Consider the following 72,089-nt stretch of genomic DNA (forward strand, 5'->3'; position numbering starts at 1 on the left):
TATGAATCTTATAATCCCACTAACCAGGTAATCAGCACCATGTAAGGAATCACTTAGAGTAAGGAAGGAACCTTTGAGAGAAGCTCACAAACAGCTGAGTGACTTGGGCTCCCTCCATCTGCATTTGTGCTCACAGCTGGATGCAGGCAAAACTGTCTAGTAGGTGAAGCTCATCTTTCATAGTCTCTTACCTCCTCTCTTTCCTTTCCTTGGTATAGTATCCCATCATATTATAACTTGTGCCCTTTTCCCAAAGGACCTTGCTGTTCACTGTTATTTTAAAAAGCAGAGTTGCTAAAATGTCAGCTGATAAAAGCTTAATTTAATTCAACACACATTGATTAAGCACCTACCATGAGCAATGTGCTCCCATGGGCTATTTGATTTTAATAGGGGAGCCTTGAAGACTGAAAAATCTTTTTTAAAAAATTGGTATTGAAATATTTTGCTTTTATTTCATTTTGGGAATACAGTGGTGGCATTGAGATTAGGTTTCCCTATTTTGATCAAGCTAAAAGTGTGATGGCCTCTCTTACTTCATTTTGCATCAGTTCGTATAAGTCTTTCTATGTCTCCTTGTATTCTTCAAATTCATGATTTCATATTGTATATATATATATATGTATATATATATATATATATTCCATTATATTCACATGCCATCATTTGTTTAACATTCCCCATCTATAGGCACGAATCTACTTTGTCTCCAAGTCTTTATTAATGCATAAAGAGTTATTATAAATATTTCAGTGTTTATTAGGCCTCTCTGTCTATCCCTGACATTCTTGGAGCATGAGCCTAGAAGCAGGATCTCCGGGTCTAAGGGTATGAGCATTTTAGTTACTTTTGTAGTGTAAGATTGCTTTCCAGAATGGTTGGGCCAATTCATAGCTCCACCAACAGTATATTAGTGCTCATGTTTTCCCACAATCCCTCCAAGAGTGACTATTCCCATATTGTTTCATCTTTGCCAATTTGCTAGGCATATGATGAAATTACAGATGAACCTATTCAGATTTGCATTTCTCTTATTAGTAGTAATTTGAAACAATCTTTCAAATGGTTGTTAATAGTTTACAATTCTTTTGAGGACTGTTTGTTCATGTTTGACCGCTTATCCATTGGGAAATGGCTTTTGCTATTATATATTAGAGTTAGTTCCTTTTATATCTTTGATAAGGGTCTGATATCCCCTTTTGATGCAAACATTTTCCCCTAATCAGCTGCCTCTCTTCGTATCCTAGTTGTGTTGATTTTATTAGTGCAAAAGCTTTTCAATTCAATGTAATCAAAACTATGTTATCTTCTATGACAGTCTCTATCCCTCGTTGGCTTTAGAACTCTCTCCCTCATCTCATCTGTGACAGGTACTGGATCTGATTTTCTTCTTCTTTGAATACTGAAAAATCTTAACAACTGAAGGATTGAATATCTAATGGTCGAATTTCAATCATAGTAGAGTTACTTTTTTATATGTAGGGGGAACTCTCTGTACTCACTCTCCCACAGCCAAGCTGACTAATACTCTTTTCAGGGCTCTAGTAACCCTAAGAGGTTAGAGTGTTTCTTTTCTAATGCTATCATTTCAGGCCCCCATTCTACTTTGTCCCCCCTCCCTAGCTGTCAAGGACTGATGTCCCAGTTCCATTTACCCAATTAAAATAAGTTAGCTTTTACCAAGGGATATTTACATTTTGAAGAGATGAGAATAGAATAACAAACATTCTCACACACATATATATCCCTGCGAACACTTCCGGCCACTTTCCGCCCTATACCACCTTGGTACCTGGGGAGAGTGGGCTCAGATTTAACATAGTTTATGCTTAGCATTGGTCCCACTAAGTTGCATTACTATATTGTCTCTATGAATGCAAGCCTGAGACTCAATGGTTGCTTCTCACTCTCAAAGCTGGACCACATGGCTTCAATACCGAGCAGAGATTCAACCCTCCAGATGTCTCAAAACTCACAAAGTTTTAATAATCTTCAGTCTCTACCTAAAATGAAAGAATAAAAACTGTGGTAAAGTTAAGATTGGTCTTGGATGAGGAGGGCCACAGCCTATCTGCTTACCCCATCATCTTTCACAGAAATTCTGCCAGGTCAGAAAAAATCAGCAGAACAGAAGGGGACAAGGCTGACTAATGCTTTTTGAATGAGCTCCTATTCCAGCTATGTAGCCCCATTCAAAGAGGCATCTATTCACTGTGTGGTTAACAGATGAAAACCTGCTACAGAATATCTGGAAGCAGGTTCCCCACCCTCTTCCATGAGTGAAATTGAATTAGCCAAGCTTGTTCATCAGGACTGGGCTCAATGGCCAGTCTCCTAAATACGTGCATCTAGAGTATGCTGCAGTAAGGTGGAAATGGTGCTTCAATCGCAGCCATGTGATTAAAACAATATGGATTACACCATAAATTTTTTGTTCTAATCTGAAATTAAGTTATTTTTTAAGGGTGGGGGAGACGGAGGGGCAAACACAAAGAATGTTTTAGAAAGGAAACTGCTTTCCTTCTGTATTAAAACTACATGCTTTAATGTACTGGTCTGTAGTTATATGGGTCTAACATAGGAGGAAGGGACAAAAGAGTCTCCTAGACTTGTGACCCTGTTTGAACTGACTGGTTGGTTAACACTTAGCAGTCCTGTCCCTTGTACTGGTCTATGTGTACTTTTCAGAGAAGATGAAACAAAGATCCAAATTAAAAGGAAGCTTTATTTACTAGAGAACAAAAGTCATTTTAAATATCTGCACGGAATTTTCTTTAAAATTATTTTCTTAGGGTCTGTATTCAACCATAGTTTTGGAGTTGTTTTTTTTTAAGAACATATCTAATGAGAATACAATGGGGTTCAAAAGATATTGTTACTGGGAGGCAGGCAAAGCAAGTATCTAACTATGCTCCATCATAGACAATATGGAAGGTCTTAAACTGGCTTGGATGACTTTCACAAAACATGATAAGGGAAATTCTTATGCTGCCAGACCACTCTACAGTGTCCAAGGGTAGCAAGCCATTGCAGTTCCTTTTCTTCTCTCCAAATGTACAAAAAGTACAAGATCCCTCCCAGACCACCAGGCAAATGACCAGAATTTTAATTGGTCTTAATTACCATATTACTGAGTCAATCCTTTATCAATGCTTTACTATCTTTTACAAGTAAGAAACCAATGACTGAAAGCCCTTCTCTAGCATGTCTTCCAGACTTACCTGCTTCTGCCAAAGGTACCACCATCCTTCCAGGTTAATGCACTCAGCATTAATCTTGACTCCTTTCTCTCCTCCACTCAATATATCCAGTCTGTTACTGCATCCAACTCCTTCTCTGTTCAGGCCTTCATCAACTCTTGCCTTCTTAATATATAATTCTTACTACAATGTTTTATAAGTAGTAGCCTAGGATCTTGTACAAACTGATTGATTCATACAAATCCTTTCCAAAGCTAACTCTCAATTCTGGACTACTGTTCCCTAGATATAACACATAACAGTGTGGCCGTTGGATTTTTAAGTCACTGTGTAAGACAAAAATCAGGGATGTCTCATAAAGTAGAATCTAGGAAATTTCTACTACCAAGTACTCCACAACTAATTCTCTCCTCCATCTCCCATACTTTTTTGTTTGTTTGTTTCTCTCCTATCATTCCCTGCTGCCCTTGGGGATAGAAAATATCAGAGTCTGCCATAAGGAACTCCACCATACTTGGGCAGCTAGCTATTATTACTCTGGATGTTAATTGGTCCCTTCTCTGAATTACTCAAGGAATGGGAGCACTTGGCCTGCAGTGAATCATAGGAAATACGACACAGAAAACCTTCTCCCTGGTGTCACTCAGTGGTTCTGCTCTATAAGGTAACATACACACACACACACACACACACACACACGTACATGTGTTTGTATATGTATGTGCATATATACATATACACTGACACATAGATAATGCATGTGTATATATTGTCATATATGCATATATGCTCTGCCTTAAATTTCATAGAAGTTAAATGTTATTATGATACAACTCCACTGACAGGGCACATTATTAGCATCCTCCCTTCACAAATGTAAGATGGGGAAGGTTTGGCTATACAACCCTTCTTTTGAAAAAGATCTGGAGTTTTTAGTGGCCTACAAGCTCAACATGGGTCAAAAATGTAGTACGGTAATCAAAACAGCAAAGGTAATTTTAGGCTGCCTTATAAGAGGCACAGTGTCCAGTAACAGGGAAATTTTAAATATATACATACACACATATGTATATATATGTGTGTGTGTGTGTATGCATACATACATACATACATATATCTATTTGTGTCTAATGGTAGCCATCTCTAGGGCAGGGGGAAAGAAAAAAAGGGAAAAAAAGAAATTTACAACATAACTTTACTATATATTTAAAGGGAATAGCAAGTTGTACATAATAGAGTTGCAGTTTCATGTGCAATCATCTTTTTTATTATTCCATGTTATAGAAATGGTTGTTTTATTCTATAAATTAAAAATTAAATAAAATAATAGTCCTCCTCTGGAGTCCTGTGTTCAGTTCTTAGGATGACATTCTAGAAGATATGAGGTTGAAAAGCTAGAGCATTCATAGAAACTCAGCCAGAACAGTGAAGGGTTCTAAGATCAAGCCATATCACAGTCACTTAAAGAAAATAGGGAAATATAAGCTGGAGAAAAGAAGAGGGACATGGATCATGACAGCCCTCTTTTAAGTATTCAGAGAACTGTCATGAGAAGGAGGGATTAGATTTGTTCTTCATGGCCCCAGAGAACAGAATAAGGATCAATGGGTAGAAATTATAGGAAGGAAGATTTTGGTTTTATGTAAGGAAACACTTTCTAATGCTTAAGGAGCACTTGGATGGCCCCTGACCGGAGGCCTCCTAAGGTCGGATGATTGATCTCTAGTCAGGTATGTTATTAAGGGAGTCTTACTCAATTCTTGGTTTGGACTAGTTGACATCTGAGGTCCCTCCTCTGATTCTATTATAGTCCAATCTTGAGACTCACTCTGTTTCTTAGCAGTCTTTAATATTACAAATAATAAATAAAATCTCCCCTACCACTACCACCAATACATATTCTACTCTCCATGAACAATGGTCATATTCTGATCACTCTGAATGTTATTCTGAGTTAGTGGGAATTCCATATGTAGGAGAAAGAGAAGCAAGTCATTGGAAAGGGGTAGATAGGGCGGGCAGGTTTTGTGCCCTTTCTAGCTGTCTCTGCTTCTGGAAATAGAGGCAGCCATTTCAACACACCAAGTAATGTGAATTTGAACCCAGACACCCTAGTACCAAAGCCTGGCAGTACCACTGACATTTCTGCTGCTGCTATACTCCAAGTAGAAATCAGGTTTGTGGTCATTTGCTAGTTTCTTTAAGATTGGAAGAGATTCTAGACAAGTGGAAGAAAGCCGAGTTTCAGAAATTTCAGACTGTATCTATTAGAGCTCTGGCACCAAAAAAAGGAGGTGGGGGATAGGGGGGAAAGGTTGGAGTGGATTTGCTTATGAACAGATTTTAAACATTCTGCTTTTTTTTGAAACAGCTTACTTTGTAATCATTGTCTTGGCTTTCCGCCCTCTCTCATTTAACCTCATCTGCCTGACTTTAAATTCATGGAACAGATTTGCACTGCCTTGGAATCCAAGTCATTGGCTGGCAGAGCATTCTTCGATGTTACCAAAAAAAGGCATTTGATACCATTAATCATATTGCCATATGTAATAAATTGGCTGTCTATGGTACATCGCCTAAAACTGTCACATGGTTCCAATCAGAACTCTGCCAACTGAAAGTGGTTATTGGAAACTCTGACTCTCCCTTTCAGGCCTTCTTCTCCTCCCTGCTGCCGGCAAGGCGTTCCACTGGCTCCGTCCTGTTTGTACTGTACATTAATGACCTGCTGGCTCAACGTCTGCACAAAGACCAAGTCTTGCAAGTATGTGCGTATTTGCAAGTGCTGCTATACATAAGCAATAATGTGTTTGCTATCAAAGACACATCATTACAGTTGGGCTTTCACAACCTTGGTAGGGACCTGAAGGCTAATCCTATATATGGCTTAATTTGCAGTTTAAATGTTTGCCAGAGTAGCCTGGCCTCTACCAACATCACCCTTCTCCCTCGCACCCCTTTCCAGACCCCCTAAAAGAAATGTAGATTGAATCTGGTTAAAAAGATTGGAAAGTGACTGGTATAACCGCTGTTGAACTGAGTGACGGACTCTTGTCATGCAGCCACTAGGAAATCTGCAGGCTACTTGAGAACAATAGGATTCTCTGTGGGGCAGGGAAGGTGAGAGAAATCTAGTGCGGTGCCAGCTTCTGGGGTGAAGAGGTTGCTTTTGTGTTGTTGTTATCCTTCAAATAGGCAGACAAATCTAGATGTGTCAATTGTCCACGTAGGACATGGTTTACATTTCTCCAAACACAATCTCTCTCTGTCTCTGTATCTCTTTTTCTCTGTCTCTGTCTATCTCTGACTCTGTCTTTCTCTGTCTCTGCCTTTCTGTTTTTCTGTCTTTCTCTCTGTCTCTATCTCTCTGTCTTTGTCTCTATCTCGCTGTCCTCTGTCTCTGTCTCTCCTCCCTCTCTCTCTCTCTCTCTCTCTCTCTCTCTCTCTCTCTCTCTCTCTCTCTCTCTCTCTCTCTCTCTCTCTCTCCCCCTTACCCCCTTACCTCTCTCTAGTTTTGAGATCTTGAATAAACTTCATTGAATTGTTTCTGGAAGCTGGTTTATATTACAGAAGGGAGGGGAAAATATATACAAATAATAATGGGAAAGCATTTTTGTATATGTGGGTGCTCATGTATATGTACATGGAGGTAAAAAACTATACACTTCTGTAAATGCTCGAGCACATCTGTAGAATGTGTGTTTATGTGAGCACATGGTCCTCCTTTGTGCACATCTGTACCTCCAGATTCCAGCTGGGACCAGGTACTGAAATCCTGAAATACTGTTCTTGTCTCATTTCCAGCCAGCTCTAAAACAGGAAGTGTAGGAAATCTTACCCAAAAAAAGAAAAAAAATTATAATAAAAAAGGTTCTGTTCTCATGAAATTTGCAGCCTGATATTTGCAGACCCAAGAGGTTCAAGCAGCTTGGGTAAGGTTCAGATAAACATCTCTGCCACCATCTGAAACCCATAAATAAAGCCACTGGGGAGGGGAAAAGAAGGACCCTCCTTCTTTCACACCACATCTACATCTTTTATCTCCAGGAAAACATTGTTCGATGGCAGAGGAGACCATTTGGATAGAGTCAGAGCACTACATTAGTAGGTTAAGTCTCAAAAACAAGAACTCTGTTTAAAAAGAGATGGTGGCATGTTTGCACAAACCCAACCAAAGTTCCAGAATTCACTGGGTGGGAAGGAGCAGGGAGAAAGTTCCCAGTTGTAAGCGAATGTCTGGCATCCCCAATGCTTTGGAAAAGTACAGAAAATAACACAAATCTAGGGCCCAGTCACATGTGAGGCTTTCCAATCTGTGGTAGCTTGCAAACATAACAAGGTCTCTCATTGCTCCCCGCAAAACCAGAGGCTCCATGTGAGCTGAGTCCAAAGGGTATCCCTTTGGATGTGTGAAAAATGGATGCTCAGAACAGTAGAATATATACAGTCACAGTTCTTGTGTGGTTTATTTAGCATGATTTTTCTCCCACTGCAAACAGAAGTTGCTTGCATACCTCCTGAGTCAGAGAACAGCCCTGGGGACAATACAGTGAGGTGCTAACACATCCAAAGATGGAAATACCTTTTTTTTTTATTCACTGGCTAGAGTGGGAGGTTCAAATGTAAATATTCATTATGTATCTATTCGGGAGACTTGGTACATAATTCAGCTTCGAGCATGAAAAACTACTGCATTTATTTATTAATTGGTTTGTGTTTTGGATTTATAAATAGGCTCTGATTACAAAAAGCCCAGGGCACACATACGTTGAATTAATAATATTGGAGGGTGTCATGCTTCTGACAAGCTCAAAGCACCTACAAACACCATCTCTTTCATTCATTCAATCGGTATATATGGAGCACGAGAGCACTTGGCACTCATTACACTAGACCCTGAGTTAGAGGGATAGAAAGGCTAATGAGGAAGGGAGAAAGACTCCCTTATGGTTGAGAAGACAACAGAAACACACAACCACTATAGTAAGATAAATACAAAGTCCCATCAACTAGGGAATGGCTGAACAAATTGTGGTATATGATTGTGATGGAATACTATTGTGCTATAAGAAATGACAACCAGGATGCTTTCAGAAAAACCTGGGAGACTTACATGAACTGATGTTGAGTGAAGTGAGCAGAACCAGGAGAACATTGCACACAGTAACAGTAATACTGTATGATGACCAACTGTGAATGACTTAACTATTCTCAGCAATACAAAGGTCCAGACAGTTCCAAAGCACTCAGGATGAAATATGCTATCCACCTCTAGAGAAAGAACTGATAGAGTCTGAATGCAGATTGAAGCTTACAAATTTTAACTTTTTTTTTTTTTGGTCTGTATTTTCTTTCACAATGTGACTAATATAGAAATATGTTTTACATGACTGTACACGTATGATCACTGTCAAATTGCTTGAAGGAAATGCTAAATTTCAGTTGAAAGTTAATGAAAATAAAGATCTATAGGGTTTTTTTTCCCCATCCAAATTCATAGAGCCCCTGCAATCTATCCACGGTCACTGACAGATATAGTCTAGGATAAAAGGTCCAGGTTCTGAGAAGAGTTTCCAAGTATGTGTTGTGCAGAAGTAATTTCTGTCCAATGTAGATGATCTGCAATAGTTACTGTGGGGACCACTGTATATAAATTCAAGTCAAATATCTGTTGGGAGGAAGCAGGTGTGACACCTCCCAAAACAGAAAAAGAAAATACCAAGGTAAAACTGTAAGTGAAGCAAGTAGGTTATAGAAATCTGATTGGGTAAAGATAGTCATAAGAGATTTGACACCCTACATATCTATAGTCTTGTTTTTTATACTTCAGGTACATAAGAAAAAGAATTTAGGACAGTTAGGAGAAATGGTACCCAAATTCTAGCTCTTCCAGAGGCTGAACAGCTGTTTTAACTATAACAGTCTAAACAGGATGAGTGGACCACCTTTTACTATGATGGAGAAGAGCCACTAGCAGCTAACAAAAGCATCCCAGATACTCTTGTACTGCCAAATTCAGTGTAGGTTTTGGAATCATGTGCAAGTCCTGGCTCCAAGATAGAATTTAGGGTGAGTTAGAAAGGAACATTAAAATCAAGATTTGGTTTTTAAAAAAAGATTAGGATTATACTTAACTATGATTAAGGCTAAGGGTTATTAAGAAAGGTAGCAAATTATACCTCATTCTTTTTTCTTTTAAATTTTATATATGAGTATGAACATGTATGAATTCTTTATATATGACTTAAAGTAATACTTTGAGCTATTCTATTTTACTAGTTATATTTTGGTAAAAGCACTCTTTTCTTCCCACCCACTCATTTAAAAATATATCAATTCCACATACACACCCTCACATACATAGGTCTTATGGCATGTTTTACTACTTGAATCATATAGATTAAGAGTAAAACATTATTTCTACCTGGAAGCGGCATATTTAAATGTCAAGAAAAAGAAAAGATTGAAAGGGAAAAATAACTTCTTAGGTTCCAATGACATTGCAAACCTCAAATTATAAAATTATGCAAACCTCTGTGTGTCTCTGTCTCTGTCTCTGTCTTTCTCTCTCTCTCTCTTTGTCTGTCTGCCTCTGTCTCTGTCTCTCTCTGTTTCAGTCTCTCTGTCTCAGTCTCTCTGTCTCTGTCTGTCTCTATCTTTGTGTCTGTGTCTCTTTGTCTCTGTCTCTCTCCTCTGCCTCCTGTTCACACATGGAAAGAATTGCATTCACATAACTGAAATAAGATATGATTCTAACAATCTCCTGCTTAGTCAGTGAAGACTCCCAGCTTCATAATAATTGTGAAGTTTCACAATAAGCTTCACAGTAATTGCTTTATAAATTAGTGAACTCTAAGGCAGATTTTTCTGGATAATTCATTCTCTGAATGTCAGAGGGGCATCTGAGTAACTAAATTTTTTACTTTTAGCTTTCTAGAGGACCAGATAATGCTCCTGTTGTGGTCCAAAATCGGATGAACAAATCACAATCTGGAAATGACTTACTCTTTAGGAGTTGACCCTTAAGTCTCTTTATTCTAAATACTAATGCTCAGAAAGATTAAAACTCACTTGAAGTCACTTAGTTCACAGCTGAAAATAAACTTTCAATCCAATATGCTTTCTACCAATTTTATTAGTTAATTACCAACTGATTAGTTAATCAGTCAATAAATCAATATTTCCTAAGTGACTACTGTGTTTGGAGCAATATAATATGTGCCATAAAGACACAATATACAGTTAGATCCCAACTAGAGCAAATAATGAATCCCATGAAGTGATCACATATATTTGAAACCATATTATTCAAAGTTATAATTATGTAAAGTATGAGAATTTGTTCTACCTCAATGGAAAAAATGTGGCATGAATCCGAATAATGTGATCACTTGATGGGATTCATCATTAGTACTAAGTGGGACTTAGCTGTACACAAATATGGAAATCATAGCCCTTGCCCATGAGTGTATTTATAGACACATATAGACATATGTATGCCTATATATACATATACACATATATAAAGTGTATGTGAGTGTATACACATATGTATTTCTATGTGTGTATATATATGCATTGTGTGTGCATTATGTATACATACTCACATATAAAGATCCTAAAAAGTATACTTAATGAAATTCAGTACAATTTTAAATAGACTGGCTTAGCCACCCTAGTAGAGGTGGAAAAAATAGATTAAAACATGCATATATACATTGCCTAAATTATGGCATGGAACTGGGCTGGCAGCCCTTTGAATTAATCCATTAAATTGTATGTCTTACACAGACACTGCAAATGGACAATGGCTGGTACTAAAATTAAGGGAAAGGAAGAATTCAGGCTGGATTGCATCTGATAAACTATATAGTATTATAATTGATCCTAATCTGACCGTTACTACAAAAGCTCATATCTTTAGCACCACTATTTTCTAATAACAGTATGTGGCTGTAAATCATGAAACATCATGATCTTGGAAGAATTTGTTGTTGTTTTTCAATCATTTCAATCATGTCTGACTCTTTATGACTCTGGGGTTTTCTTGGCCAAGATACTGAATTGGTTTGCCATTTCCTTCTTTACTTTATTTATTTTACTTAATGGATGAGGAAACCTAAGCAAACAGGGTAAAGTGACTAGCCCAGGGTCACATAGCTAGTAAGTGTCTGAGGTTGCATTTGAACTCAGATCTTCCTGACTCTAGGCCCAGCTCTCTAGCCACTGCGCCACCTAGCTGCCCTTGGAAGAATTAATTACAAATAATCCAAAGAACAATGGAAAGATGTATGGTGAAAATAAATAGACCACAGCATATTACCGATAATGCTTTATTCAGAAAACAATTTATATCAATATTAATAATAATAGCTGGCATGTTACCAGTGATGATTTGTTCAGAAAAAATAGTAATTATTAATTCTATTAATTAGTATATTAATTTATATAGTGCTTTTTGTATCTTATCTTATTTGATTATCACAACAATCCTGTTAAGTAAATGCTATTATTATCCCCATTTTTCAGATGAGGAAATTAAAACTGAGAGAGGTTAAGTGATTTTCCTAAGGTCACATAACTACTAAGTGTCTAAGAAAGAATTTTAGCTCAGGTCTTCTTGATGCCAGGTCTAGTACTCTATTCACTGCAACACCTGACTGTCTATAAAAGCAGTAAGATCATTGGGACCAAGTGTTATTTATTAGGACTAGGGATTAAATTTCTCAGAAAATCTTCAAAGTTTCCAGAGGACTCCTCTTAATAGCTTAACTGCTATTAAGGACTGCTTCTGGACATCTGGCATAGCTTCCCTCTATGGCTTACTCACCCAAAGAACTGGGGGGAGGAGGGAGAATTTCCTGTGCAGACTGAAAACTCAGGCCCCTGCTTTGCTCTACACTTAGGTGTCTTAGAGTGAATCATGGGCACACTACATGTTCAGTCATCCGTTCAAAGAGCAAAATCTATTTTCCTGTGGTGCGAGATACTCTGACAGAAGGCCAAATTATATATAGATAAGCAGACTAAGTATATTCAGTCTGTCATAGAGCTGTTCTGTATTACTTAACACACAGCTGGCTTTTTTTCTATTTCCAAATTATTTTATATTATGGTCACCCACTGACCCAATGAAACCAGGTAATTTCTGGCTCAGTTCCAGGTATAATTCCCAGTTTCCAAGTCAAAACTGTCCTCAAATCCTGAGTTAGCTACACATTCCCCTGAATTCCACAAAAAAGAATCCTTTTAGCCAGTTGTTATTCGTAGAGCTTCTACAGTGGCCACTACCAATGGGCTAGAAATTCCTTGTGGACAAGGATTATTTTCATTTTGGCTTCTGTAACCTCAGTGCCTCACACATAGTAGGTGGTTAATAAATGATTGTGGAATTGAATGATATGAATCATAAAATAATACTGAGCAAAGGACTTTTTTTAGCCTAACCCCTTCTCAAAACAAAAATCCAGTCCACAAAATCGCCAACAAGTAGCTACACGGCTTAAGAACCCTGTGAGAGCCCAGTGAAGGCCTGTCTAATATCTATAAGGACTACATGACTACTTCTGTTTAGAAGTTGAGTATACCGTATTTCCTGCTTAATACCCCATGGGGCATTTCACCCAAATTCCTAATCTTATGTAAGTTCCTTAAGGTCAGGCACTCTTCACAGCACCTAGCAAAGGCCTTGCATTGAGTAGGCACTTCTTTGATATTTATTGTACTTAATTGGATTGGATCTAGCCATGCCTGCCACATAATTATTTTGTTGACCAAAAGTCATAGAATTTCATGTTTATCTCTCTTCAATTTCAACTTATTACCCTTGGCCCCCCATAACATAACACCCATCATGTTTGCCTCTAAATCAGGCTTCCAGGTGCCCCAGTATACATCTCTTCACAAATCTCTCTTAATTCTAATGCCTTTTTCTGTTAAGTATTTCTTATTTATCTTGTATATAGGTTTCTTTGTATAGATTTGTTTGTATGTTTTCTTCCCCATTAGATTGTAAGCTCCTTGAGAGCAGGGACTGTCTTTTGCCTCTTTATATGCTCAGTGCTCAGCACAGTACCTGGCACATAGTAGGTACTTAATGAATGTTTATTGATTGATAATAAATTACAGAGACAAGAAATAGCCTTGTGACTTCATTGTTATAAGGAATTCCTATGTGAGGAAACTCCTTGGACCAACCCAGTTTGGAACCTTCACTACCCTACAAACATGGTCTTGGAGAGTTCAGTAGAACAATAAGAGGTTAAGTCATCCAGGGTCAGGTAGCTAGTTTTTGCCAGAGGCAGGACTTGAACCCAGGTCTTTCTGGCTTTGAGACCAGTTTTCTATCTACTGTATCATTCTGCCCCTCACTTGTTAATAATATGCTGCAGCATACTGAAAAAAATTGAAGTTGAGCTCACTGGCCATTATTTTCAGAAATCATCCCGTTGCTTTTTTAGGAAATGGGACAATAATTTGCCTATCCCTGATCCTACAGAACCTCTCATTTTCTCTGATACTTTTCAAGGATTATTGGCAATATTTTAGAAATACATCTTTTAATCATAATGAAGTTGATCTTAGCTTGGTGACTTGAACTGACGTCACATACATCCACCAAGGTCAATGAGATTCTCTCTTACAGTTTTTTAATTTATCTTAGTTTTCAGCACCTTATTAACTATTTTGCTATACTCTTCCCCATCTAAAAATCATCCTTATTGGTAAAGAAAACAGAAGAAAATTAAGTTGAGTAGTCTTACTTTTTCTCCATCATCCACTCTTATTGTGCCTCAGAAAACAGTCCTATAACTTCTCTAATCTGCCTCTTGACCTCGAGATTTTAAAAAAATATATATTTTGTTTTATTGTCCTTGGAATTCATCAAAAATCTCTGAATTCTGAGCTATAGTGCCCTGGACACTACTCTAACAGAATTAGTCTACTCTTTTATATTCATCCTTAACATCTGTCCTTGATTCCATTTTCTATATATGTATTTAAAATCTAAGTTGGTGGGAGAGTTCCCGGTGCATCCACATTGGTCTTTTTAGGCAGTTCACTCTTTTTCCCCCTCATATAAATTGTTCTTGTTTGTGTCTTTCTATAGAGAATTTTAGGCTATGGGATCCTGACTAACTTTTCCCTGTACTTTTTTTTTTTTTTTTTTGGCTAGGCAATGGGGTTAAGTGACTTGCCCAGGGTCACACAGCTAGTAAGTGTCATGTGTCTGAGGCCAGATTTGAACTCAGATCCTTCTGAATCCAAGCTGGTGTTCTATCCACTGCGCCACCTAGCTGCCACTCCCTGTACTTTTTTTAAACCAACACAAGTGACATATCAGATTATGCCTGGATTTCCTCTTATCATCATGAATTCTAAGATGGAATGGAATTTATTCCCAATACTCCCATCATTCCTACTTCCATATTCAATTCCTACTTATTACACAGAATGAGGTACAGAATGACAGCTCTCCTCAGATTTCTTCCATCTTTTGAGACTAAATTAATTATTGAAAGAAGGCAGGAAAAAAATTAGCTACTGTGCTTCAGAGAGAGAGATAGACAGAAAGAGACAGAGACAGAGAGAGATGGAGGAAAGGAAGGAGTCAGGAAGGAAAAAGGAGGGAAAGAGAGGGGAGGAGGGAAATCCTTCAATTGTCTGGATGATTGAAACTCCACATTATTTACTATATCATGTCCCAAGACCAGGTTTGTCATCTATTTTCTTAATTCTTCATCTCTTTCTTCTGCCCGTCAAAGTGATCAGTAGTATACTCCAATGACAATATCATTTCTGTTTCTCTATCTGTTGATCCTAACCCAAATCATCTCCATGATATTTTCCCATCCTCTAGTTTCTGAACCTCATAACATGAATATATTTTCTTGATACAAAATCCTACTCTGGTACTCATTTCGTCTAATATATTTCTCTCAAAATAAGATCTATCCTTCCATGACCATATTCCAATCACTGATCCTATCTAATTGATTTCTCATTTATATCTCTGCTACCAAATTTGCATTCCTAAATTAGGATCTTGAGTTTATCTTGTTTATTCAAGAGACAGCATGATGTAATGAAGAGAGTTCTGGAATTGAAAGCAGAAAGATTCAGATTTGAATTCTACCACAGAGATTTAGTAGCTGTGTGACCCTGAGATAAGTGAAAATGTGCCCTAAAGAGCTGAAAATCAGAGGCTGGGGGAGCCAAGCTTCTGTCCAGGCCTCTAATTGACCAACTGGGATTGCTAGCATGTTCAGGGAAGCTGGGGAAGAGGATAAAGCTGTCACAGGAGCTGAACCTGGAAGGCTGGAATGGAATCAGCCTCTCCTGAGCAAGGCTGCCTTGCTGGTTGATTCAGTGGAGTGGGTAAAGAGTCAGGAGTCCAGGTGCTAAATCTGCCTTATAAATGATTTGATGCCTTAGCCCTGTGGTGGCTGTGCGCCCATTACCTGGAATGTGACTGGGAGTCCATTGGCTCAGAGCCGGGCATGGTTCAGTGCTTACCTATGGCCAGTTGGTCTTAGGTTCTACCTGAGCAGCTGGGTCACCTGTGACGTGAAGGCTACGGGAAACTGACTGGTTCCAGACATCTGTGGTTCCAAGAAGCACGGTGGAGCTGAACCTATGGCCTCAGGCTTCCACAGCCTGGTACTTGACCCACATATGACTGGACCTAACGGTCCTAAAGCCTGATCTCAAAAGATGCTGCCTTCTTTCATTTAGAAAAGGGAATCTGGGTGTAATTGTGGGAGACGGGCTATTAGGAGAGACTCTGACCAGTTGGATAAGTCATCTCAACAGTAAACTTGATGAGATTACAAGGCATGGAACTTTTTTAAAAATCATTCACATCTTTTATTTTTATATAACCTTTATTTACCATTATGTCCTTCCCACCTCCCCCTCCCAGAAATGATATGGGCCTTTGTCAGAAGAGGACACATCTCATAGAGCTCTGACAGCAACTTAGCCTTCTGCTAAGAGAGATATGCTTTAGCCCACCACTGAGAGGAAATGGGACTCCTCTGATTTGTTCTAAGAGACTGGCTTGCCTCCTGATGATTGGTTGATTTTGGCCGGGGTTGGGGGGAATGGGGGCGGGGAGACTCTTCTTGTCCTAGGGGAAGTTAGCTGGTGGTAAAGTGGATAGAGTACTAGACCTGGAGTTAGGAAGGCCTGAGTTCAAATAAAGCCTCAGGCACTTACTAGCTATGAGACCTTGGACAAGTCACTTAATCTCTATTTCCTCAAATGTTAAATGCAGTGCTGAGGCAGCTAGGAGGTACAGTGGATAGAGTTCTGGGCCTTGAGTCAGAAAGACTCATCTTCCTAAATTCAAATCTAGCCTGAGTCACCTATTAGCTGCATGACTCTGGCCAAGTCACTTCTCCCTGTTTGCTTCAGTTTCCTCATCTGTAAGAAGAGTAGAAGGAAGAAATGGCAAACCACTGCATTATATTTGGCAAGAAAACCCCAAATGGGGTCATAAAGGGTTGGACACGACTGAAAAATGACTGAACAACAAAAAAATGGGTGTGATAATAATACTTACCTCCCAGAGTTGTCGGGAGGATCAAATGGAATAATAGTTGTAAAAAGCGCTGAATATAATGCGTAGCATATAGATGGCGTTGCAGTCATTTAGTTGTTTAGACGTGTCTGACTCTTTGTGACCCCATTTGGGGTTTTCTTGTCACACATAATGCAGTGGTTTGCCATTTCCTTCTCCAGCTCACTTGGTGCTATATAAATGATCATTCTCTTCCCCTCCCTTTGTCAGAACAATAGCCTTTCCTGTGTTCTGTAATAGCTATAGAAGATGGCAGAGAGAAGCCAGGAAGTTGCCTGAGTTCTCCCCAGTTTCCCTCAGAAACAACATTAAATCAAGCCTCTAAAAGAATTCTGGAGCAACAAAATCCACAAAAAGACAGAGTGAAACAATTTTCCAGCCCAAGATAACTTAGAAGGACTTCAGGAAAGGTCTGTCTCAGTTGGGTAAAAGGAAAGCACAGCACAGCCTAGACAGTGTCCAGGCAAGCCAGGGAAAGGCTCTCCAGCCCCAATGCAGCAGGCAAACTGCCAGTCCTGGAATCAAGGACACAACAGATGTGACTAGGTTGGGCTACCCCAGCACAGTGGGCAAGCCACAGCCCCAAAGCCCCAGCACAGAGCCAGTGACCAAGTCCCTTGCCCCAAGTTCAAGAAGCTTAGGACAATACCTCCTGAACCTCAGGAGCAGAGGTCAACTTTTAAAAATGAGCAAAAACAAAAACAAAAACAAAAAAGAGCCCTGACCATAGAAAGCTACTATGGCGACAGGATAGATCAAAACGCAAACTCAGAAAAGGACAACAATGTCAAAATGCTTACATGCGAAGCCTCAAAAGGGAATATGAATTGGTCTCAAACCCAAAAAGTCCTCTTGGAAGAGCTAGAAAAGGATTTTAGAAATCAAGAGAGGTAAAAGAAATATTGGGAAAGGAAATGAGAGTTATGCAAGAGAATTATGAAAGGAGTCAATGACTTGGAAAAGGAAGCACAAAAATTGACTAAAGAAAACAACTCATTAAAAAGTAGAATTGGCCAAATGGAAAAGGAGATAAAAAGCTAAACTATAGACCAATCTCTGTAATAAATATTAATGCAAACATTTTGAATAAAATGCTAGCAGAGAAATTACAGCAATGTATTACCAGGATCATACACTACAACCAGGTGGGATTTATACCATGAATGCAGGGCTAGTTCAATATTAGGAAAACCATCAGCATAATTGACTATATCAGCAGCAAAACCAAGAGAAATCATATGATTATCACAATAGATGGCGGAAGAGCTTTTGACAAAATGTAGTACTTGTTCCTATTAAAAACACTAGAGTGCATAGGAATCAATGGAGTTTTCCTTAAAATGATAAGTAGTATCTATCTAAAACCATCAGCAAACATTATCTATAATGGGGATGATCTAGAAGCCTTTTCAATGAGATCAGGGGTGAAACAAGGATGTCCATTATCAGTACTATAATTCAATATCGTACTAGAAATGTTAGCTTTGGCAATAAGAAAAGAAAAAGAAACTGAAGGAATTAGACTAGGCAATGAGGAAACAAAACTATCACTCTTTACAGATGAAATGATGGAATACTTAGAGAATCCTAGAGAATCAACTAAAAATTACTTGAAATAATCAACAACTTTAGCAAAGTTGCAGGATATAAAATAAACTCATGTAAATCATCAGCATTTCTATATATTACCAACAAAGCTCAGCAAGAAAATATTGGAAAGGACAGAAAAATAACTGTAAACAATATAAAATATTTGCAAGTCTGCTTGCCAAGACAAACCTAGGAACTATGTGAACACAATTACAAAACACTTTTCACACAAATAAAGTCAAATCTAAACAATCTGACAAATATCAATTGCTTATGGCTAGGCAGAGCTAATATAATAAAAATGACAATTCTACCTAAATTAATTGACTTATTGAGTACCATACCAAAGAACCAAACAATTATTTTATAGAGCTAGAAAAAAATAACAAAATTCATCTGGAAGAACAAAAGATCAAGAGTATCAAAGGAATTAATGGGAAAAAATGCAAAGGAAGGTAGCCTACCCATAACAGACCTAAAACTATATTATAAAGTGGCAATCATCAAAACTATTTGGTACTGGCTAAGAAATAGAGTGGTGGAACAGTGGAATAGATTAGGTACACAAGACACAGTAGTAAATGATTATAGTAAACTATTGTTTGATAAACCCAAAGACTCCAGCTTCTGGGATAAGAACTCACAAAAACTACTCAGAAAACTGGAAAATAGTATGGCATAAATCAGGCATAGGCCAACACCATGTACCAAGATAAGGTGAAAATGAATATATGATTTAGACAAAGAGTGACAGCATAAGCAAATTAGGAGAACAAGAAATAGTTTACCTGTCAGATTTATGGAGAAGGGAAGAATTTATGACCAAATAAGAGATAGAGGACATTATGAAATGCAAAATGGATAATTTTGATTACATTAAATTTTAAAAGTTTTTTCATAAACAAAACCAACACAACAAAGATTAGAAGGGAAGCAGAAAGATGGGAAACAATTTTTATAGCCAGTGTTTCTGATAAAGGACTCATTTCACAAATATATAGAGAACTGAGTCAAATTTATAAGAATACAAGTCATTCCCCAATTGGTAAATAGTCAAAGGATATGAACAGGCAGTTTTCATACAAAGAAATTAAAGCTATCAATTGTCATATGAAAAAAATTTTCTAAATTACTATTGATTAGAGAAATGCAAATTAAAACAACTCTGAGGTACCACCTCACACCTATCAAATTGGCTAATATGACAGAAAAGGAAAATTATAAATGTTGTCTTTGTGGGAAAATTGGGACACTAATACACTGTGATGGAGTTATGAACTGATCCAACCATTCTGGAGAGCAATCTGGAGCTATGCCCAAAGGTCAATCAAACTGTGCAAGCCCTTTGATCCAGTAACACCACCATTAGGTCTGGATCCCAAAGAGATCATAAAAAAGAGAAAAAGCATCTACATGTACAAAAATATTTATAGCAGCTCTTTTTGTGGTGGTAAAGAACTGGAAATTGAGGGGATGCCAATCAATTGGGTAATGGTTCAACAAACTGTGGTATATGAATGGAATGAAATACTATTGTGCTATAAGAAATGATGAGCAGGTGGATTTCAGAAAAACCTGGACTTACATGAATTGGTGCTGAGTGAAGTGAACAGAACCAGAACATTGTATACAGTAACAGCAACAGTGTGTGATGATCAATTTTGATAGACTTAGCTCTACTCAGCAAGACGATGATCCAAGAAAATTCCAAAAGACTCATGATGGAAAATGCTATCCACATTCAGAGAAAGAACTATGGGGTCTGACTGCAGATCAAAGCATACTATTTTCACATTTTTGTTTGGTTGGTTTTTGTGGCTTTTCTCTTTTGTTCTGTTTCTTCTTTTATAACATGACTAATGTAGAAATATGTTTCCATGATTGCACATATATAACCTATATCAGATTGTTTGCTGTCTTGGGGAGGGGGGATGGGAGGGAGGGAAGGAGAAAAAAATTGAAAGTCAACTTGTAAAAAATGAATGTTGAAAACTATTTTTACATGTAATTAGGGGGGGAAAATATTATTTACCCAAAAAAAGGAGTTAGCTATAGAAATGTCTACACTTTTTTTTACTGCTTTGTCCCAAGGACTTCCAGACCACAGCACAGCAAGGGAAGAAGGAGATAGAGCAGAGAAGAATTTCACCCCTCCTCCACAAAGACAAGCTAATGACGATGGCTGGCAACCTTATGCTTATCCAGAGGAGCCTGAGATTACAGTTCCTAGATCTCTCAATTCCTGGCTGCCCCTAAGATTGGGGCCAGTCTGTGTGAGCCCTAAGTCCCTTGCAAAAGCTCTTGAGCCGTGGGGTACATGGGAAAAGATCAATAAAGGGAAAAATAAAAGTAATATTTTCATATGAATAGACAACTACATAAACCATTAGCCAAAAGGAAGAAATGGTTGATGAGTTCAGGAAACCAGCTACAAATCAGAAGCATGATTGATTGGTGATTGAGGTTTTACTAAGGTCCTTTCTACCTCTAAATCTATGATTCTGTGTCTTCTACTAGAGCTCTCTCAACTAAAAGCAGAGAAACTCTTACATTCTTCTCCTGCTTTAATGATAATCTCAGCTTCAAAAGTAGAAGAAGTGAGGGTAGCTGTGATATTGGAACTGATACTGACAAGAACCAAGGAATTGATTGCTAAAATAGAAGTCATAGAAACTGTGGGACGTAAGCTTGCGTGGCTCCATCTTTAAAACCTTGCTTAAACTTGGGGTACGTGACAGCCAGCCTGTAGGCAATGGTAGTCCAGAAATACCCTTGCCCTGCACACTTAGGCGTGGGGGAAAAGCTGAAGTAGCACATAATCTATCCCTTCATGAAGGGGTACCAATCTGCATACTTTTGCTCTTCTAATGGAAGTTGTTTACTCCTTATCTATAAAAACAGTTTAGGGAGTTTGAAATCTGCCTGACTGTACCCAAATGCTTGCTGTCTTGGTGTGCTAATAAAATACTTTTACCTTTCTTTTCCTGAGTTTGCCTTATTGATCAAGGTGAGGCCTGAACCAAGATTTCTTTTAACAGAACCTTGGGAGTAAGAGACCACTCCAACATAGAGCTTGCTGTAAGGAAGGGGGAAAAAGCTGAATATAATTTAATACGTATCCAAGTTTTTAGGAGAGCAATTTTCAGAGTTTAGAGGATGGAAAATATATTAGATTCCTAATAATAATAATAATAACTAGCATTTATATAGAGCTTTAAGATTTGGAAAGAACTTTACAAATATTATCTCATTTGATTTTCCCAATGACTCTGTGAGATACATGCTATTATTATCAACATTTTACCTATGAGGAAACTGAGGCATTGAGAGATTAAGTGACTTGCCAAGGGTCATACAGCTAGTAGGTGTCTGAGGCAGAATTTAAACCTAGTCTTCCTGACTGCAAGTATTTCACTGTGTACACTGTACTGATAGCTGCCTCATATTCCTAAATAAAGAGGAAATTAACCCAAGAGATAAAGAAGGCTTTCAAAAAATAAAATTCCAATAACACAAATAGAACTATGTTTTGTTTGTTAAACAAAAAAAACCTTGATAATGTTACTTACAAATGGTCACAAGGTATACCCAAATCACTGCTGGATGATAAAATCTCCTCTTTTTTTTTTTTATAACTATTACCATGCAAAATGGATAAAGATTTAGGCTCTTCAGCAAACTATTTTTGACAGAAATACCTAGGAAAAAGAAAAGGAAGAAAACAACAATGATTTCCTTTTGTGCTGCCCCAGGCCATAGAAGCCTGACAGGAACTAGGGAGTTTTCCTCGTGGGGTCCCCAGAAATTTATTTACCAGTATTTTTAACTCCCTCTCAATTTTTGACCATGCTCTGAGCACTACAAGTCAAGGGTTATGGGGGTTTTTTCTCACTTATTTTCAGAGAAAAATAACTTTAAAAAAAAGAAATTGTTAACTAAATCTACAAAACTGAAAAGTAGCAATATGAAATAGCACAGTTCAGCAAAAAGAGTTCTGAAGATAGATTTAAATCCAGTTATGAGGGCAAATCACCTCCTGGGGCCTCAGTTTCCTCATTTACAAAATGAGGAGCTTGGCCTAGATGAGCTTTGTGATTGCTTTTAGCTCTATTACTATGATACCGTGATTCTGATAAGTGAGAAAATAGCAATCTCTCTAAGCAGACTAATATAAACAGTCAGGGAACTCAGCCATCAGCTTAGATTTCAAAAAGTCATTCAATTTGACAAGCAATTCAACAAACATTCTTTAATCATCTTCAATGTGCAAGGTACAGTGGTAATATAAAGGTCTGCTTCAAAGCCCTTCCTATGCTATAATTAACTACATCTGCATATTAAAGGTCCAGGAAAACAGGTAAACTGGCAGAAGAGACAATGACCTTGAACCCTGGGCTTAGTTTCTTCCTCTGCCATTTTCTGCCACCAACTCACCTGTAGGAAAAAAAGGAAGAGGCTTGAGGTTGGGGAATCCCAATCTCTACAGATGTTTGGTAATTATTGGACAAATAAACATTACCTATTTTATAATGTAGCAGTTAAAATTGAGAGGGAGGTCCATGGAAGATTCACCATGAACTAGGATGAGGTCTCCAATAAAAAGAGCCTGACTGTGAACCAGGAAAAAGAGTATAAAGAAAAGATTAAGCCTGAGAACATTAGCTGACTGGAAGAACTCCATTGCTTGTTCCAAAGAACTTGGTTTCTAGGCTAATATCCTGTTAGGGACAAGAAAAGTCTTAGCTGAGAAACATATGATCACGAGGGAGGAGAATCTAAAGAGAAGGCCTTTTGCTGGTCTAACGCAAGAGTTTCTACTATTTAAAAGAGAGTAGTAACAAGAAAAAGTCTATGGACTTTAGTTTAAAAAGTATAGCATTGGCTAATCTTTCTTCGAGGAAGAGAGGGACAAGGATTTCAGTCAAGCACCATGCAGTGGAGACCATTCATCTAGCAGAGCGGTACATCTGTGTTTTGTACTAATTGTATCTACTGGCTGACAATGAAAGATAAACACATTGGTAAGAGCTTATGAGCTATGGGTTTAGGAGAAGTAGATCCACAAATTACCTTGAGTTTAGGGTAGACATGTTCTGGAGTACCCCTACTGTGAGTTGGTGGGTATCACTAGGTACCAGAAATAGAAAAATGAAACATAGCACATTCTAACACTCAAGAAGCTCGTGATCTACTGCCAGAGGTATGGCATGTACACAAATAAATATAATACCAGGTAAAGTATGATGGAAGCAAAGGAGAGATGTAATCAAAGTTCCCCAGGAAAATCTGAGGAAGGGGAGTATGCTTTTTTACAGGAGAGATGAGGAAAGGTTTCACAAAGAAGGTAGTCCTTGAGCTGACTCTTGGAAGAATAAAAAAATTCTTGACAGTCAGAGATGATGATGATACACATTTACATAAGCCTTAAGGTTTGTGAAGCACTATGTATATGTGTGTGTGTGTATACATACATATATATGTATAAATTCTCACTTAATCCTCACAACCACCCTATAAGCTGCCTCAGAGTTTAAGGAGCTCCTAGTCATGTAAGTCTAAAAGCCCAATGACCAGCTGTCAGGGATGTTGTTAAAGGGATTCCTGCTGAGGTTAGACTTTTTGGCCTAAAAGCCCCATTTCAACTCCACTATTTTGTAATAATGGGTCAAGGATTGCGTATGTTGTAAGGAAGAGAAACTCTCCAGAAGTTTGTAAGTCAATGTAAAGAGATAGAACAATCACTTGTGGTGATGTAATAGCCAAGCAAAGGTTTTATTTTATGTTAGAAAGAATGGTAATGTTTGTGAGTTGAGATGAAAGCTAGTAGAAAAGGCAAGTTGATTTATCAGAGCTATGGATGATTGATGGAACAAGATCATGGAGGTAATAGGTAGTTTTTATTTTTTCTGATTCTTACTTTCCTCTTTTTCTCTTTTCCCTATCTCACTCCTTTTCTGTTCTTTTTCCTTCTTGTCTTTCTCTTGATCTATGACATTTAATTAAAAGAATTATAGTGGTAGCTATTCCAGAAACATAAATTTTTAGAGCTAAAAGGAACCTTAGAGATTAACTAGATCACTTTAGATGTCATAGGAGCAATGGATGAAAGTTGCTGAGAGGCAGTTTAAGGCTTGATATAAGGGGAACTTTCCTAACAATGAAGAGTTATCCAAAAGAAGTATGGCTTATTAAAGAGGTAGTGGGCTTCTCCTCAGTTCAGGTCTACAAGCAAAGGCTAGATGATGACTTCTGGGATATGACATAAAAGGAATTCTTATTTATTCAAGAACAAGTTGTACTATATGGCCTCTGAATTCCATTCCTATTTTGAGATGCTATAATTCTGACTTTATCCAACATCCTTATTTCACAGAGGTAGAAACTGAAATCAAATAGAGCTAGTGGAGAATCAAAAACAGAATCCAGGTCTCTCAGTCGACCATGTTTTCCACCTGACTTCTAGAAGCAATAGCCAGTAGAAGATTTCAAAGTTTGTTGGCTTTTTAATGTAATTATGATCATAGTGGATAAGTGGCTCCCAGAAGCTGTAGCATGCACAGTGGCCACATGCCAGTAAAACCATCTCTGCAGACAACCAAACCAGGTTGAGGGTAATTGACGGGCCTCAAATCCATCAGTGTGTTAGGGGGATGTTTACCCCAAACCTATGAAGACTTCACCCAGTGGAATGGGCAAATGAGAACAATTTGTTTCAACAGCCATGAATGTGGCTGAAGCAGGCACTATGGAGTGCTTAGAGCTTGGTCAAATGTCAAAGATGCCAAAGTCATCCACTACATCCTGGGTCATCACCAGTCATCTTGACTTCTTGTCTTTCCATCGGATTCTGATAACTCTGGAATAGAGAGTAAGGCTAACAACTTTGCACAACTCACAGGCAAGTCAAGACATTCCCCATTATATCATGATGTCATTGGTCCTCTTCAAAAATGAAGGATCAACAACAACAACATAGTAGATAGAGAACTGAATTTAGAGACAGGAAGACCTGAGTTCAAGTACTGACTATGATATATTTGTGACCTTTAGCAAGTGTCAACCTCTTGGTACTCTAGGCAACTCGTTGAACAGAAGATACCAGTTCTCATTGTAGAAGGAATTTCCTCATCCAAAAATTCTATATACCAGAGAAAGCACAAGACCAGTCCCTATCTGTACCCTTAGTTGGGTAACTGAGTAATCTCTCTAATAACATTATGATGAGGGCTATCTACAAATGACTTTGTGCTCCTGAAAATCCAGTCTCTGTACATAATCCATGCATACAAGAGGTGCTCACATATGAAGAAGACTCAGAGCCAATTTTCTATGTCATGGTAATAGATTTAGGCCATTTAGACTCTCTCACCCAGTCCTCTAGTGATGAAAGGTGCATATTTCTGAAATAGCTGGGCAGGGTTAGAGCTGCCATCTGTTAGCCTAGAATAGATCAAAGATAACTAGCCCACACTGAGGACTGAACCTGTGATCTTGGCCTTTTAAATACCTTGCAGTCATCAACTGAACTGATTTTCACACACAGATACCATCAGAGTAGGGATAACCGAATGTTCATTTGTTTACAAGATCTGTCTATAAAGTAACACAAGTATTTATTTAATGAATGCACCAAAATTTGAACACCCCCCCAAAAGGGTTATCTCCATGAGAGTACTTATATTGTAAGGCTACGTGCCTATTTCAATTATGCTTCAAGAGACAGTCACTGCTTCAGTAGTCTTCTTGGGAACAAATGTTTGTCCTTCAAGGAGGAATTTGATCTTTAGAAGAACTCAAAGTCCAATGAGCAAAGGTGTTGATGAAGTGAGATGATACCCAAATTTGGCACCAAATGATATATTACTGTTCAGCAATAAAACTGACTGTCTTGTATAACTGTAAACTATTTTGATGGCAATTCCCAAAGAGAGTTGAACTGCAAAGAGAAGGTCCAAGCATGTTGTTAGCAGTGACATTCTCAAGGTGGCTCTGTTGCTGGAGTCCTCATTCATTTGGTTTAAGTTCTGATGTGATTATTTCTAAAAATGTATCTCTTTGATTTACAATCATCCTTCACATGCCCATGTGGTATATTTTCACATCTGTATGATGGTGCATATAAAGGCTGAATACCATCATATGCCCATAGTAGACAAATATAAGTCCACAAACATGCACAGTATAGAGAAAAGCAAAGGTTGACAGAGAATGTGCTAAAGATTTATGTTTTCCATGAACTGATTAATAGAACACTTGCCACATAATTCATAGTGCCATTCAGGGTAGAAATCAATCAGTTAATCAATCAACCAGAAGCATGTATAATCATCTCCTATGTTTCAGCCAATCAGGAGTGATAAAATGGCATGTAAATATATACATAATATAAACAAAAAAATAGAAGATAATCTTGCATGGGAGACACTAGCAGGTGGGGAGATCACGAAAGTAGTTCTTGTGTTGAGCATTGAAGAAAACAAGATTCTAACGGATGGAAGTAAGGAGGGGATAAGAACACAGCAGTTAGGTAGTTACTGCAATAGTCCAGGGACAAGGAGATGAGAGCCTGAACCAGGGTGCTGGCTATATGAACAGAGAGAAAAGAAAGGACTTGAGAGATATTGTGGAGGTAGAAACAGCAAGATTTGGTAATTGATCGCATGTGTCGGATGAGGGAGGAGGAATCAAAGATAACACTGAGGTTGTTAATCGGGGAGATTGAAAGAATGGTGGAGCCTTCACAAAAGCAAAGGAAGCCAGAGAAGGAAGAAGAGCAGGTTTGAGACTGGGGAAAAAATAATGAGGTCTGTTTTAGACATGGCAAGTTTGAGATGTGTCCAAAAATTCGGTTTGAAAAGTTTAATAAGCAGTTGGTGATGTGGGACTGAAATTTACAGGAAAGACAGTGTTGTTGGATATATATAGGTTGTGTATATCTATGAGTCATCACAAAGATGATAATTCAACCCACTTGAGAAAAAGACAGACAGAAAGACAGAGAGAGAGTGTGAGAAGAGAACCCAGGAAAGAGTGTTGGGAGCATGCTCATACATAAGGAGCAGGATATGGGTAAGGATCCTTTGAAAGAGAACAAGGGGTGGTCAGATAGTAAGGAAACCAAATGAGAGCAATGTAATGAAATCCCAGAAGGAAGAGAGTATCAAGGAGAAAGTGGTCAACAGTTTGAAAAGCAGCAGAGAGGTCAAGTAGGATGAGAATTGAGAAATGACCACCAGATCTGTCATGTAAGAGAGTACCAGGAACTTGGAAAGGAGCAGTTTCAATTGAATAGTGAGGTTGGAAGCCAGATAGCAGAGGGCTGATAAATGTTTGAGAGGAGAGGAAGTGAAGGCATTTAATACAGATGGCTTTTTCTGGGAATGAGACTGTGAAAGAGAGGAGAAATATAGGATGGCAGTTTGAGGGTGTGGTTGGATCTAGTGAGGGGGTTTTAATGCTAAGGTAAACTTCAGTATGTTTGTAGGCAGCAGGGAAGGATCCTAAAGATAATGACAAAGTGAAGAATAGAGGAAAGAAATATTGTGGGAATAATATGCTATAGGGTAGAATAGGAATCAAGGCAGAGGTCTGCTCATAAATGTTTAACAACCAGGTCTCTGGAGAAAAATGTACATCTTTGGATCAAAGGTACATGTAAAGAACCACCTCTTCATCAGAGATCGGATAAAAGTCTTCTCATGTCAAATGTCAAACATAATACATGTAAATGTTTTGAACATAAGAACTGCTTCTTTTTCCCTTTGTATCTTCAGTACCCCCAGGACAATAAGCATTTAACAAATGCTTATTGAATTGTTGAAGTGAATGTGTGTGCGTGTGTGTGTGTGTGTGTGTGTGTGTGTGTATGATCTCTGCTATTTTTGTAAAATTGATGATGTTCCTTTAATTTTCTTGGTATCAGATATTTCAAACACCCATCTCAGTAATTCCCGAATTTTGTGCCTTAGGATCAGGAAGAGGCGAGGAATGTTGATCCACAAGGTAGGTGTGGATGAATTCATGATTCTCCAGCACATGTAACCTGTGTCACTGCCTGTGGGAGCTGCTTGCCCTCTTGCCATATGCCCTTGGCTAGAAGGTCAAGGTAGAAAAGTCTCTGCTCCGAGAATGAAGCCCTCCGGCTGAGCAAAATAACCCAACCACAATTTAGAGAGGAATGTTTTCTTCCCTTTACAGATTTTCCAACTTGACATGTTGCTGGAGTACACTTCACATCTGATTACATTAGTCACATTGCATTACACCATATCGGATGTGACACAATGCAATGGGATTGCGAACAATATATAAAGATGTCCTGGCAGCCGATAATGACTTCTCATTTCTGACTCAGGAGCCATGCCGCCAGTGAACAGGGAGAGGAGCAAAAACCCTGCCTGGCAGCCCTTTGTCAAGGCCCTTTCATTTACATAAAGCATCTAATACCTCTTCATCATTGTCAGGGAGAAAGCCCCAAGTATTCTTAAGTTAGTCATAGGTTGTGAAAATAAAAGCAGATTTTTCAACATCCCTTGCTTAAACTAGGGGCCAGTGTTGCTACCTCAGGATCAAATCCAGCCTTGTTTTCAACTAGAAATTTTAGATCCTTAAGACTAAGAGATGAAATCCCAACACATTATAGGTTCTTAAAAACCAAATAATAGGAAAGATATATTATCTTGAGCAAGTTTCCTGAGATTAGGATCGCCTTCATTATTTTATTTTAAATTATCCTATCCTAGTTTCTTACTCCTCCAATCTACCCTTCACACCATTGCCAAATTGAACTTTCTTGTGCATTTTTTGGATTGTCTTCCCTTTATTTAAGAACTTCCAATGGTTCCCCTATCACCTACTAAATAAAGGCTAAACTTCTTAACCTGTTATTCAAGGCTCCTCCACTCTACCTTTCCAGAATTATTGCATTCAAACTAATCCCTTTGACATAATCCATGGCAGTGGTCTCTAAATCATTTTAATCAAGGACATCTAACTATGAAAAATTTTGCATATATATTCTCAATGTGCATGTGTATATATGTAATATATATGTAATATGTGTGTAATATTTATTTGTTCATTTTTTAAATGTACTATTGTTCAACTCATTCTACTTCAAGTCTCCCATACAATGGACAGGGCTCTTACTCCTCATTGCCCCAGATTGCAAACCCACCCTCCAAGGGTGGTACCGCAGCTATGAGGAGATCTGTGTGGGAGGAGTAGATATGTTAGAGGTGATGGTTAGGGGAGAATTTCCTGTTTGGCTGCTTCTGCTATAGGAGCCCGGGTAGCAGTCAGATTATAATGGCCCTGAGAAGCTGATTTCAGGGACAGAAGGCAGGAAGTTTGGGACCTTGCACAGCAGCTGAAGAAAGCAAAGTGGAGGGAGTTATGGGAAATAATGGATTAAGAGCATCTGTGGTTGTACCTCACAATGCTGGGGGGAGGGTAAGATTTTCACCCATCTTCTTATCCTCTGATTAGTTCATAATACATCTCTGAGAGTCAAGCCATGGTCTCTTCTTTGCTCCAGCCAAACTGGACCACTTGCCATCACTTGAATGTGGCCTGTATTTTCCCAGATGAAGAAACTGGGGCAAACAGAGATTAAGTGATCTGCCCATGGTCACACAATGTCTGAGGCCAGATTTGAACTCAGGTCTTCCTAACTCCAGATCCAGTGCTCTATACACTGTACCATCTCTCTGTTCACCACTTCCACTCTAGTCTGTAGAAATCCTACTCATTCTTCAAGGCCCAACTCAACTCTCCCAAAAAGCCAAATCCAACCAGCAGATATGATGGATTCTCCATATTTGCTAGAACTTTTTGCTTTTCCTATATACTTATTATGTTTTATTTTATCACAGCCATTTGTATATAACATCTGAATACTCGTAGAGTATGCTCATCTAATATTCTAGGTTGACAGTTAGGTGGTATAGAGGATAAAGTGTTGTGTCTAGAGCTCAAATCCAGCCTCAGATACTTCCTAGCTGTGTGACCCTGGGAAAGTAACTTGGCCTCTCTTTTCCTCAGTTTCCTCATCTAAAAAATGAGATATTTGCAAAGCACTTTGTAAACCTTAAATCAGTATATAAAGGTTGTTTATTATTGTTATAATAATAATATTATTGTTATCGTTATATACCAATGCCTCATTGTGTCATGAAGGTAACTGCGTTCTTAGTGGAACAAAGGTCCTTCAAAGTTGGAAATGGCTAGAGAATGGTCCTGATAGCATATCATATATCACTGATTCAAAGACTGGTCTTGGTTAGTTGGAGAGGCTCATTATTGGGAAGGCCTCAATATGATTAATTTTTCAGTCACATTAGTTCTCAAAGACCATCTACTAAGCTTTGGATGGGTTGTGATCTGTTTTAGTAGAGGAAGCACCTAAATCACAGATCTTTGAAACATTTAATATGTCTCATCATTCCCACCTTCCTGCGTGGTAAGCTCCCTGAGGGCAAGGACCTTGCCATTTAATAGTTGGATTTCTCTTTATACAGTGTAAAGAGCATGTAGTAGGCACTTAATCAATATTTGCTAAATTAAATAGAATTGAATTGAGGACTAATCCATTGGCCTTGTAGTCTCTTGGTTTGTTTTTAATATACATATATTCCTATCTTGGTGCTTGGAATTTCATGTTTCATTTGGCCCAGTTTCATCTTAATCAAATTACCAATTCAGTAAAAGCTACTAGAGACATGTATTGTAATTATAAAGCACTAACTCAAAAAAATCTCAACTTGAAACAATTTCTTAGAACTCCCACGGTGATTTCTTAACAGTAGAGCACAATATTGATAATATGATATGGATAACTATCCCAATGTTTCCCCAGCTTCTATGAACATTTGTTCCATTGCAGACTCATTTGATAATTTGGAGGTATTTTAGGTCCCTTTGATGGGGGCGGGGCCCAAACCAAGACCTTCGCCCTTTGGCCCAAAGGTAATCTGACTCACAGGCCCCCAGACCCTCATCTCCCCTTGAAAGCCCTAGCTTACCTTTAGATCTTATTCAGATGCACCTTCAACCCTTGCCCTGAATAGAATCTGGCTCCTGTTTGTCTACACCACCCCGGGGGTGGGGGCGGGACGGGACACCCTTAAATCTTCAAATTTCCTAATCGACTCCCCTCATCTCCCTTTGAAAGCCTTAGGCTTCCTCTTGTCTATAGGCCCCAGAAAGGCCTTCCTTTATCTCCTTTTGAAAGTCCTAGCCCCACCTTGATTTTGTGCAGATGCCTTTCAAACTTCTGCCTTCCTGTTCCCTCCATTATCTATTCCCATTGTCTATTCAATCTCTCAGACCTCCCCAATTAGAATTGTTACCTAGACCCTTTTCCCAACCCCCTTCTCTGGCCACCCAAAATTACTTTAGTATTTAAGATCCACCTTGGCCCTCATTCAGATGCTGAGAATCTCATGCTCAAAAGGCTGAGAACCTCTCATGACAGGGGTCACCTGGTCAATGTGATTTATCAGTAATAAACTTTTCCTCTGGCTGAAGAAGATTTGAGTTGAATTCATTCAGCAGGGCCCAGTACTGCGATCTTGGGGTCCCAGCACCCCAAAAGTCCTAGTCCTCTTCACCTTCACTGTGGATCTGTTTCCTCATCTGTGAAAAAGAAATGAACTATAACTCTATGTCTTCCTTAAAGGTCTTTCTGTAAATGAAAAGATGAGTGGGAAAATGGTACAACCTTCCCAGAATGTCCAAGCAAACATAAAAGAGAAATGGATAAAGGAAAGAGAATGAGGAGAAATTATGAAAGATGATTGGAAGATTTGGGAACATTGTGAAGAAAATCTGAGATTAAATTCAGAAAGGGGGATCTGATAAGTTAAATGAAGAGAAAGAGAAGGAACCCTTGAATAAAAGGAAGAAAAGTTCTAGAAATGAAAAGTGAAGAAGGATTCAAGCAGAAAGACACAAGGAGAAGAAGAGCTTGGAACAGAATAAGAATGACAAGGATGAGAAAGAACAGAGAAAAAGGAAAGGAAGAAGTGAAGAAGAGGGCAAAATAGAAACAGAAATACTGGCCAAAAAAAATTGAAAAGGAAAGATATGTTGGCGGGGGAGGGGCAGAGTTCAGTGTCATTGACAAGGTTCTAGCAAAGTGAAAAGAAAAAATTACTTTTCTGGAGTTGATTTTCCCTACGATGAATATGCCATAGAAGTTCTCTGGGGCAGCTGCTAGCAACAATGATGCAGAATTAAGAATCCTACTTCCAGCAAATAAGGAGAGCAATAAATTAATAACCATTTATTAAGTATCTACTTTGTGCCTACTGCTATGCTAGGTGGTTGAGATACAAATAAAAAACAAAACAAAAAAACCCTGAAATAATCACTACTCTCAAGAATGTAAATTACATTCGTTTGAAGGAGATAGAGAATAAATGAACACATGAAAGGGAACTAGGTGACACGGTGCATAGAGCACTGGGCCTGGAGTTAGGAAGACCTGAGTTTAAATAGTTTCAGACACTTCCTAGCTATCTAACCTTGGGTAAATCACTTAACTTTCTGTCTTCCTAAATTTTCTCAGCTGTAAAATGGTAGTCACAACAGCACCTACCTTTCATGGTTGTTATGAGGATCAAAGGAGATAATAATTGTAAAGCACTTAGCTTTACAATTAGGGTTAGGGTTAGGCCTGGCACATGCTAGGTGCTTAATAAAAGTTTCCTTCCCTTCCTCTTAAGCTCTTATGCAAATCATTATGCTAAGTGCTGGAGATACAAAGAAAAATAATGGGGACAGCCCTTGCCCTTAAGGAGTTTACAATCTAATGAAGGAGACAATCTATGTAACAAGTTTTCAGCTGCAAGCAGATAGAAAGATCCCCTGGTCAGAGAGTGCATCTTCTTCAAGGTCTTTTCCGTTGGTAAAATCCTATCTGTTTTTGATGTTGAACCACTGACAGCGAAAAGGACTTTGGAGCCCAGTGTTATCTTTTTCAAGTCTTCTGTAGTTTAGTTTTATTGGAGATAAGAGTTGTAGCAATCCCCAAGTCCTATTTCCACAAGAGTTGCTTCCCCAGATAATGAATTGGAGGTGAGCCTATAAATAATACTAGGGGTCTTAGGGGCACTGCCTCTGTGGGGTTCTTGGACTCTCTTTCCCACCTATAATAATTAGTGACCAATAGTTGGTGAGGGTAAGGAAGGTAGGCTGTGTCTTCACAATTTCTCTCTTCAATGATGGCTGCAAAGCCCAGACTGCATATATATGATGGAAAGAGAATGTAGAGAAACAAAAGTATCCCTATGATAGAGCCTTGGGGAGCACCACAGTTAGGATAATGATATGGAAAATAATCCTGAAAAAGAGACTGAGAGGGACAGTTAGGTAGAAAGAGAACTATACATACATACATACATACATACATACATACATAATATATATATATATATATATATATATATATATATATATATACCCACATATATATGTGTGTGTGTGTGTATAAATATATATATGCACACACACAATATATATACATATATGCATATGCAGAACAAATAAATACAAATAAATGCTAGGTAGTTAGGGAAGCAGAGTACTGGAATTTTAAGATATCAAGAAAGAGTTCATTTAGAATACAGGCACACCTTGGAGATATTGAGGGTTCATTGCCAGATCACCGCAATAAAGTGAACATTTCAATAAAATGAGTCATGCGAATTTTTTGGTTTCCTAGTGCATATAAAAGTTACGTTTACACTGTGCTGTAGTCTATTAAGTGTGCAATAGTATTATGTCTAAAAAAAGAGCATATCAATTAAGAATATTGCTAAAAAATGCTAATCATCATCTGAGCTTTCAGCATGTCATAATCTTATTTCTGGTAGAGGGTCTTGACTTTGTGTTGATGGCTGCTGATTGATTAGGGTGGTGGCTGCTGAAGGTTCGGTGGCTGTGGCAATTTCTTAAAATAAAACAACAATGAAGTATATTCCATCAATTAACTCTTCCTTTCACCTGAACACTTACAGGCCATTGTAGGGTTATTAATTATCTTAATTTCAATATTGTGTCTCAGGGAATAAGGAGTTCTGAAGAGAGGGAGAGAGACAGGTAATGGAAGGTCAGTGGAGCAGTCAGAACACACACAACATTTATTGATTAAATTTACCATGTTATATGAGCTCAGCTCATGATGCCCCAAAACAATTACAGTAGAAACATCAAAGATTGCTGAGCACAGGTAACCGCAACAGATATAATAAAAATGAAAAAGTTTGAAATATTTTGAGAATTACCAAAATGTGACTCAGAGACATGATGTGAGCACACATCGTGGGAACAATGGCACCAATAGATTTGCTCAAGGCAGGGTGGCACAAACCTTCAATTTGTAAAATACACACTATCTACAAAGTGCAATAAAACAAGATGTACCTGTATACTACTTGAGCTACATCCTGAGTAAGAGAGGAATCCCTAGAAACAGAGGTAAGAAGAGAATGCTGAGTTCATGTTGGTTCATAATCTAGACCCTGAACTATTGGCTTTGGCCAAGTTCAAGATCCATTCTAGCTGTCCTTGCACCGTCTAACAAGGAGCTCTGGGTACTGAGTCCACGCTTCCCACCCTTAAACTGTTGGCCTGGGCCTGGATCTGAGTTCATAATCTGTTCCGGGCTGACCTGCTTCAGATATCTGGCTGCCCCTCTGGGCAACACTTTGCTGTTTTCTTGGGCCCGGGACAATTAATAATCAGCACTGGGTGCCCTCTCCCTATTCCCATTTGTTTCCCTGGTGAGCTGAATGTATTTCTACATCAAATTCTTCATGTTAGTTGGTGTGTGTTCAACCCTTTGTCCACTTTAGATAAAAGCGAAGTTCATATGATGCCTACTCTCCCACTTCTTCTTCCATGCTTGTATAATCTTTTTCTAGCACACACAGATTAAATAAGATTCACCAGCTTCCTCCATCTTTACTCTCTAGTGTAATTTCTCTCAAGATCAGCAAAACAGAACAAAATGACCAGAAATCACTCCGTCTTTTTAAGCCCCTCAATAACCATTGAAGATATTAAGATTCTCAAGAGACACTTGTTGCTTCTTCTTCTATTAGAATATAAACATTTTAACTTTCTGTATTCCCTTTATTCTGTTCTTTTGACTCTCATGTTTGTATTTCAAAATTTCTACTCAGCTCTTGATTTCATCAGGAATGCCTCTATTTCATTAAAAATCCATTCAATTTCCAATTGAGAAGCATGGAGGGTCAACATAATGTAAAGGCATGAAGGCAGGAGATGGAAAGCTATGTACAAATAGGCTAGTTTGTGTGCATGAGGGGAGTAATATGAAATCAGTTTGAAAAAATAGGTTTCAGCCAATTATAAAGAATTTAAATGCCAAAAAGAGAGGTTTGTATTTTATCCTAAAGGCAATTTGGAATACTAGATGATTTCTAAGCAGAGAAATAAAAAGATTAGAACTCTCTTTTTTTTTTAGGAATATAAGTTTGACAGCTTTATGGAAGAAATAGAAAGGGAAAAATTGGAAGCAAGGAGTCCAATTAAGAGGCTATAGCAAGATTCTAAGTGAAAGATTATGAGATCCTAAACTACAAAAGTGACCATAAGATTGAGAAGAATTGAGAAATGTAAGCAATGTTGTCAAAGCATAACTAATAAGCCTTATCAGCTGATTGTAAATGGGTCAATGAAGGAAAGAAAAGAATTGAAGATGACTGTGAGGTTGCAAACTTGTTTAATTAGAAGGATGGCGGTACCCTCAGTGGTAATGGATACTATAGGAGAGATGAATTTAGGGAAGTAGAAGGGATGAGTTCTGTTTTTGGTCATAGTGAATTTGAAGTGCCTATGGGACACCAAGGTAGAGATGTTCAGTAGGTTTGGTGATGTGGGATTGCAGTTCATATGAAAGAATGAGAATGAATATGTAGATTTGAAAGCCATCTTCATAGAGATAATAATAGATCATAAGACAGCAGATAAAATCACTGTAACAATGTTATAAGAGTAGAGGTTCCCAGAGAGAGCCCTTAGCTAATCTCACACATAAGATTTAGGACATAGATGATAGTTTAGCAACAGAGACTGAGCAAAAGCCATAATATAAGAGGAGAATTAGAACGGATCAGTTTCATGAAAACATAGGGAGGAGGGAACATCCAGGAGGATGAGGTGGGTGGCCGACTGTGCCAAGTACAGTAAAGAGGTCAACAAGGATGAGTCCTGAGGTAAGGCACAAGAAAAGGGATTGGTCTTGGTATTTTAAAAAAAAAAACACCTACATCCTTCTCAGAGACTGGAGCAAAGGAGAAGAGAATAAGGCATGATAAGGGGATTTGAGGTAAAGAATTGGGAAAAAGATCCATGAATGATTTTCAAGGAAATATAAGTTGATGTCCTCTGCTGAGAGGAAATAGGGAGTAAGTAATGTAAGTGGTTTAAGGAGGAAGGAGAAGGTTTGAAAATGAAATTGTGGACAGTGTGACAGGTCCACAGATGAAAAGTAGGAGTGGCATGAAGCTGCTCCAACTAAGATTATAGAATACAAATTTATGATTAATCCATTTAATACAATTGTGTAACTTCAGGACTCTCTCTCCCCAAAAGCGGTACCGTGGACTTGAAAACATCTACCATGTATTCCTAGCCACTTTTATTACCTCAAATGCTAGTCCTCGGGATTGTCAACAAAATGTTAACAAGAGGAAAATCTTATCCATCAAATAAGCTCGAACTGTATGATATCAAATAGCTAGTTTGATAGATCTTTAACTGAATTTTCTGATTTTCTTTTCATGATAGGGAAACCAGTCAGTCAACAGCCACTCAATGAAGACTTCTTGATCATTTACTACCTGCCAGGCACTTTGCTAAGCTGAGAATACAAAAAGAGACAAATGATTTCTTTTCCCTCAAGGAGTTCACAACCTAATGAAGAAGAAAACAAGCAAGCAAATATATAAAGACAAATTATATATGCTATAAATAGGAAATCATTAACAGAGAAGGCACTAGAATTAAGAGAAGTTGGGAAAGAATTCCTGTAGAAGGTGAGATTTTAGCTGGGACTTAAAAGAAGCCAGGGAGGTTGTAGTAGAGTCAGAGAGGAGGAGGGAGAATATTCCAGGCATGGAGGACAACCAGAGAAAATGCCTGAAGCCAAGAGATGGAGCATCCTTTTTTTTTTTTTATAAAATCAGCTCTTTTAATGTGATGGAGACAAAATAAGGAAGACATTCCTTCTCATTCATTAGCATTAAGCCATCAATCCCTCCACAGACACAGAAGCACAGAATCTGAAAGGTATGTAACCCTTCTGAGAGAGGGGCCCCCTTGGCATGAAGCCTGAGAAACAGTTTAGGGAATTCTTGCTTTTCTGGTTCATTGCTAATGATGAGGATGGGAGCTAGACCCCAAAAAGGAAAAACTCTAGACTTTCCCACATGGCCTGATCTCTGGTGTTCCCCTGAGGCTATAATCCCATCAATTGGCCTTTCATTGTGGCTATGCCCAATCTCTGTTACCCTTAACCTAGCCTGGTCCTCCATTGTCTTACCTCCCTGGGGAAAGGAGGGGGAAGGCCCCAGGCAATTTCCCACCCTTAATCCTATCTAGGCTCCATTTTCCCTTGACCACCCCTGGAGTTCTATTACTTCAGACCACTTGGCTACTCCTAGATCCCTCCCATCGTATTTCTGTATATAAGGTCCATCTTGTCTCCATTAAGATGCTCTGATTCTTACAATCTAGCCACTGCTCAGATTCTTAGAATCTAGCCAATATCTCACAGACTCCTCAAGAGTCTGGCTAATATAGCAGATCTTTAATAAACTTTGTTTTTGGCAGAAAGAAGGCTTGGGCGGAATTCTTTCAGACAGGACCTGTGTGTCGTGATCTTGGGGTTCCAGCACCCCTAAACTTCTAGACCTCATCACTTCCACTCAGGTGGAATCTAGAAACTTTAGCATCTAGCATTCCCCTTTTAAATATTCAGGTTCACAAGACTTAAAATGGGACAGATTGAATTACAAATTAAAGGACACCAGAAGAGTTTGTAATCAATATAATAGTCAAAAGATAATTCTTCCTACTCCTAGTAGGACCCACCCACCCACCAGGGACTTGCCATAGTGCCAGTGACATTGTTTTGTCCAAGGAAGGACACCATAGAAGCCAGAATTTCTTTCTTTCCATCACGTGCTTCACACTGCATTGCTCTTTCACCAGTCACTTTTCTCTGGTCTCTGCTTCTTGTTGTTGTTTCACTACTTTGCCTATGTGGTTCTTCTTTCCTGAAAATTGTTATGGATTCTCCTTGCTACTGCCACTGGCCTCTATTCCTGTTAGGTGTCATGGGTCCTTCTTACCAATATGTCCCTAGCTCTGCTATACTGCTCCTTGAAATGTGGTTCTCCACAAGCAGATAACATCAGTTTCACTATCATCATCATCATCATCATCACCATCATCATCATCATAGCTAACATTTAAATAGCACCTATTATGTGCCAGGCACTGTGCCAAGGGCTTTCCAAGTATTATCTCATTTGATCAGCAAAACAATCCTGGGAGATAGATGCTATTAATATCCCCCTTTTACAGATGAGGAAACTGAGGCAAATAGAGGTTAAGTGACTTGTCCAGGGTCATGAAGCTAGTAAGTATTTGCAGCTGGATCTGAATCTTCCTGACTCCAGTCCCAGTGCTCTATCCACTGTACTTACCTAGAGGCCCTCTTCCCCAGGGTCCAGCTCTTAAGTCAAGGTCAAGGTCTATGAAGAAGCAAAGAAGAGATTACAGTGTAACCTCAGCTGGCAGTGTGATAGCTTCTCCATATATCTAGGAATTGAATGAATCCAGTCTATTTAAACTTCTGCTGTTTCATAGTTCAATCTCTCAGTCCTCTATTCTACCTAGAACAGGAGTTCTTAACTATTTTGTGAGTCATGGGCCCTTTGGCAGTGTGGTGAAGCCTATGAACTCCTCAGAATAAGATTTTGACGTTGTTGGTCAGTCATTTTCAGTTGTGTCCACCTCTTTGTGACCCCACTTAGGGTTTCCTTGGCAAAAGTACTGGAATGGTTTAGCTATTTCCTTCTCCAGCTCATTTTACAGATGAAGAACTGAAGTAAATGGGGTTAAGTGACTTGCCCAGTGTCACATAGCTAGTAAGTGACTGAGACCAGATTTGAACTTAGAAAGATGAGTCTTGCTGACTCCAGGTCTATCATTTTATCCACTGCACAGACTGGCTGCCCCAAGGTTTTGAAACTCATGAGATAAAATGCACAGGATTACAAGGGAAATCAATTATATTGAAGTAAAGTTATTGAAATTTTTTAAACATATTTCCAGACTGAAGGTTAAAAACTCCTCTCATACAAGGTCACTAGAGTCATACAAAACGTATTTCCATATCAGTCATGTTGAGAAAGAAAACACATTTTTAAAAAACACACAAAAAAATAAAGAAAGCTTACTGAAGAAAATGATGACTTAAAAATTAGAACTGGGCAAGTGAAAGCTAATAAGTCTATGAGACATCAAGGATAAAAATGTAAACACGAAAGAGTAATCATAGGGCATTCAGTACAGTTCAACTGTTCACATTCCTGTATGGGAAGATGTTATATGTAATTCCTAAGAATTTTATCATTATTTAGACAGTTAAGAGGAGTTTACATAGACAGAGGGCGTGGATGTGAGTCAATTATGTTAGAGTGATCTATAAAAAAAGAGAAGGGGAAGGGGGGGGAATGATAAAAGGGAGGGTAGATTAAGGAAAGCAGTGATTGGAAGCAAAATAGACTTTGAAGGAAGGACAGGATAAAAAGAGATAAGAAATAGAAGATAATGGGGTGGAACTAGAAATGGGCAGCAGAATGGATTAGAAAACAGAATCCAACAATATATTGCTGGAGACACACTTGGAACAGAAAGACATACACAGAGTTAAAATAAAGGACTGAAACAGAATCTAATATGCTTCAGATGAAGTTTAAAAAAAAAGCAGGAGTAGCAATCATGATCTCAAATAAAGCAAAAGCAAAATTAGACCTAATTAAAAGATAATCAAGGAAACTACATTTTACTAAAAGGTACCATAGACAATGCATATCATTGCAGCAAGTTTCTTTGATAAAAGCCTCATTTCTCAAATATATACTGAATATTGAACTGAGTCAAATTTACAAAAATAAGAGCCATTCCCCAATTTATAAATGGTCAAAGGATATTTCCAGAAGAAAAAAAATGCCCTACATCATTATTGATTAGAAAAATACAAATTAAAACAACTCTGAGGTACCACCTCACACCTATCAGAAATGACAAATGTTGCAGGGAATGAGGGAAAATAGGTACACTAATAACTGCTGGTGGAGTTGTGAACTGGCCCAACCATTCTAGAGAATGATTTGGAACTATGCCCAAAACGCTATAAAACTCTACACATCCTTGGACCCAGCAATACCACTAAGAGATCAAAGAAAAAGGAAAACAACCTATACATACAGAAATATTTATACCAGTTCTTTTTGTGTGTGTGGTGTCAAAGAATTAGAAATCAAGGAGATGCTGTCAATTGAGGAAAGACTTGACAAGTTGTAGCATATAATTGTGATGGAGTACTATTATTCCATAAAAATTTCAGAAAAACCTGAGATGATTTATATGAAGTGAGGCAAAACGAAGTGAGAAGAACCAGGAGATCATGATGCACAGTAATAGCAATGTGGTAATGATGATCAACTATGAAAGACTTCACTGCTCTGATCAACACAATAACCCAAGACAATTCCAAAGGCCTCATGATAAAAAAATGCTATTCACTGCCAGAGAGAAAACTGATGAAAAGAGTGAAAATTGAAGCATAATTTCTCACTTTCTTTATTTGTCTTGGGGTTTTTTTGGGGGGGAAATATGACTAATATGAAAATATGGTTTGCATGACTTCACAGGCATAATTGATAGTGTATTGCTTGCCTCCTCAGTGGATGAGGAAAGGATGGGAGGGAGGGAGAGAATTTTGAACTCAAATTTTAAAAGAAAAGAATGTTTAAAAAAATAAATAATAATTTTTAAATGTAATTAGGAAATGTTTAATGAAATAAATAAAAATATAATACAAAATTTTTAAAAATTAAGTATAAAAGAGGTCAAACTGTAATTCCTCTCACTAAAATACCAAAAGTATGAAAACCAGTGATTAATTGGAGGAGAGTAATGAGATAAGGTTTTGGAACAAAGACAAATTCTCAGAGAACAGTACTGTCACTGGTGGTTCTCAGTCAATCAATCAATAAACATCTACTAATCATCTACTATATGCCCGGCACTGTGCTAAGCACTGGGGTCACAAAAAAAGGCAAAAGACAGTCCCTAACCTCATAGAGCTTACAATATAATGAGAGAGACAACATGTAAACAAATAATACAAAGCAAGCTATGAGGGCCTGAGATGAATCAGTTAAGTTTAAAGAAATTATAATAAATATAATTATATATATATAATAAATATAATTATAAGAAACATAATTATTAGTTTTCCAATCCTAAGAACAGATTTGGAAAAAATTTTTTAAATGAGAAGTCTATTGGAAGAATAGAAAATTATTGTTTTACCTGTCAAGTTTTTGTGGTTCAGTGTTGCTCTGATAATTGCATTCTGTTATTTCCTCTCATTCAGATCCTGCATTAATGAACATAATAAGCATACAGGTGTCTTCTGCGATGATAAATGTTTAACAACTGACTCTCTGGGGGGAAAAAATGTACCCATGACACACTTTTAAACTTAATTTTCATTATTAACATCTCTCCATCTTTTTTTAAGTCTAGACAATTGAAAAAACAAAAATCAAGCTCTGATTTGTAGCACTGGCTGATTTCCATCTGAAGTATAAATGCTCACACTTAAAATTTAACAATCGCTTCTCTCTAAAAAGTGTAATGTGGCTCCAGTACAACCCTTCCTCAGAAGTCCTTCCAGCCCTAGCTCTCTCAAACACAAAAATCTAGTGTTTTAGGGTCACCAAATATTTGGACATTATTTCTTACTTAGTGGTTGGTAGCTGGCATTATGATATTGGGGTTGCTGGTCCTCAGGAATTCATTGTAACAATCCCTTGAGTCCTCAGTAAACCTCCCTGCCCTTCAAATGTTCTTACTAAGGCCAGCCGTTGGCCATTCTATTTCCTCCAATCTGCTTCAAAGATTTCAGGCTCATAGATGTAGAGTTACAGAGGCCATCTTGCCCAGCCCCCTGGCCAAAAGCTAGAAGAGTACTAATCTCCTTCCTGCAAAGTTTCTTTCTCCTGACAACAACATGGACTGAAAAACCACTACCCACCATGCGTGTGTGTGTGTATGTGTGTGTGTGTGTGTGTGTGTGTGTGCATGCACATGCGCACATGCGCATACAAAAACACTTTGCCATTTATCATTATACTAACCTGTTTTATTTAATAAAATTTATAGACATTAGTAAAGTAAGAGGGAGGAGGATGGAAGGGAAAAAATAGAAGCTCCTCATTTCCACAAGCTATAGCCCAGTGTTGTGGCTATCAGATGAAAATGTATGGTTGTCATTAAAACCTTGGTGTAAATTGGTTCCACCACATAGTTTTCCTCCTGAGGGCACTGGGAAAGAGGAGAAGGGACAAAGGCAGTGGAGAAATAAAATGTAGACGAGATGAAAGGGCATAGAAAAGAAGATTAGACATGGGTAGTATTTATCTTAGTTTTGCCTGAATCTGTCCTCACATGTGAGAGAATGTCTTCATGCTACACACTAACCACCAGTTGGCAACTCTGAGTCTTGCCTTTTTTTTTTAATGCTAATTTTCCTTTCTTTGCTTGAGGAACTGAAAAGGCCTATGTGACAAAGTAGAAGGCTATCAGTAAAGGTCATTGTCCTCCCTGGGCTTCAATATGCTTATCTGTAGCACCTGAGCCACCCCTATCATATATAGGATCCAGAAAATTATACCAGGTTCGAACTGCTTTGTAAGTCAGCATGCACTGAAGACTTTAGCTCATGAGTCCCCACCAATGTGTTTCCTTTCACTATACCAACCAAAGGACACATTGGTGTAATACAAAAGACACTTATTCAAACAGTAGAGCTAAATAAATTATAAGAAAGATCCTCCCTCATACACACATAGGGATACTCTCCCACAGGTTTACCATTCCAATGATATGTGACCAGAGAACAAGTATGGAGAAGGCATACATTCAGGAAGCATGTGCAGCTAAGGAATGTGCCTGGAGGAGCATGGGTAGGAAACAAGCATGTCCAGGGAGCATATGTGGCCACAGCAACTAATTCCTTCAACATTGCAGAGCCACTGACATCATGTCATCCTGCTGTTCTATGCTGCTGTCTGCTGGGCATCTGCACTGACTCAATGCTGCCCTCTTCTTGTCTCACTTGGGATGGGCCTTCTTTGCTGAGCTGCTGCTCTCCACTGCCACCTACAAGTCATGTGAAATTTGGATTCTTTGTTGAGCTTCCTCAGTCTTCTGCTCACACCAGCTGGTCCTTAGCTTCCATGTGGCTCCTTCTCCAGAGGGGGAAGGTCCTGCCAGTTCTTATAGCTTATAGCTCCAAGAGCTGTCTTTAGCAGTTTGGTGATAGGAACTCCAGCCAGACATCCCCAGATAGCTAGCCAGAGAAATGTTAGGCATTTTAAAGTCTGGATTTGGAACTGCTATTTCCCCTGTTGTTTGCTGACGGCCCTCTTGGTCCAAATTCTGAGTAATGCTCAAAATTCTCTTAAGCTCCTATCAGATTCTTGGGGCACTAATCTGGTTCATTCTGGGGACAACACTTAGAAAAAGACAAGTGAGCTGGGTGGAGCAGAGACAAGGAGATTCTTTTCAACTCCCATAAAACCTCTGGCTGCTTTTGCAGATTAACCCAAGAGCAGGACTGAAAAGGGCTGGACAGAGGTTGGTAACCTTTGCCCTACTTGCTCCCAGCCAAAAAAAAAAATGCTTTACTGCCATACTGCTAGAAAGTGAGGAGATTGAACCAGATGGTCTCAAGGTCCCTTCCAGCTCTACATCTTCCCATCCCCACAATTCCACGTACTATTGGCTAATTCATTTCAAACAAGATGCAAGGAACACTAACCTCTCTCAGGAGGAAAGGCTAAATGATCATAATTTGAGGTTTGAAGAACACAAGACTTAATACACAGACTTTTAACCATTGCAGATATTAACCCCAAAACATACTTGATTTTTAGCTAAAGCTACTGATTGGTTTTGCCTTGCTCAGTCCTTGAAGGTTGAGAGAGATAGTCTTTATGCTACACACTGGCAGTCAGTGACTTTCTGGGGCCAGTACCCCATGTATAACATGCTCAAATTCAAAACCATTTCCTTTCTCTTATCATCATACGCCTTTCCCTCATGTGATTTCATGTGACACTAGAAATTGATGGCAGTTCATAACTTTCTTGTACTTAGACATTCTAGAGTGCTGCTGTAAGTGCTTAATAATCATCTACTTCAATTAACATCCTTTGCTGATTTGATTATGAGATTCTTGGAATTTCACTCTCAAATCCAAGTGCTACATATTTCAGAAAGGAATGATATGTTTTCCCGGTTTTAGCCTTTACAAATTGCCCCCACCATGTGTGAATAAATTCTCTGCTTCCGAGAAGTGATGGCAAATTCACTGCACTCCCTAAGATGCATGCATGACTTGCTAAAGCAGCTGCATAATTAAAAGAAAACTAATCTTTTGAGGGACTGGACCTATGATTAATAAACTTAGAGAGTTGGAGAGGAGGTGCCAATCTGCATTAGTAGAGGGAGTTTCCTCACCTGGGAGTTCCTATACCAACAAAATCACTGGTCCAGTCCCTATCCCCACTCCTCAAATCTATAGAGGAGTCCTCCTCAGAATGATAATCAGAAGTCACCAAGGCTCAAAAGAAGCTTGTTGTAGAAAGGAGGACTGTCTCCAATTTGGCTTTCTCCATCCTCCCCCAGAGATCCAAAACACTCCATTTGTTGAATTTTAATATAAGCCTTGAACCAGCACAGCAACCATGAGGAAACAGTTATTCTAATGTATAAGTTTGCCAATGGGGCATAGCTTTCTCCTCCTTCCATAGGCCCTCTGTCTCCTCACCCAGATCCATAGAAGGCTTATTTTTAGCAATGACTAAAGGGCTCCATGCTCTAATTTATGTGCACATATAAAATCAATAATTACTTAGTCGACCTTTTCATTCGTCTAAATTTGGCCTGGCAAATGGAAGCTACCCACATAGTTTCCATTGAAAATGATAAATATGTGATGGCAGTGCATCTCTATCCCCTCTCTAATGGGCAGATGAAATCAGAAGCCGCCCTGGCCCTAACCTCGGCCAGTCCTTGACTTGAGCCGAACTGTCTTTTGTTGAAGGCATATTCCACTCTGACAAGTACGCACTATTTTCCCAAAGGCTGCCCTGGCTTCATTCACACTGTGATTTCTCTGATCTAGAAGATTGTTCATATCTACCAGGAGAAAGAGCCTCTGCTATAAAGGTGCTTGTCCAGTTTAGACATAACTAATGAGACATTCTTTAAAATCAGAGCAGCGCAGAAAGAAATTCAATTCCTGAAAAGGGGTAAGGAAGACAGGTGCTGGGGGAAGGGAGCAGACTATCACCTTCCTTGTGGCAAGCACATTTCAATGAGCTCAGACAAGGTTCCTGGAAAGTGTCCATGTTTCTCACAGTTTCAGAATCTCAGAGTTGCAAGGGATCTCAGAAGCCATCTAGCTCAACCCAAGAATCCCTTTTACAACATCTTTAAGAAATGAGCCATGGGGGAGGTGAGCAAGGGGCATTAAAGATCTTATGCATGCCACCTGTGCCTTCTGATGGCCATGACCTCAATGTGGCATTGTCTGATATGTCCAATTAACTGAGGTACAGGCATGGACCAAGGACATCCTCTGAATAGCCTTCTCTCTCATCTCAGGAGGTTTTAATATCTTTGCTCCAAACTGCTTTAAACCTGGTTTCCTGTCACATGGCAACTCTTCAAACTGCTAATTACTGTTTCTATATCTGGTCAGTGGAGAAAAGTGACCTGACTTTCTTCCACAGTGAATGACACCAGGCAGTAGTAGCCTATTTATTCTATTTCATGTTCCTTATTTGCCTGCAAATCTACCTGCTTGAATCTACCCCATTCCTTGGGCAAAACTGAGCCACCCATATTTCCCATTATCTCCATGTTCTGGGCCAAGGTTGTCATGTATCTTTAACACCACAGTCTCATTATGACTGAGTAGGGCAAGGAGTAAGAACAAGGCCCTTTTAAGCCTCCAGAATCACAATGCAACAAGTTTCCCTCCAGAACATTCAGCCTCATTAGAACATCAACTCTCGATTATAATTTTGACTCTACTGAATTAGCAGTTCTGCTCCTGGTTTTAAATAATAACACACTTAAAAGGTTATTTGAATAGTGAATGAGTTAAAGAATTAGTCCTCTTTCTGAATCCCCTCCCCCAGCAGTTTTTGATGCACCTTTACATCTAATTTCATATTTTTACTTATTTTTATACTTGGCTTATCCTCTTAACAGACTGCAAGCTCCATGAAGTCAAGTAATCAATTTTATTGCAGTATGTTGTTATAACAAGCATTGAGCAGACTCAGATTTGCCCTTCCTCGTGGGTTATACAGAGCATGTGCAGATGTTCAATTCTGCCTGTGTCCAGTCAACCATGGGAGGAGCCTATTTCTGGCCATGTGCTAGGACTGGCACTGTGTGTTGATGAAGAGTTTCCTCACTGGCTATTGTGCTGACACTCAGTAGATGTACAAAAAGGGCAACAGACCTCTCCTACCTTCCTTTCAGGTCACAAAGGAAGCCTGACTGGTTTTCAGGGCCTGCAGAGGCTGGGGTCGTGACCACCAGACCCCCACTTCTCTCTGTTATTTGTTCTTTCCTAATCTTAAGTAAATGAGATGTAGAAAATATATTAGCATATAAGGGTAACACACAGGTCCTGGCACTGAAAATCTTCTCTCTGCCCTCATTGTTCTTTTCCATTCCTGCTAGATGCTTCCTCTGCTGTCAGCGCTGCCACCCTAAAGACATCACAGCTACTGCTGTCATTCAGCTCTACCCACCAATGGGACCTTCAGTGGGACCTCTACATCTTCCAAACTGGCTAAGTCCTTGGGAAACATCTATCTTGGGATATTCATTCACTTAATATCAAGACAGAACAAACATAAAAAAGTCCAAGGTGGCCATTGTACTCATAGCCTCAAAGACCAGATAGAGACCCAACTCTCAGGAGATGGTTCAAACTAGTCCTGCCTTGCTTGCTACCAGGAAGGGAGTAATGGATGGCAGGTTGCCTACTGAGTTCTGTCTCAGCAGCTGTTTAGAGAACTCCTTACTATTCAGTGCAAACCACTGAATATAGCCGGAAGCAGGATCCCTCCAAGCTTCCCATGGTAGATTAGAAACAAGTAGAGGATATGTGCACATAATCTGTATAACCCACCTGGAAGAACAGATCTGAATTTGCTCCATCTTCCTATTACATCATCATAGGACTATGGATTTAAAAACTGAAACATAACTTCAAGGCCATTACATCCATCTCCCTTGTCTTGCAGATGAGGAAACTCAGATACAGAAAGATGGTCTACCCAGAGTCACACAGGTAGCAACAGAAGCAGAATTTGAATCGAGATCTTCTAGATTTGAAGTCCAGTCCATTATCCATTATGCAGTACTGCCTTTATCACTTTTTTGTATCACCTTCCACATAGCACAGTATCTTGTATAGTATTGGTATTTAATCAATAATTAACCAATTGAATTGAATACAGAGGAAGAGAAAAGCAAGAAAAGAGAGGGCCTCTTTGAAGAACTAACATCTTTTTGGTTCAGTGACTTTTTTGTTCAGTCTTGTCAGTCCTGTCCAAGTCTTCTGACCCCATTTGGGTTTATTTATTTGTTTTGAATTTTTATGGGTTGTTTTTTGGTTGTGGGTTTTGTTGTTGTGGTTTGGTTTGGTTTGGTTTTTTTGCTTTTTTTGTTTTGTTTTGTTTGGTTGGTTTGTTTGTTTGTTTGGCAAAGATACTGGAGAGGATCGCCATTTCCTTCTCCAACTCAGTGATACAATGAAACAATTAGGTGCCTCTGTACAGTATAAATTGAAATGTGGAAAAATGCTTAAATATTCATTTTTCTAGCTGAGCCAATCTGGCTGTAAGGGTTTCACAAATTCTACCAACATTCTCTGAATTTACTATCCTCTTTTAGAAAAGCTAAATGTTTCTCTTCTTGGGAAATCTGAAATGCTTAGAAGCAAAGTTAGCAAATACCGATGTAAAAACAAGGTGGGGAACCCCAAAACGAAAGCAAGGAAGAAGCAGCGCTGGCTTAAGAGCAGGGGAGAGTCCCATGAGGGCACATCTCCCATAATCTCCGTGGCACCTGTAGAGCTGCCCATGTGCCTTCATATAAAACTTAGCATTTTGCCAGGACTTTTTTCTCCCCAACTTGCCACATTCTGCTTTGTATTGGAGTTATTTGTTTGTATATCTTAATCCCCTCACCCCATTCACACCTACTCTCAGCCTATTAGGTTGTAAATTCCTTGAAATTAGAGACTCTATTTCTTTACATCCTGGTATCACCAGCACCTTGCATATAGTAAGAATTTAACAAGTGTTTGTCCTCAGTTTCTGAATCTGATTGAAAGGGAGAGTCATGAGATCATAGATTCAGAACTGTAAGAGACCTTAGAAGTCTCCTTGTTCAACCCCCTCATTTTATAAATAAGGAAACTGAGGCACAGGTGAAGCAACTTGTCCAAAGTTACATGGATAGTAAGTAGCCAAGGCAGGATATGAAGATCAATCCATTGCACCCAGATCCAGATTTTTCCACTCAACCCTTGCTTAATTACAAAGTACAAAAAGACTTCTTTTGCATATGCCCATATGTTCCCCAAAACAGAAGGAAAAATCAGAATGATTCAAGCACCAAAGACCTTGTTCATGTTACTTTAAATCCCCAGCCAACATCTAGCCTCCTTGATAACATGGAGGGGAATCGGCCTACCTGTCAACTGAAAGACACACTACTGACTGTTTAGGGAGATAGCCTAGACAGGAAGGAGCCTGCCACAATGATTTCAGTCCACACTGATGGCCTTAAACAGTACCATTACTCACTGCATCATTTTACCTTTCAGTCAGCCCCTTTGAAATCCACCACGATTCCATATATGCTTTCCTGGCCAAAGAAACGGCTATTTGGTTCTAAGTGTGATGCCAGGAGTTAAAGATCCAAAGACATTCTGAAAATATTAGTATTGGAAAATGAACACCTATAAAAGATGGAAGGAGAGGTATCACAGTAACAAACGAAATCCAGAGAAATACAAAGCAGTTAATTACACTGGCAGATTTTTTTTTTACTTGGTTCCATTTGAAGAAAAAAAAAAGGAACTACCATGGAAAATGTTTTAAATCTCTAAAAACTTTAAAATTCCTACTGAAAGTGTTCTACAATAAAAATGAAAAGCAAAATATCAATTAAGAATAGCACCAAAATAACAAGAAAGAGAAGGGGGAATATGAACAATTCAGAATTAAATTTGAGTATCACTATAACTGAAGAAAGGGATCAATCCTTGCCTTCAAGAGTAAATGAAGGGGCAGCTAGATGGCACAGTAGATAGAGCACCAGCTCTAGAGTCAGGAGGACCTGAGTCAAATCAGGAGGACCTCAGACACTTGACACTTACTAGCTGTGTGACCTTGGGCAAATTACTTAACCCCATTGCCTAGACACCCCCCCAAAAAAAAAACAAAGTAAATGGAACTTAGTTGGGGAATGGCTAAACAAATTGTAGCACATGACTATAATGGAATATTACAGTGCTATAAGAAATGATGAATATAATGAATAAAAAAGAAGCATGGAAAGACATATGAACTGATGCAAAGTGCAGTTAGTAAAACCAAGGAATCAATATACACAATCACTGCAACGATAAACATGGAAGAAAAAAAAATCAGTCATCACAAAGCCATAGAAAGTGAACACTGCAATGTAGACCTTGTCATACATACCCCTGACACACAATAAGCTCCCCTGGCTCCCTATCGCCTCCAGGATCAAATATAAAATCCTCTGTTCCACATTCGAAGCCCTTCACAACCTGCTCCCTTTACCTTTCCAGTGTTCTTATACCTTACCCCTACTCATGCACTCTGTGATCCAGTGACTGTGGTCCCCTAGCTGTTCCTCCCCCATGATACTCCATCTCGGAAGGGGAATTTTCACAGACTGTCCTCATGCCTGGAATGCTCTTTCTCCTCATCTCCACCTCCTGGATTACTTCAGGTCCCTGCTAAAATCCCACATTCTACGGAAAGACTTCCTCAACCATTCTTAATTCTAGGGGCTTCCCTCTTATGGATTATTCCCAATTTCTCTTGCATGGCTTGTTTGTAAAGAGTAGTTTGCTTGTCATGTCCCCCATTTCCCCCATTCCCCTCTGAGCTCCTCTAGAGCAGGGACTGTTTTTTGCCTCTCTTTATATCCTCAGCACTTAACACAGTGCCTGGAACATAGCAGCCATTTAATAAATGTTTGTTGACTGACTGACAAAGAATATGCATGACCTCAAAAAAGAAATATGAAAGGAACCTTCCTTTCATTGTTTTGCAGAAATAGAAAGTCTACAGGTATTGAACATGGCTTGTATTTTTAGATTTTTTCAATGTATGTCTTGGTTTTGATGATTTTTTCCCCCTTTTCCTCTTTTTTCTTTAAAAGATTCTTTATTAATTGGAATGGCTTTCTGGGAGGAAGGAGATAGAGGGATACTAGTAGAAATTTCAGCTATGTAAAAGCAAAGAACGTCAATACAAATTGAAAAAAGAAAGAAAGAAAATCAGTGAAGACTAGATCAAATGTTCAGTTCTAGATATTTCCATTGTTGACGAGCCAGAATAAGATCACAAGATCAGAGATTTAAATCTGAAAGAGACTTCAGAGATCATCTCTTCTCACCCCTTCATTTTAAAACAAAATAGGAATCTGAAGCCCTAATAGGTAGAGTGACTTGCCTGAAGTCACTCAGATAAAAGGTAGCTGAGTCAGGATTTGAACCCAAATACTGGAACTCCAAATTCAATGCCTTTTCACTGCACTAGACAGGCTGTCAGGCTTTTCACTAGCCCACATTTGGCTAACGGGCCAAAATTGTCACAGGATTTAGAGTTGGTTGTCATCTCAAGATGATCTTTCCCTGCCCTCCCTGAGATAATTTAGTCCTACTCTCTCATCTACAGATAAGGAAACTGAGATCCTGAGATCCTGAGTGGTTTGCCTGGAGTCACAAGCAAGCAGTCAGATTCAAACCCAGGACTCCAATCCAGTGCTCTTTCTGATAGATCTATAAGTGGCTTAAGCACTTGATTGATGAGGGAGCATTAAAAAAAATTAAATATTTATAGCTTGGTCAAACGATGACTAGCAGGGGACATAATAAATATCTACTCAAATTTAAAGGTGTGAAAATCAAAAAGGTAAGGAATTGTTTAGCATGATTCAAGAGAACAAATAATTGGGAGTAATGGAGTCGTTGGAAAGAGAGGAACACTTTGGCTGGGTATTGGAAAATACTTCCTGATGAGGCGGTTCTGTTGGTTTGTGTATTGAATTTCCTTGGAGAATTGGTAAAAATCTATATCAATTGAGACTTAAATTAGACAGTTCAAAACACTGCAAGGTCACAGACTCTTAGGGCTAAAAATTGCCTGGAAATAGTCATCTAGCCCATCTCTCTACCTTCAGGCAATATTATAGCTAACCTATCCCAACCAGTTGGGAATACACTGCATTTTTCAAAACCTTGCAAAGTCTTCATAGCTTTCTGGGGTAACCCATTTAATCACAGTTTTCAATAAGTTATTCATTATACCCAATCTAAATTCCTCACACTATCTGTATTTTATTGGGTTCAGGGCCTTGGAGATAATTTATTCCAACTCCTCATTTTAAAGACAGCAAACAAGAGCCACAAAGAAGCTGAGTGACTTCCTCAAATCACAAAACGTGTTAGTAGCAGAGCCAAGGCTAGAAGCCATAGAACTTTACATTCAAAAGGACCTTCGAGGTCATCAAGGCCAACCTTCATGTGAAGCTAAACTCCAAGCTTAGTCATCTTTTTTAGAAGCTACACTCCCTCTACCTAATTTTCTTAGGGCAAGTCTATGTCCTAGTCAGGGATAGACCCATGAGTAGATTGAGTAATTAGCCATTGCTATGGAGGGATGTGATAGGGTCCCACGAGGTCTGCCTGGCCAAAATAACAACAATTAACAATCTGAATTTCTGACTTTTAAAGACCCTTCTGGACATATGTGTATTTTAACTGGCTGATGGAATTGAACTAATTGGAAACGATGACACATTAGCTAGAAAACACATTAGAACCCAATTTAACCCAGTACCACCCATTAACAATGTAACAAAGATTAGGGCCTTGAAGAAACTAACTAGTTAGAGAATAACAAAATTTTGATGGAAAAATCAGTATAGGGAAATGTCTCCAGAGGATGCAGAACTACAGTGGAAGAGACCTGAACAGTCAGGAAGAAGCACAAAGTCATGAAGGATTGTGGAGGGTGAATGCCAAAGTTGAGTAAGAGGCATGCCTAAAGAAGGATGAGAGGGAATAGTATCCAGGGAGCAGAAATAAATTCTACCTCCTGCCCAGCTTTGTCTTAGAGCTGCCCTAGTCTTAAAAATCCAGTTTACAAAGCTTTCTTGTTTCTCCAATCACTTGATACTTTCTGAGAGAGTATCAGGTTACAATATCACATTAGGAGGTGATGTTTGATGCAATATGATGATACCAATCCAGTATCTGCCACAGAATATTTGTCTATGATGATACAATATCAGATGAGAGGACTGTAGTCCAGTCATAAGTCTTTTTTTTTTTTTTGTGAGGCAATTGGGGTTAAGTGACTTGCCCAGAGTCACACAGCTAGTAAGTGTTATATGTCTGAGGCCAGATTTGAACAGGTCCTCCTGACTTCAAGGCCAGTACTCTATCCACTGTTCCACCTAGCTGCCATGCCCTCCCTTACGTCCTAATTCTCAGAGTGGGTCACTGTGAAAATGTGAACCATAAAGTAACCATATGACAGGTCCAACAATGCTTATATAAAAATACCAAACACACATATTCAATTAATTCATTCAATAAGCATATACTAGTCACCTACTAATTGCATGATACTATACTAGGTACAGGAATTTAAAAAAAATAAAACTAATGACATAGTTCCTGCCTGCCTTCAAGAATCTTAAATTCCACATTAAATTTCACATATGTGCTAAATCTGATCAACTTCTAATACGATTCTTTTTTCAGACTTCAGTTCCCTAAGATCTTATGTCCTTTATCATAGGCCTGTATCCTATAGCCATAAATAGCAAGAATAGCTACCATTTCTCAAGTGTTTCTATAAGAGTGAAGAATGCATTATTTTAAAAGAATAGAGACCTTTTAAAGGAAAGAATTCAGATATTTCTTTTTTTCCAAAGCTAATGAAATAAAAATGAAAGACTACCATATCCTGGGACACAACAAAACAAGAAACAAAATATTTCCACTGACAAAATGTGGTGCTTTGTGACCCAGACCAGGAAGAGTTGGCCACATTAAGTGGGCAAGGACCAGCCCATCTCCTGCAACAAGCCAATGTCTTGTAGTTAGTTGACTCTGTGTCATCTGACCTGGAACCCAGACAGCTGGTACCTTTCCCACCATTTTCACAGCCAGCACTTTCCCTACAACCTACGATCCTGCAGGGGCTAGGCACCATAACAATGTATCTTCTTACCTTCTTCCCTTTCACCTCTTTTCCCAAAAGTAGCTCCATCACCATCTTAGGTTTGAAAAATGGGTCTGGGTAAATATGTTTTAGAAAAACAACCGTGAACATGCAGTAAATTCATCTTTATCCAAAATTAACTTGGGTTAAAGAGAAGGAAAATTTCAAAATGCAATCACAATTGAACTTTGTCTCAATAATACTTGCTATATCAGTCTTTTAGTGTTTTAGTTTCAAATTATGTATTGTAGTTAATCTCAAAGGACAATTTATTTCTGCAGATTTAGTATCATTTCAATGTACCTAAGAGTAGGAATCAATTGAGTCAATCAATCAGTCACCCTATCACTCCATCCTACTTCAACTAACTGACAAAGATGCTATACCCTGATAGCTTAACCAGGTGACAACATCTCTACTGGATCCAGTCATAAATTTTAGACTGGATTTACAAAGTTGTTTACCAATTTAGAGTGCCTTGAAAGTCATTGGATGAAATAGAGTGATCTTAATTATGAAATGTAGACAGATTGGTTGAGGAGATTTGGTCATGCCAGTTAGCTTATAATTGGAAAACTACATGCCAGAAATTCCAGATAAATACCTAAGACGGAATCACTTGCTTAGAGGACAGTGAAGAAGTTAGCCACCCCACCCTTACACTAAGATAGCAGATTGAGTTCCCATGTTGATATGACCCTCCTAATACAAATCCAGATAAGAATCTTCTTTAAATGGAGATCCCAGTAGTGTTCTAACTTTGAGGTCTACTTCTCAATATATTTTTCTACCTTGTAGCTCAACCATTTCAAACTCTAAATAATCAAAGCAATAAATATAATTTACTGACCATGTAACCAAATTTTTGTTTTAAATGTTTCTGAAAAGTCAGGTCTGCTATGGTCACAGATAATTCTTAAGTAGGAAATGGGTAATCCTGATCATATGTAAACTGATGACCCATATACTTCACAATAGCAACTTTGGAAAGTATCTCTGAAACATTTAATAGTGAGGATACAAAATTATTTTGGACCTTTCCTAAAGTAAAGTAGCTTTTCACTCCTATAACTACCTGTGTAGTGAGGCTACCCCCCACATGTAGCTACTGGGGTGCCATGTGCCTTCTAGGAGGAAGAATAGATATCTTTAGCCTCTTCTCTCCCCACCCTTCTACAAAGGAGACTTTAACCTGACAGGAGGGGAAGCAGGAGGGCAGAGGCTTGGCTACTCTCCTCTCCTCAGAAAAATAGGGTACTGAGCTAGAATAATACCTATCTACTCACTTAAATATTTTCAGTCTAGGGGATGTGGTTTTCAGGTTCAACCTAAATTTTTAATCACTGTTCGTTAATGGGGAATGAAGAAACCAAACTTTATGTCCAAGGTTTTATCTCCCTTCCCACCAAATACCTGTTCCACAATGAACTCACATAGCAGATAGCAAAGAAATCCATTTGTTCAAGTCCAAGATAGCAAAATAAAGGTCAGAGAAAGTATACACAGGAAAATTATACTAGACAATAAAGAGTGAAGGAACTATCCCTTTGGAAGGAAGGTAACTCAGCTCAACTAAGAGAGACAGTACCAGATCTTACCAAGGGGAAATTCCCCAATGTTCCACAAAGTGTAGCGAGCTGGGGTTAGGGACATGATGAAGACTGCTAGCTCCTATCTTGTCAGCTTCTTCCCAGAGTCTTACTTTCCTCTCAGCAAGCAGAAGTGGGGTGGCCTCATCTTTCTCCTCTCTCAAAGTTGGATACAAGAAGTACCTAAAGCAACTGCAGAACCTGAAAAGACCCCAGAGACTCAAAGAGACTGAAGAGACTATAGTGCCTCGCTTTTCCTACTTTCATCAACTCCATCCTACCCCTCATTCAGGCGCAGGGCATTGATCTTCACCAATGAAAAGAGTATCCCAAACTAATGGGCTTTGGGACTTGAGTTACACCTGTAATCATTAATAGCTCCAAAAGCATAGATCAGTATAAATAGCGACAAATCTATCAGTGACTGAAGTACAGGTAGTAAGAGTAACTAGAATCTATGTTTCCAGCCCTCAATTAGAAGAATAAGAATCTTAGCCTTATATGAGAATCTACACTGTATAGGTACCCAATCCTCCTCCTTCCTCCTTCCTTCACTTCAAATTTGGTCATTCTCAATGTACCTTATATATTGCCCCCTTGGGGATGCACAAAGGAAGGGATCTCCCTCCTCCCCTTTCCCACTTCTGAGCAGGCACAGATACCCTCTGACTTTTTTCCTCTAGGCTATGATTACCATTCCAATTAGCTGCTGAGCTAGAACTTTAGTAGATTGTTAAAGGGGCAATCCCTATCCCTTGGTCTTCCTCTCCCTTCCAGCCCTGAAATGTAAAGATGATTCTCTGAGTTAGGAAGGAAAAGGAGGAGAGGGAATGCCCATCCGCCTACTTAGCCACAAGTTGTGAATTCACAGCAAGTCCATGTCTGAAATGGAGCTGACTCTTGTTTGTGTTTCATATCCTTTGGTACAGGGCCTTATGAGGTCTGGAAAGGCAACTGCTATCTTTCCTTTCCTGGGCACTAGAGCAGTGGGATATTAACTACCAGAGCTGATAGGGCAGAAATATTAGCAGAGGAAGACTGATTTGGAGGAGAGAGAGACAAAGACAAAGATAGAGAAACAGAGCAAGACAGAGGCAGAAAGAGAGGAGGAGGAGGAGGAGGAAAAAGAAGAAAAAGTAGAGGAGAAGGAGAAAGGAGAGACAAGAGGGGGGAAGAGAAACAGAGATCAAGAACACAGGGAAAAAAAGAACCCAGTTGGCACTGATGGACTGCCCTTAGTGGAGGACAAATGTAAAATAGCTAATGAGCAGCCCTGTTGTAAATATCCTAATGAAACTTAAATACTAACCTCTGTACTGATTGCAATCATTCTACGTAATCATTTTATTGGTTAATATTCTTCTTTCTGTATGGACATAAAACTACCCATTCCATCTTTGTACTCAGGGGCCTTTTATCTTTCTCTTCCTCTTAGGTGCATCTAGTAGCATCTGGTGGCCCCGTGAATAGAGAACCCCAACTGGAATCAGGAAGACCTGAGTTCAAATTAGGCCTATGACATGTAGTAGCTGTGTGACCTTGGGCAAGTCACTTAACCTCTATTTACTTCAGTTTCCTCAACTGTAAAATGGAGAATAATAATAAGACCTATTTCTTAGGGTTATTGTGAGGATCAAATAAGAATATTTGTAAAAAGCACTTAGCACTGTGCCTGGAACATAGTAGGCATTATATAAAAGCTTATTCTCACTTTCCCCACCACCTTGCTGAGGAGGATTCCTTACATAAAAGTCAAATTAAGAACTGTTTCTCAGAAAGGTGTGGAATGAAACACTAGAAGCTTAGCTTCTCCATTGGGGAGACAGACAAACTCAGAGCAATGAACCCAGGACAAACTGTGAGGTAATGTGAAGGACTATCACCAGGACCGTCCAAGGTCCAGACCCCATGGCCTCCACCTTGTGGTACCTAATCAGGTGCTGTGCTAGACAGATTCTAGATCCATGACAATCACCTGGAAAAATGCCCTCCTAACCCTGGACCATCCAATTCCAAATGAGAAAGAATCTTCCTTAAATGCACCTCAAAGCTATCTCTCCCCTGAGTTTCAGATCTTGGCATACTTCACCCCTTATGTAAAAATCTCAGGTCTCTGGTCTCCTGGACATTCATCCTCTCTCATACTCTTCCCTGCATTCTCTATTCTGCCTAGTCTGTCGAAAGCTTTGCTATAGCACATAGGTTTTTTTAAATAAATTTTTCATAAATATATAATACGTAGTTTGTAAAATTTTTATAAATTTATTTTATAGATGCTGGAAGATTGACAAATTCAGATTTGGAAAAGTTGGCTTTATGGTTTAATATTAAAGTGATGGCCCAAGGGCAAGTATCTGGGCACATGTACATGTGAACTTACTCTTTAAATGTATGTGTACTCCCTTTATTAACATGTGTATTGCAGTCATTAATTTGATTTGGAAAAAAAAATTGTGTTTTTAAGACTGGAGTGAAACCTGAGGAATTGGGAAAAACTAGTGCTCTGATTATGGTTCCTCAGAAACTACTTTGTGAATTATAAACTTTCATCTGATTCTTCTTATACCTAATCAAAAGGGACATTGTTTTATTCCCCAAATTAAAATTGTGGTGGAAAACCTACAGAAATTTGGTAAGTTAATCCATCAATATATGTTTGTCTATGTTAGTTTTTTTTCCCCCACAAAGGAAGTAAAAAAAAAAAATTTAAACCCTGACTTAATGCATTAGTAACCCTTTCTGTATGGATGTATATATCTATACATACGTTTATATGTTATACATATGCATTTTTAGTTTTACTAATTAGAATTATTTATAGATGCAATTAAGTAAAAGAGGAATTTTGTAGATTGTAAATTCTAACAGAATGGCAATTGGTTTTGATGTGATTCTAATTAGAGCAATTCTATCATTCCAGTGATAAAATTATCACAGTGGAATGAGGAAGATAGTTCTATGCAGAAGTGGTAAGTAATGTAATAATATTTTTGTCGTGGATTTTTAAATGTATTCACTATTGACTATCAAATTGGAAAACATGTTAGGATATCATGAATTCAGAATGCAACGGAATTTATTTACAGAATACATTTGAGATCCCTTGGCCATCCCTGGACCTGGGAGGTAGCAAAAGAATGGCACTCTGTTTCCTGGATTCATCCATCATCGTATTGGGGTTGGACCATTCAGGTGTGAGCACTAGAAACAAGAGAGGGAACTAATTTGGGAGATGAGATCTCAAGTAATTTCATTATCAATTTTTCAGGTGCCAAGTGGAGAGTATGATGGTACACTTTTGACATAGATTGGCACCGAGGCAGTCCTGAAACAACTTTCTAAGGATATGAGTAACACCGAATAGAGCACTGAACACGTCAGATAGTTGATATTTAGGGAGAAGGCTGAGGGGATGGAGATCATAAAAACATCCTCTCCAAAAGTTCTTAAATCCAAGGGATGGAAAAGGATTTTTTGTAGTATTGAAATAGGGTTGATAGTCAGAAGCACTGAGATGGGGCAAATGGGAGAGGGGGATTAGGAGAAATGGAATGTTAAGACTTGATGAGTATACAGTGAGGTGGAATGGAGAGGGAGTCTTCAGTGTTGAAGCAAACTGAACAAAGGTAAGAGATATATGAGTGATACACACTGTTCATCTTCTTTGCTTGTTCCTTGTTCATAGACATATCCTGTGACCTATAACTCTGAGGTCTAGGTTTATGAGGACTTGGTTCAAACTTGGTGGTAGCCCCAAAATCATGTCTCTATAGCTCATCTTCCTTACTTACAGAATCGCCTATAGAACCTCAGAATATAGCTTATATCTGGGTCTCTACAGATGTGGGTAAAAGAGCCCCAGTATACATAGGGTATATTGGGTATAGAACAGCCTTTATTTCACCACAATGAAAATGAAAAACAGCATAAAGGATTCACGACAGCCCACTAAAAAAATCCACATAATTCTTCTCCCTCTCAGATTAGTCCCACCTCACTCCCAGAAACCTGTTCATTGCTCCTCCTATCCTGTGATTTGGGAACCTCTCAGAAACTAAATAAACAAGAGGTTGCTAGAAAAGGCAAACTCCAATAAGGCAAATTCCAAAAAGAATCATTTCTAAGTCAAGATCTACAGGCTTCCAGCATTATGATGCCGTGCTAAAGGCTTGGAGTCATCTCTCCATCTCAAGGAAATGAATTTGTGGCTGCCAAAGAGGCATCTCCTTCCCATCTGACCTGCACCCAATGAATAACTCGAAACAACAGCAGAAGACAGTCCAGGTCACTGCTCCTCTTCGTCATGATTCAGTGCTTTGCTCTTCCTTCATCTCAGGGATTATAATGAATGATCCTCCTCTCTCTGAGAGGCTGAAGGTACGAATGTGCCAATTAATATCAAGAACCAGGAAACTTGCTCAATCTTCTCAAGGATTTCTTAATGGGAATACTCACATACTTCATAGAGAAATGTAAACAAAGCCTCACCTCCTTGTAACACATCAGTTTGTTCAGGTGTCTCAGATCAACCTTCTTTATTGGAAAGCTTAGTCTTTATAATCATATAGCAGGTAGTGGCTTCTAATCAGAAACTTCTTTTTTATAAAGGAATTTGACTCTATGAGGCAATTGGATCTGGTTCAGGCTAAATGAACTGAAAGGTTTGAGCCAATGAAAAATGCTTTGACTGGTATGGCCCCAGCTCCTCAGGACAGCAATATGCTAAGGTTAATAAATCTGGGGATGAGGCATCCTCCCCCACCTCTTCAGCCTCTTGATTGTGTGGCCCAGTTAGAGTTGAGGTTCCTGCACTCCAGCCCACATTCCTCATTCCTTATTAAGCAATTCAGAAAATACCCTCATTTCACCATCTTCTTCTGTGGATGGCAGGGTAGTCTCCTATTAGTACTACATTGGTTCTTTGCCTAAAACTCTACTTCAGTTTGAGACCTGAAGAGCTTTGGACCTTCAACTGGAGTATGAATACCTTTCACACATTCAAAGCCACCCTGCTATGTGCAGGGCAATGGAGATCACTCAATGAGACTGTTACCCACTGACATCTATCCTCCTCTTCCACTTGTGAGTAGCAAGAATTTCCTAAACTGCTATTCCCGTGTGGCCCTGCCATTCTTCATAGGAACCACATCTTTATTTTTTGTGCTGCAGGGAATGGAGGGACAATAAAAGAAACATCAGTTTACCTTGGGGGGTTAGTATTCAATGTTATCTAAGTTGAGTTTGGCAAATGCTTTTGGCTCACTTCCTCAGCAGACCTCACCAAAGTGGCCATGTTTACATGTTTACACCAAATATTTACATCATGCATTATACTATGCTCCCTTATCTCCAGGGGTTCCCAGGACTGGGAAATGATGGGAGCTAACAAATTCTACTAGTTAGGTTTGATTGGATAGCTTGGCCCTCTTGATAAAATATCTCTTTCCCTTGTAGCCTATGCAATCACTGGGACCTGTGGCCCAGACTTACCTTCCGTAACCCAGACCTGTTTAGCCTTGGATCCTCCCATGGCCTCCCAACCCAGAAAAAACTTTTTTCTCATTCTGAACTTGTAAGCTTTTATAGCTCCACCCAAAATTCCCACTCATTGGCTAAGCTGAGCCCACAAGAAAATACCCCAGGATCAGCTGTTATTGGCTACCTCTCCTTTTTGTCACTTTGGGGCAGTTGGAATAATTACCCCTTTCTTTGATACTATAGTCTCCTTCTGTACTTCCTCAAAGGCAAAAGACACTATTTGGGGTATTATTTTACCTCAGTTTAAAGGTTAAAAAGAGCATCATCCCATAAACATATTAATTCATATCTATAGTTAGAGTTTTCTTCACACAAGAATAATGAATCATTGGCCCATATATAGGTGCCCCATCGCCATCACCTCTGGAAGTAAAAGACACACACATACATGAATATGTGAACCTACTATAATTGCAATATATTGTCTCCCCTCTTCTTCAATAATTGGACAGTCATTTCACGAATATACATACATGCACACCATACCACACCACACCACATCACAATTTACCATAGAATCAAAGGGCAGGAGTAAAAGAATAAGTGTGGATGTCATTGGAAACCTTGTATCATCCCACGCAGGTAAGAGCTTCTATCTTGGCTTAGAGGGGAGAATGCCACCCACTAAATCAGTCAGTCCTAAGTATGAGTGCCAACATTTCCATCTCTCCCTATATTGTTAGATTACAGTATCAGGGACTAGAAAACAGTACTCGTACAATCTGCAAATTAAAATGATTTTTCAGCAGTCGTAAACTTCAAGCTGAACAGGCAATTCAAAAATCTGTGGTAAAAGAGGCCATAACTGTTTTATCTCTTTCCATAAAACTCTAATGCATTGGAGGAAAAATAAAGAAACCACAGGTATAAACACTGCTACTGTAAGTTCCTCACACAACCCCTGTGATGTAGCTACAACAAAGTCAACCCAAAGAGCGGGGATAAAGATAAAATTCCAAACAGAACTCACGAGGGGAACCAAGATGATCTTTTGTTTTAAAAAAAAATGGATTTTTTAATGGGATTTATTAGCAAGAACATCCCTGGGAATCGCAGTGACATACATATTAAAGTTTTTCAAAGGCAAATTACACTGTGTTGGGCATTATTCTTACCTCAATTTAAAGCTAAAAAGCAAAAAACCAAAGGTCATCAGCCCATGAGTATATTAATTTATATCGAGAGTAGGGTTTTCTCCACACATGAAGAAGTCCAAGGGGGGAAAAATATAGCTCCCCCAAGAAATTTTAGGCAATAATCTTACATAATTTACAGCATAAAAGGACATGCCGTGTCCAGAAATTGTGGTTCATCAGCATTGTAAAAGTGAAGTCACTCAACTCATTGGATGCTAAAATCCTATCAGCACCTGCAGCCAGTGGCCAGCTTTTCATACCTTCTCTCTTGCTGAAGTCACGCTCACAACAGACAATAGTTGTAGGCACGATATGGGACAGAAAAAATGCAGGAGCTTTCAAGGGAGATGGATAAAACAGGAAGGAGAAACTCAGTTCCATCAAATGGTAAGAAGAATCCCACCGTTCACTTGGCAAGCAATAAACACCAGCCAAGTTCTAGCTCCTAATGCAAGGCCATTGGAAGATACTGAACAATTGCATTAACTTGTCCTTTTTAAAAGGAGAAAGCAGTCTGCTTTCCTATTTCATGATAATTGGGCGAAGGAATGTGGGCGGGAGCACAATTCATTTTAGAGTCTGATGAATTATTTACCAATTAAGGGTAAGCATGGAGGATGACTAGGCGGGCTACATTACTTTGATATGAATGTTTCTTTTATTATATTATTTATACACATGGAATTGTTGCTTTTAATAACTAAGAGGTTAATCACTTGAATGGGGTGCTTTGCATCCTTTACAATCACAGACTCAGGCAAATTGGCTAATTTTATGTGAGGAAAATAACCTGGCAATTTTTCTCGTACTTATCTGGGTGGTGCAGTTCGAAAACATTTTACAGGGTGGAAAATGAATAAATTGACTGGTTTGCTGGGGTGGCAAATCTACTTAGTTCTTACAATGAGCAAGGGTAGGGTTCAAAGAAAGCCCCAGAGCCCTACTGATACTGGAATTCCAAGTGGGTCCAGATGTTGCTAATTTCTTGCCTGTCAGGTGGCAGTGTAGGTTGCTAAGGAGCAACACAGAGCCACACCAGGAGCTGCCTCCCTAAGAAAATGCATCCAATGAATGTCATAGATTTGAGAGTATTTGGCTTTGCTTGAGACCACATCTGATTCTACCTTTTCTACAGTGGGCTGTTGACACCCTCCCCTAAAAAGTCCTACAACTGTACCCTAGTTGTTGAGGCCATACTGATGGAACTCAGACTGTAATAGGAGTTACCAATCTGGAAAAGCTTTGGATCCAGACCTGATGTCAGGCTGTGTGTCTGTTATCCAAGAATCAGACTGGTTAAGTGAGAAGAGGCTCATCACCAAAAATGTCACCACTAGATTATAAATTTCTTGTTCATGGCAAGAGATCTGACATTTTGTATCCATCCCCTTCTCTCCACTTATACCACAACCAGCTGAGGCCAATCCCTCACCACCTCTCACCTAGAGTATTGCTATAGCTTCCTAATTGGCCTCCCTGCTTCTCTAAAACATCCTCTTCCTAAATTGCTCTCTTAAAGCCAAGTTCGACCATGTCACAACCCCCTTCAAGAAGATTTAGGGGCTCCCTATTGTTTCTAGAATTATGCAGACTCCTCTATATATCACTTAAAGCCTTTCAAAAGCTGGTTACAGTTTATCTTCCCATGCCAATTAGACATTATTCCAACTCATGTACATGTCGATTAAAGCCCATCAAAAGCTGGTTTGCAGCTTATCTTCCCATGCCAACTAGACATTATTTCAACTCATGTACTTAACAGTGTAATCCAAGGGTTCTTACCCTGAGGTCCAGAGATTCCCTAGGGATCCTTGGATAGATTTCAGGGAATCGATGAACTTGAATGGATGAAAAATGCATGATTATTTCCCTGTCCACTAACTGAAATTCAGAATTTCCTTTAGTTATGAATATAGATCGCCCACCCAAAAAATCACTGTTCTGAGAAAGTGTCCATAGATGTCACCAAAGGGTCTCAAGATACAAAGAAAAAGGTTAAGAACCCTTCCCTATTCTAACCAGTCTATTTGTTGCTCACCATAAACAGTATTTCATCTTCTATCTCTGAGCTTTTCTATAGACAGCTTGTTCCTCATGCCCAAAATGTTCTTCTTTAACTCCACCTCTTAGAAACTCCAGCTACCTTCATGATTTAGATGAAGTGCCACCTCCTGCAAGAGGCCTTTTCTGATTCTTTCAGTTCCCTTCTGCCTCTATTTTTATTGTATCTTGTTATTTACTTACCTTGTACATGTTTCATCTGCTGGTCTGATCAGCTACAGTCGGGCATACTCTACCTTGACCCCAACGCGGTGATGTTGTTTTGGTCCACTTCAAGAAAAGACAACAATCAGTATGTTGTATCTGCCCAATAGAACATGAGTTCTTTGAAGACAAAGACTAGCTTAGTGCCTGGTGCATAGTAGATGCTTAATAAATGTTTGTTAATTGATAAATTGATTGGAAACATTGCAATCCCTAAAAGGGATCTCCACACTGATGAAATCACAGATGGTGCAAAGTATCAAACTAGTGTTACCATGCCACAAAAAAAAGTTGAAGAAGAAAAAGAATTAAGGAACAGGAAATGTCAGGGTGGGTTTAAGGAAGGGAGAATCCAGTAATGTAGATTGGAATGTCATGAGGGCATCATAGCAAAAGGGACCATTAGGTATTTCATAACCATAGGTTACTGGGGCCCTGATTTGACAATCTCATCCAGGAGACGGTTGCAGTTGCCACTATCGATTAAGGGAGTGTGTACTAACAAAAGGTGAAACTTTTAGATTTAATGAAGCTAGAGAGCTGTCTATGAACAAAAAAAAAAAGAGCAAACTGATTACAGTAGACAAACCCAGTCTGATTAATTCCATGGAGCATTGACTCTACAACGAAGCTTGCTGTGCTTTACTGAGTTGAGTAACTCAAGATTGGAGGAATTTGGCAAATTCCAGTCCACTGGTAAATAGAAGGAAATATTCAGTTGGGCAACAAACATTTATTGAACTGGTCTCCTAAATCCCTGCCTGTTAGTGATTTATGTGCTTAAGGAAATAGAGTAGCTCTTTTAGGCCATAAACTCTCAGATTGCCTGAGTATACTAGACTAGAGGTGTCAAAAAGAAAGCTAGTAGGATGCATGTGGCCAGCAGAGGCCAGAACCAGATTAAAAATGTAATTTGGAAATGTTAAAATAAATAAAAATACAATAAAACATAGATTTTAAAACACTGCATTTTACATTACATAAACATTACATTTGAAACATTATGTTTTAAAACTAAGTCAATAGACAGACCTGCATGGATCCTTATTGTGGATTTCTTTTTGATTTTACAGCACTACTCTAGACATTACTTGAGTACCTCACACTTCCAGGGACAGTTGGAAGGAACTGGCTCTCTCTTTGTCTGTGTTCCCTATCTTGCAAGCTGTCTGTGATTCTATACTGAGAGAAATGATTGTTAACAACCAATGATTTGGGGAGATCCAGAATTTCTCCTTTTTTCTAAAATCCTGATTTTAAAAGTTCAGTCTCTTGAAAGACATTGCTGATAATGAGAGTGAACTAACTTTCTTGTTCAGACACTACCCAGGTTTGGATGGGGCTAAATTCTTTGAATAGATTGCCCAAGGCTGGGGTTAATTAAGAAGTAAATGATGTAATCAAAGTTCAGGTCCAGCCCCTCATTGTAATAATCATTCTCTCATTAATTATTTTCTGGGGTGACATTTTCTGGGTTTTCTGAGGTTGATAGGGGAGAGTGGGAGCAACTACCTTTTCACTCCGCCATCTTGGCTCCCGGAAGTGGAACCCTGCTCATTAATTGTTAACCAATCAGAGTTGATTGCCACTCTGGGGAACATGCCTCTTCCAAAAGGACATAATAAGCTCTGAGCCTACTACCATTATTGTCTTCGGTCTAAGAGAAAGACAGCCAAATGACTATTCTTTCATTAAAATGCAGGCATTATAGATAAAATGACTAAATTACCCAGAAATTATGTCTCTCGAACCTTTTAAATAACACAATACAAAACTTCAGGTAGATTTGGAATCAGGATGTAGGTTCAAATTCTGATTCTGTTGCTAATTACCTTTGTGAGCTTGGACCTCAGTTTCTTTATCTGTAAAATGAAGAGACTGGATTAGATGGTAATTAAGGTCTCTTCCAGCTCTAATCTACTCAGAGTTTATAATTTTGGATAATAGACAACCCAGGAACATCTTCCTCTTAATTATGTGTGTTGCTATTGTTAACTTTTCAACCTCTTGAAAATATCAGAGGTTTGGGCGTGGGTCTGCAGAGAGGATGGGAGAAATAAGACTAGGAGAGGAGGAAAGCAATGGAACAGGAAATGTAGATTAATTAGAGGAATAAGGGATAGGAAGGAGAGACTGAGGCTGCTGTGGGAAGACAAACTGAGATGGATAGGATTTCTTAGTCTGAAAAATAAATGATTCCATTGTAAAAAAAAAAACAACAACTTTGGAAGACTTAAAAATTCTGATCCTTTCATGGGGGAACAACTGTGCAAACCACTATGTACAAACAAGCAATTTACACAGTATACATAGGAAATAATTGACAGAGGGAAGGCATCAGAATTAAGAGAGAGTAAGAAAGGCTTTCTATAATAGAATATGAGATTGTTTACTGACTGGGAGTTTATTGAGAAGGGGGCATGACAGGGTTGGAACTGTGCCCCCTCAGTTCCAGAAAATCACTTCAACTGCTGAATGAAAGGACTGGAAAATAATTTTGACTGATAAATGGATAATGGATTGGAGTGAGGAGAGACTGGATGCAAGCAGACCTGCCAGCAGGCTATTGCAATGGTCCAGGCTTGAGGGTACAAGGGCCTACACCAAGGACATGGTAATATTAGAGGAAGGGGCTTATTGCAGATGTTGCAAAGGTGAAATTGGCAGGTCTTAGCAAAAAATTGGATGGGTGGGTAGTTTAGAGATAGGAGTGAAAAATGACAGCTAGATTAGGAGGATAATTTTGAAAGGATAGTAGAGCCTTCAACCGTAAAAGAGGAGTTTGAAATGGAGGAAGATTTGGGGGGAAAGATAATGAGCTCAGTTTTAGACATATTGAGTTTAAGATGTCTACAAAATGTTCAGTTTGAAATGTCTAATAAGCAGTTGGTGAATGGTGTGTTTCATCATTAGTCCTTTGGGATTATCTTGGATCACTATATTGCTGAGAATAGCTAAGTCATTCACAGTTCATCATACAATATTGCTATTACCATGTACAACGTTCTCCTGGTTCTGCTCACTTCACTTTGCATCAGTTCATGTAAGTCTATCCACCTCCAGAGAAAGAACTGATATTGTTTGAATACAGACTGAAACATGCTTTTTTCTCTTTCTTTTTCTTTCTTTCTTTCTTTCTTCCATTCTTTCTCTCTTCCTTCTTTCTTTCTTTCTTTCTTTCTTTTCTTTCTTTCTTTCTTTTTCTTTTATTCGAGTCTTCTTGTATAAAATGACTAATATGGAAATGTTTTACATGGTTGCACATATATAGCCTGTATCTACTTACCATCTCAGGGTGAGGGGAGGGAGGGATAGAATTTGGAATTCAAAACTTTAAAAAAAGTTTAAAATTTTTTAAAAATTGGGGAAAATAAAATATATATTAAGAAAAAAATAAAAACAGTTTCAACAATAAAAATATAAGCAGTTGGTAATATGAAACTGGAGGTCAGCAGAGAGGTTAGGGTTGGATAAGTTTTGAGAATCAAATCTATAGAATAGGGATAATAATTAGATCCATGGGAGCTGATGAGCCAAGTGAAGTAGTATAGAAGAATAACGAAAAAGGATGAAGATTGAGAAAAAGTCATTTGATTTGACAATTAAGAGACCATTGGTAACCTTGGAGAGAGCAGTTTCATTTGATCAGGTGGGAAGCCAAATAGTAGAGAGTTAAGAATCTCTTTGCGTGAAGGAGAAGATAGTGGCAGAAGGCCTCCAAGTGATATGAGAAGATAAGGAGGGTAAAAGAAGGCGCTCTCAGCAAATGATCTCATTTTTCTTTTTCAGGAATTTTTTTTCCTTTTTCAGGAAATGGAATTGAAGATGGAAATGAAAATGAAAATTTTTCATTTTCCTTTTTCAGGAAAATATGGTGCAAATTTCTCAGCTAAGAGGGTGGGAGTAGGAAAAGCCATGGGAGATGTGAGGAGGGATGAAAAAAGTTTGAAAGAGCTGCCTATAGAAAGTGAGAGAGCAAATTGATTGGGAAAGATTGCCTAGTAGCATTGAAGGCCCAGATGATGCTATTTAACATAAATGTATAGTGGACATAATCGGAAGGGTTGCATGATTATTTTTCTGCTTTCATTCAGCAATATGTATGTAGGAGTGAAGGACGTATACAGTGGGAGTGATCCAAGGCTAAGGCTTGACCGGGTACAATTGGCAATAAGATAAGGGCTCAAGAGACTCAGGAGAAGACAGTAGAGAGTCAAGCTGTTTTACCAACGGGTCATGATAGGGAAAGGAGGAGAGCATGGCTAGTGCGTGGGGTGATGGCCTAGGAAAGAAATGAGGGGTCAAGGTGTGGATGAAGAGCAGGATTTGATATTGGAAGGCAGAGCAAGAAGTAGAAATTCAATAGACTGTGATAAGGGAATTTCAGAGTTCATGAACATGGAGGTAGTGCATTTGAAGGTGGTGGTAAGATCAAGAGTATGACCATCATTGTGTGTGGCTGAGGTGGGGTGGAGATGTAGGTCATGGAAAAAGGGTAGGTTGAAGAATTGAAAAGTTAGGGAATTTGAGGAAATATGTTGAAGTCCTATAGCATGAGGGCAGGAATTAGGGAGGAAAGAAAGATGTGAACCAAGGACTCAACTCATTCAAGAAGGAAAGGTAGTATCCTGGAGGTCTATAGAAAACAGGTTTCAGGATTTTGATTGGGTGGTAGATATAGATCATATGGAACTCAGAGTGATGATGGTAGGGATGGAACACAAGGAATATTCCAATTCCTCCACCTTGACCAGTGAGTCAAGGAGAATGAATGAAAGTGCAGCCCATGATGGAAAGGGTGACAAGAGACATTGTGTCATCATGAGGGAATCAGATCTCAGTGAGGGTGGGAAGATGAAAGAAGAAGGAAAAAGAAAAGATTTAAGATGAAAGCAAGTTTGTTATCTATGGAATAGGCATTCCAGAGAGCATAGTAGAAGGGGTTGGTGACATTTGTTTGGGACTTTGAGTTGAGAGAGATGGCAATGAGGAATCAGATAGTCAGAGATGGGGAAAGAGTTTTGAATAATGACCTTCAAGGGTTCAGAATCACTGGGATATGGAGGGTATGATCATGTGGGAGTTTATTAATTATTAAGTGAAAATTTAGAGATATTTTTCAAAATCAATAGTATTATTAAAGGTACAGTCCTTTTAGAGACTCAAACAGTTCAGGTGAGAAGGCAAGAACTTGGAGGAAATGGAGGAAATGAATAAGTATGTATATATATATATATATATATATACATGCATATGTATATATACATATGTGTATAACTATATATATCCTACTATGTGCCAGGTACTTCCTAGGTGTCTTGTTTTTTTCAAATATTATCCCACTTGATCATTATAACAACCTATATGACTCTAATTTGCAGTTGGGGAAACTGAGGCAGACCCTGGGCCCAGGATCACACAGCTAGTAAGCATCTGAGACCAGATTTGAACTCAGGTATTTTTGACTCCAGGCCCCATACTCTGTCCACTGTGCTACCCACCTCTCCTCTTCTCTCCAGAGGCTGAGACAGGGAGACAGAATATAAAGAGTCACATGGAAAGGCCCTGTGTCTCTTAGGTTACAGTAGTGAAACAGATGATAATGTATCTTCTTTAGTGCTTTTCCATTGATAAAGCCATATCCATTTCTGATGATGAACTATTTGACAGTGCCAAGGAAGTTGGTGGGAAGGACTTTCTTTTATAGGTCATCAGTCAGGCCGCTGAAAAGATAAGCAGTGCCCACCTTAGGAAGCAGTTGCCAGGGTACATCGCCACAAGTGATGATTCCCTGGATGATGATGATAGGAGCTGGTCTGGAAGCAGGGCCAGTAGTGGGATGGAGGGAAGAGGACAGAAGGCAGGAATACTATTCCCTTGTCTCTTGGGCTCAAGATCCTGGGCTGTCACCAACAGGGTCATCAGGGGAATGATGGTAGAGGTGCTCTGACTTGCTTGATACACGCTGACTCTTTCCTTTCCTTCAGGGTGCCTTGCTACTTTACCAAGGCAGGCACATCTGCCTTGTGGATGGCTCTGGTCAATAGCTGGTGGTGATGGGTCACTCTTTGATGTCCCAGGGGCCAGACTGAAAAGATGATGGAGCTTCTCAGTTTCATGTACAATACTTTTTCTGTTTTACTTTCTATATGGAATGCTCATTTTAATTGTTGTTAATATTAAGTTCAGAATAAAAACAACTAAAAAAAGAAAAAGTTGATAATGAGTACAAAAGAATGAAGATAAAACATACCACTCACCTCCAGACAGAGAGGTGATGAACTTAGAATCCAGAAAAGAACACATGCTAATGTGGGAATTTGTTTGGCCTTATTATGTAGGTATGAATTGAGGGATTTGTCTGGTTGGTTGCTGAGCTAAATTGAGGGTTGGAGTAGTGGGAGAGAGAGATTAATTTTTAAAAACATGTTACTAGAAAAAAAATAACTATTTAAAAAAGAAACGGTTGAAGGAGGACATCACCCAAATCTATAAATTTATGAAAAGTGTGGATAAAATAAATACAGACATACTCACCAAACACACAGATACTGGGACAAAAAGTAATCATTTGAAATTGGATAAAGGAAAGTTTAATACAAATAAAAGGAAGAGCTAAGCTAAAACATGGGTAACAAAGTTAGGTAGTCCATTACCTCCTATACTGCCCCAAAGAGGTGATAGGAGCAAGAAACAGAAATCAACATTACAAGGAGAATACATAACTACTAAGAAAAAAAGGATTATCTAACCCATACAGTTGATATCCAAATCCTCCCACAGAGCCACTGTTGGCAACATAATACTGGCCAAGATAGACCTTGTACTTGTTACTGGTATGGCAGTTCCTATGTCCTCATGTAGACAAAGTTGACTTGAATCACTGTCGAGGACACTTTAACTTTCCCAATATAATAACCAACCCCCCTCCTCCTTTCAATTCAGTTTTAATATTATTCAATTCAATTCAACAAAGAGTTATTAGGTATCCTTTTATATGTAATATCCCCCCCAGCTACACTGGTCTGGACTTTATCATCCCCCCCCCAGGAACCTCAGCATCCTGCAAGATCACATCAACCCTGGAACACATAACTTATCAGTACTCCTTACCGCTGGGGTCCTTTCCTCCCTCTGGTGGAAGTGGTGAAGGGTGGACAGCTCTTCCCAGATTCTCTAAGGAGGGCATATAACCTAGTTATCTTTTCATTTCCCACCAGGCTGGTTCATTTTGTATATTGTCTTCCCCGATTAGATTGTGAATTCCTTGA

This window comes from Phascolarctos cinereus, unplaced genomic scaffold, assembly GCF_003287225.1.
Source record: "Phascolarctos cinereus isolate Bilbo 61053 unplaced genomic scaffold, phaCin_HiC Scaffold_4;HRSCAF=312, whole genome shotgun sequence".
Classification (NCBI taxonomy): domain Eukaryota; kingdom Metazoa; phylum Chordata; class Mammalia; order Diprotodontia; family Phascolarctidae; genus Phascolarctos; species Phascolarctos cinereus.